Source organism: Streptopelia decaocto (assembly GCF_964273445.1).
Source record: "Streptopelia decaocto genome assembly, chromosome: 3".
In the NCBI taxonomy this organism is placed as follows: Eukaryota; Metazoa; Chordata; class Aves; order Columbiformes; family Columbidae; genus Streptopelia; species Streptopelia decaocto.
In genome coordinates, this window is record NC_138656.1 from 20,582,792 (window position 1) to 20,653,904 (window position 71,113).

Sequence of the window (71,113 nt, forward strand, 5' to 3'; positions counted from 1 at the left end):
AGCAATGAAGACAGCAATATCAAGGAAAAAAATCAAAACAAAGCCTCCCAGCTGCTTACCCATGCATGTTCCCAAATCCCACACTGAGCTAGGTTTGAATTTTGCAAAAACTTTTCTTTATAATGGGCTGAACAAGCAATCTGGTTAGAACAACCTCCTTTTCCCTTCCTCTCCTGTCTCCCTCCCCAACTGTGCACGGTGTGAGATCCTCACACCAGAGTTCACAGTTTAAACTAAAATTTCTGAGCTCTTCCTGATATACATATTTCTTTGGAATACCATAGTGGAATGTGCATGTCCCAGGCCCCTGAGCGCTGGCTCGAGGTCCCTGCTGTTCCCCGGCAGGCCAGGCTGCAGGACATCGATCCAGCCAGGAGGACAGAATGCTTGGAAGCCCCCATCATTCTCCTGAGCCCAAGCTGATGTTTTATTTATGCAAAGTTTGCCAGAAGAACTTTAGTCATGAATGAAATATCCGTAAGATCATACAACTGTCCTCCTAAGCTTTTATTTCTTCTCTTTTGAAAGGATGTATAATTCCATAATACAATGCAGTCCTTTAAGAAAGGCTGTGGATGAGAGATGACTTACATTTGCAGTGACGAATGGAACAGATGAAGAGTCCTGTTGTTTATCATCCGTCATGGCCGTTGCATACATCCTTTGCCTGGTGAAGCAATTCCTTATTTGTGTATTGAGCGTTAACTGTTTGTGTTTGCACTCTGTATAGGACATTGCTCACTCCTGTGGCATTTACAATTAGTACTGGTCACATGAAGCATAGTCAGACGTGGGTGGTATCTAAATCAAAAGCCAAAGGGGTGCTGATTTTGTTATAAACCTATAGGTGGGAACATCACTCTTTCCTTCACCAGGAAAAGAGTTTATCTCTGCCACAGGCGCCTTATCTCAGCCTCTCCTGGGAATGAAGGTGAGATCCAAGAGTCAGGAGGGGGCCAGTCAGTGGACAGGACAAAAAATAGGATTCCTGGGAACTGCAGGACCCCTCTTTCCTTCTCGTTTTGATGCTCTGGCCAGAGAGCAGTGGGAGGACGAGGGCAGAAAAGCAGCGGTGCTGAGGGTGTGCTTGGCATTAGAAATGTATTCCCTGGCAGGGAAAAAGCTTTGATGCTTCATTATCAGAGCCTCCATGGGTCTGAAACAGTTTTCCTGCACATTTCTCAGTCCCTGTTCTGCTCGTCCTGCAGATAACCAGGCGACAGGCAAAGACTCTTTTGAGAAAAAAAAAGTTAGAAGTGAGGAACGGCATCCCAGCAGCAGCTGGCAGAACTGCTGCAGATAAGGGCTTGTGGTGATTTCCATTACCCTCTTGTTTGAGCACTTATGGTTCACCCATTAAAATTAGTTTGGGGCTAAAAACTGACATTGAGTTGCCCATCTCTTAACATTGAACACACACAAGGTATGATTTTTATAGCGTAGGTTCACTGTTTTGGGCAAAATTTATAGTAAATGGATTTCCCCCCATCTGTTAGCAGTAGGCACAGACTTACACGTGCAGTTTGCAGGTACGGGGCACAGAGCTAAAAGGGATATTATCCAGGTGTGGACCCAGAGCGTGTTCTCTGTCCTCAAAATGGGCAGGCTGCTGTATGGCTAAGGGGTATAACACCCCCAGAACTTCTCCACGTGTGCCAGTGAGAACAGCACACAAGCTCACTGGAGTTCTCAGCTGTTCCCACTGCTGCTGGACATGCGGCCGGGCTGAGCTGTGACATGTGCTGGCCCCTGTTTGGCCATGATGCCTGAAATAATTTTTAGGGCTTTTTTGTTTGTTTGTTTGTTTGTTTTTGCTTTGTTTTAATAGTGCAAACCATAGGTTCCAATCCTTCACATTTTTATTTCCAGAACCGCTTCAGTTGATGATCTGTGCCCTTGAAAGGGTAATGAAACTCCAGTTCCCACCCCTCTCTGTCCTCCAGTAGCCCCTGGGCAGTGCTGCTCCTGCTAATAGTTGCTGAATTGTGGTGTAAGGCTGCCCATGTGGGCAGGGAAGTACATCTTCAGTAACAGAATGGGAAAAGTCCCTTTGGAGTGTTTATTTCTGAAGAGGTCGTTCTGCACTGTAGGAAGTAAAGAAACAGAGAAAATAAATCTTCCTGAAGATGTGTTGTGCCTGTAGAGACGCACAGGGATGTGGTAGCCACTGTTGTCAATGCGTATGTCTCCTGCAATGCCTCTGGAAATACCTACTGGAAAAAGCGTTCTTCCTTAGTGATTTTCTGTGGTGTTTCCTAAACACCATGCATGCCTGACCACAGCTTTTCCCCAGCCAAGCAGTGAAGTAGAACGGGGTTGGGATGCAGAGGGGAACCAGGATATCTTAGACCAGATGAAGGGTGTAATCCCCTCTTTGGGAAGGGGAAGAGCCAAAAGGGATCAGGGAGATGGTGAGAGAGGGTTTTCTCTCGCAGAATGAGTGCAGGGATAGTAACTGCCCCTTGCTGAACATTAATCCCATAATGGCCACAAGCCCAGCAGACCCATGTCTGTTGTCCCACCTGAAGACCATGATCTACTCACAGTTCCCACAGGGACTGTGTGACCCTGACTTAATTAACACTCATCAAGAAAGAATCTTGCACTTCATTATATCATCACTTTTTTATTTTTTACACTCCTTCGATTAAAACAGTGAGTAATTACTCGCACTGTTGACCTTGGCATCTCCTCTTAGATCTGCAGCGATAAGTGGTGAACAGTGGGGTGACTCAGCGCACAGGAGTGATGCGGGGGCAGTGTTTAATTTAGGCAGCGATGGTCAGGTGCCTCATCTGGGTGGTTTGGGTGCCTCATCTGGATGGCATGGCTGCCTAGAAAGGAAGAGGACTGAAATCCTGAATGAAAGTCCCTTGTCAGGACTCAGAGCAGACCCACGAGGTATCTGGAGTGACAGTGTTTGCAATAGTACTGCTTCATTTGACGGGCAAAAAAAGCTGTTATTTCTTGCTGGCCAGATGGGATTAATCATATTTGAAAAGTACTTTAATCAGACTAATAGTAAATGCACTCGTTCAGCTAGGAAAAATCCTTTTTGTTTTTGAGGAAATCTGCTTGATTTGCCTGATGCAGCACAAATGATTGGCACAGCTTGGAGATATTTGCACAGTGCTCTGTCCTGGTGTACAGGTGATTGTTTTACTCAATTTGCCATTGAGTCCTTTCTCTTCTGTTAGGTTACAGCTGCTTACAGTGGCTTCTGCATCTTCTTTAGGCTGAGTCACCACCTCATAAATAATAAAGTCTTGCAAGTTTACTGTATCTTTATTATTAGATTGGTGTAATTAATGGCCTTATTTTGAAGGAGAAGGAGGGGAAGCAGCATTCTTTGAGCATGTTTATAAAAGCAAAATTTAGCAGGGCTCTAGGAAAAAAAAAACAGAACTCTGAAACAATGGTGAAAAACACATAGGGATTGTTGATGCCCTCAGCTCGTCTCAGTGTGTTGCTGCTGATGCAGGGTTCATATAGAGCTGAAATTCTGCCGCATGTCCTGGCATGCTCTCGCTGGTTTGATCTTGGGGCTGAGAGACATCTGCCCTGGATTCTTCCTTCTGTGTCTGCTCCTCACCCTTTTATGTCCTAAACAATCTGTTTTTTAGTTACCTGGGATCTCTAAGCCACTATTCCTCCTCACCCCTTGGACAGGATCTTACCATTCAGATGGTCACTTTGGAGCTTGTAGGGTCACTTCTGGATGTGGCACCATCTGAGTGGCTTGCAAAGTGCCAAGTCTTCATGCAGGTGGCATGTCAATGTGCCAACAAGGTTCTGAGGACGCACAAGGTCCCATTACTATGAGGTCACTGTAAATGTTCTCCAGGGGTGAGGAAGGAGGCCCAGCTGCTGCGGTTGTTGCCATTTGGGTGGTGTGAGCAGCACTGACTTGGCTGTGCAGGACTGGCACTACGACCGTTCTCATCTGTAGTGATTCTATCCAGCCAGAGCTCAAAGGATGACCCATGAATTACAGAGACCAGCTGCAAAAGGTAGAGTAATGGAGCAATACGGTGTTGCATGCCAGTGACTTTTATAGTAGTGACAGCCAGTCTCACACCTCCCTGAACACCACCACATGTACCAGTTCATGTGCTGCTTTGAGAAAGCGAAGGGGGCTGCGATTAGCGCTTGCCCATCCAATTCCCGATATCTGCAGTTTGCTGCTGAATAGAGAAACAAGGGCTGAGCTGATCAAAACCACCAGCAGACCCTGAAGTGTAGCTACAGCTGTGCTCTTTGTGACACTACCACAGGCAGAACAAAACTGTGTAACCCAAAGCAATGACATGAACGTCTTACTAGGAGATGTCTTTCCCATGCATTGCACCTGCTGCAGGGTGAGGTGCCCCAGGGATCTGGAGCCAGGGCTGATTCCTGCTGGTAGGGATTGTATAGCCAGCTCAGGAGTAGCCACATGGCTGCCTAATGAGAATGGGATACTTAAAAAGACTGAAGGAGCTCAGTAGATGTCAGGACAACTGCAGGAATTGGGCTGGAGTAAGAAAAAGAACAGGTCAGCTGCTGGCTGCATGCTGAATTGCTTTCAGTGGGTAGCAGGGGGAAAAATGATGATTGGTGCAATCAAGAAATTAATCTCTTGAGGAGGTGCACAAGTAGATGGTAGGTGTGGTGATAATCCTCAGTGGGCTGGGGAAGCAAGCCTGTAGTGTGTAATCTCCACTGCTGACATCTGCTGTGTGAGGTTTCACAATCCATCAGCTGCAGGATCATCAGTGTGGGAAAGGAGAAGTTGTAAGACATGCCTGGGACAAACTTGGTTTTATTTTTTGCACTTTGCTATATAAGAGAAGGGTGCTTTGATTAAGGGCAGCCAGCCTAATCCAAGCATGGGTAACCTACCTTCTAAGAAATAATTAGCATTTCACACAAGATCTGTATTTACAGCCAAATACTGCTTGCTGTAGTCTCACAAGTGTGCAGGAGGGAGCCAGCTTCCCCTTCTCCCTCAATTATATCATGTTGTTTTCCTTCTACCAAGAGTGGTAGAAGTCCTTTAGGAAGTCCCTCAATCCCATGAGTCAACTGAGCAGGATTTGCTTTAAAGTTTTTCAGTTGCAAGCATCGATTATACTGATGAGCTGATTGTACTATCTTACTGCCCTGTTACCTGAATGACCTGCACTGATTTATGAGATGAGACCAAAGTCTGCCTGCTTAAAGTTTGGTCACAAGCGCGAAGCACAGAGGCAGGCTCCCTTGGTAAGAGCCAAATTGATCTGTAGTTTTCTTCTACCATCTTTAACCCTCGATGTCCTTCTCTCATCTCCTGGTGGCTTTAGTATAGTCACTGCACAAAGGAAGAGGGGGCACCTGAACCACGGCGAGAGAACATGCTGTTCCCATTGGAACAGTGTCCTTCTTGGAGGCTCGTCAAGGGCAGCACATTGCACTAAGGTAAAAGCATGGGTGACCTCCCAAGGAGAGAACATGGCACCAGCTGGTGTCCCACATCACCTCACCTGCAGGGATTAGAGGAGGCTTGGCCTTTTGTACCCCCTCTGGGAAGCCCCGGCAGCCCTGGCATCGTGGTCAAAATCAAGGGGGATTGCAGGTGTGTGTTGTGGGACTCATCTGGCAGCTGTGAGAGCAGAAGGAAGCAACTAGTGTTTCTCTGGTGGAAGGGTGGCTCTGTGGACTGAGGAGATGCTTTTGATTAAACTGTCATCCTTTTCAAAGGGAAAATCTCTTCAAAGAAAGCTGCATAAACCTGTGTGGAGCTCACTGGCCTTTGGTACATTAGACTGACAAGGGAAGAACTCTCTGTAGTTAAACTGGTTTGTTGTATCAGCATAAGGAAGAAGGTGAGTATAATTATTGCTCACCACCTCAGGGAAGTGGAGGAGCAGGGAGACAAGTTCGTCCTGTGACCCAGAGCACTTTGCTTGTTGACTAACGAGATGAAAATTCGGAGTCCATTCATACAAATTCCACTTTCCCTGTCTTTGGTTGCATGGGGGTGACCCCTGGTCACTCCACCGTGGTGGGAGGCAGGATTTGTGAAGCAGGTGGAGGATGCTGGGGAGCCCCTGCTGTACTTGCTCACCCCATGCTGGTGATAAAGCGAGCTGTGGTTTGCTCTGTGGTTGTCATAAGTAGAACACAGCCAACTGCCTATTTCAGTCAACATGACAGAAATAGAGTTGATCTCAATAAGATCCCAGCTCTTTCTTCCTGTTAACTTCTCAGTTCCAATTTTAGGATTGCTGTAATCAAGCTGAGGAAGAGGCCGTTTATCCCATGGAGGGGAAGCTGCTTGAAGGCCAGGCAGGAGGAGAGGAGTTGCTTGAAAATGTACTTCAAGGAACTAGGTTTTCCTGTCCAGTCATTGGTGTGGACAACTAGAAGGTACATGGGTCAGAAGAGGACCTGTTCTCCTTCCCTTCTGGCAGCGGCTGCACTGGAGGAGGGAGGTGGTTGAGATTAACCATCTAGTTTGGCCAAGTAAAAGTTTCCAGGTTTGCAAGTCTAAACGTCCATTAAACTGTTAAAACTGTAGCTTTGCGCAGAGCCTCCCCTGCCTGCTGCCAAGGAATATTGATGCTCTTTTTGTTGGAGGCGAGATGCTGACAGCTCCGTCTAATACAGACAGAAATGGGGTGGGGTGGAAACTGGCACTGAATGCTAATCTGAATGAGCAGCAACTTAAAATACAAAGCTTCCGCCATAAAGAAATTAGTTAGGATGTTCTCTTAGGACAAACATTCAGAGTGGTTTTATGATAGTTCAATTAGTTTTCCCCAAAACACCTGTGAATGCCAAAGTGCAGCGCTGCTGACGACTGACTGATGCACTGTACCTTGCAGCTTGCCTGTGCGCAACATTCCATCCCCCTTGTCCCCCCAGGCTGGAGGGAGGGCTGGGAGCCTGAGATCCTTGGCTGAGCAGGTGAGTGAGCCATGTCATTCACACACCTGAGAAAGGCTGGTGCAGGCTCAGGCAGTCTTTGAGCAAAGGAGCAGAGCAGTGGTTGCCCCGCATGGGCGGTGCTTTGTGGGTGATGCTTTTCTGCTCTGTGCCCCTGGGCAGGGGTGTCCATCCTAGCAGCTGCTCACTGCTGCCACTCTGCTGTTTTCATAGAATCAGAGAATGAAAGAACAGTTTGGGTTGGAAGGGACCTTCAAAGCCCATCCAGTCCAATCCCCTGCAATGAGCAGGGACATCTTCAACTAGATCAGGTCGCTCAGAGCCCCGTCCAGTTTGGCCTTGAATGTCTCCAGGGATGAGGCATCTGCCACCTCTCTGGGCAACTTGGGCCAATGTTTCACCACCCTCATCATAAAACATTTCTTCCTCATGTCTAGCCTGAATCTCCCCTCTTTTAGTTTAAAATCATTACACCTTGTCCTGTCACAACAGACCCTGCTAAAAAGTCTGTCCCATCTTTCTCATAGCCCCTTTTTAAGTACTGAAAGGCTGCAATAAGGTGTCCCCAGAGCCTTCTCCAGGCTGAGCTGCCCCAACTCAGCCTGTCCTCATAGGGGAGGACTTCCAGCTCTCTGATCATCTTGGTGACCTCCTCTGGCCCCTCTCCAACAGGTCCATGTCTTTCGTGTACTGGGATCTCCAGAGCTGGATGCAGGACTCCAGGTGGGGTCTCACCAGAGCAGAGCAGAGGGGCAGAGTCACCTCCATTGACCTGCTGGCCACACTCCTTTTGATGCAGCCCAAGGTATGATTTGCCTTCTGGGCTGCAAGTGCACATTGCTGGCTCATGTCCAATCTGTCATCCACCAGTACTCCCAAGTCCTTCTCGGCAGGGCTGCTCTCAATCCCTTCATTCCCAACCCAGGTTCAGGACCTTGCACCTGGCCTTGTTGAACCTCAGGTGGTTTGCATGGGCCCACTTTTGGCACAAGTGCTGGTGCAAATGCAAGAACTGAGCTGGTGCGAGAAGAGGTGGAAGAAGTGGGATCTGTGCTGGTTCCTGTCTTGGTGGGATGAGCTCCCCATGCCACATACCTGCACACATGGACGGGCCAGCACAGAGTGGGCAGTGAGGCAGGAGCAGCGACAAGAGGAAACATGCACAAAATGCTGGGTAAAAAAGTTGCTTGTAGACCAGGAGTGTTAGTGCCAGTTATCTGGGCTGTGATTTGCCCCTGCAGTACTTAGGTCATTCATGGCAGTGAGTGGGGCTGATCAGAGCTCAGCTCTGCTGTGGACACATATCTACTGTCTAGCAGGGCTTCATCTGGCCGTGCACCAGGTAAGGCAGCGCACCCCTGACCTTCAGAGTCTGGCTGGTGTTTGCAGCCAAGCAGGATCGAAACTGCAGTCTGGGTGGAAGGTCTGATATGAAAGCTTGTTCTGGAAGACAAGAACCTTCTCCTGTAAGACAGAAGCTGCCCTTCCTGAAGAGGTGTTGTATATGGGTTGCTGCTGAAGCAGCTACAGCAGCAGTTGAAACAAGCATCTCTGACGATCTGTTCTGGTATGCTTCCAAGTGCGGATAAGCCGTAAAGGTCATGTTACCATCCTGCTTCCCCTTTTGTTTATGGGGCTGGAGGGAAGAATATGCAAGACAAAGTATTCTTAGTCTTGCGGCTCAGGAGAGAGGAGCTGCACTGGCCCAAGAAAGGAAAAAACAGGAGGGGAAGCACACAAAAGGCAAGATCTGTCACTTCTGGCAGGCAGCTGTCCTCCCTGGCATGAGGAGGAAAGGGCTTGGTCTTACCTGGCTTTGCAAAGGGGGAACCAGGGCTCAGGTTTGCCAGGAGCACACCTACAGCATCTCCCATCCGGAAGGCCTGGAAGGACCCTCAAAAGCCCCCTGTCTCGCAGTGTCAGCTGCAGTGTGCCCCCACCTACCCCGCGCACGTCCCTCTGCAGTTCCCAGGCTGCCGGGACAGGACAATCGGATATTTGCCTCTGGGAAGGAGACCTTGTGCCAGTGCACTGAGAGGCAGAGTTTGCTCTCACCGAATCGATAAAGTGTTTTGGGTGTGATGGAGAGCAGGATTTGGCCCGGCTGGCTGTCAATAGCACTACAGCTTTCTCAGCTCACAGTTATTGTCAGGGCGGCAATTATTCACGCGCTTATTTTCCAATACAGCTGATCTGAATAATTCACCTTCCCTGATCTCTTTTTGAAGCCAGGAGGGACTAGCCTTTATGACCCCGAACTGCTGAACAGAGCTGTAGGAGTGACTCCAGCTGCACTTTCTCCAGCCCTCTTGCGTCCCAGCTCTGCTCCCCATCACCGGTGTCTTCCCCTTTGGCTCTCCTAAGGAGAGGCAGAATGAGGGACCTGACCCAGTCTCTAAGAATATGAAGATTGTGTCTGGCCTGAAAACAATTTATAAGCAAACACCTTCAGAAAGCTGTTCCCTTCTTCTTTTCACACTCTCTTACTCCATCCCGCCGTGGCCCTCATGTCCTCTCCTGCGTGGCACAGATGTGCTGCCTGTCCCTTCCTGTTGACGTGCTCCTGGTGTTGCTGTGTGCTGGTGTTGTTGCGGCACCAGGAGCACACCTGAAGACTTCTTGTGACCTGACTCTGTTCTGCTCCCTATGTGGGGAGGTCATTAACTGCGTGCTCACCCAAACAGCCACTGCTTAAACAGGGAAATATGATAATGATAAAAGGACTGTAAAAATATATATAGATATGTGTCTGTGTTGCTGAGGTTCCTGACCAGGATGGTTGGAGAAGCTTAAATACATCTTTATGCTTAACTACTGGATCTCATTTTCTTTATAAACTTAATTTGTGCACAATTTTAAGCCCACCCATTCATTAGAAGATGAACTCTTTGTCTAAAAAGGGGTCACGTTTCCTCTCATACTAGAGGATCAGTTAAGAGAGAAGTTTGTATTTTACATTTTGCTGTGGAAGGTGTCTTGAAAACAATCTTTTAAAAAATAAGAAAGAAAAAAGGAGTATCCTTTTCTTGCAAAAGGCTAACAGAAGCTAAATCAAGTGTTTTCTCACCTTTGTCTGTGTAGTGAACTCCTAATGAGTAGAAATGAAGGCACGATGTGGTACGTTAAAACCTATCAAGAATCAAAGAGTGCTTAAACAAAAATAGGCAAACTTAACTAGTGAACACATGGAAGTTCAGTCTGGCCCCGGGGAGATCTGTGTTTAGCCAGTTCATGTGATACCTGCTGAAGTACAAGATACTGGTTTGCAATTCAAACACTCTGTGCTGCTTCTCACCTTGGCTTTCCCCAGGTTTCCCTGTTTTCTGCTCCATGGTGTAAGTTTTTGTGTAGCTTTGGGAAGGTCGCTCAACCTCTTGGTTCCCATTTCTGCTGGTAAATTGGGAGCTGGACACGGCTGTGTTGGCAAAGGTAATTATTTTGTCTTTCAATCCCAAGCAAGAGAAAAGTTTCCTGATTGTAGAGCAGAAGATAAGAATGGTCATAGAAGAAACCTTTCAATAACAAGGGGCTCTTTAGTTTGAGAGCACTTAAGGGATGTCTGTGTTATCGGTGAGAATTTTGGTGGCTTCCTTTTCACATCTGTTCAATATTCAGCATGTGTTTTTAGCAATCTTTACCCTTTTTGTGAGGTTGAACGGGTTTGATTGGATTTTATGCAGTTAGTATACTGTGAGAGTTTGTGAGGATTTGCTTCAATTCTGAGATGGTTTCTCTTTGTCTGCTTGTGGTTTTCTACAAATATCTGAACGAGCGCACTATGATGGCAAAAGCATTTGAGGAAAATGAATGTCAGAATCCTGTGTGCCGCTACTGCGGGAAGTGGGAATTTAACTAAGACCTGCCAGCTTTCATAGTAAGAATTCTTGTGTGTTTTTCAGAAAACAGAACTTTAGTTGTTAGGGGATAGATAAGTCATGTCTCTTATGGGTGTTGAATTACAGAAAACAAAAGTATGTAGAAAGCTTTTAATTGAATATGCTTAGGAAAAAAAAATCACAGTGGGTTGTGGTTTCTGAGAGCAGGAGAAAGGCCAATCTTATGTTGTAGGCTAATAAAATATATTAAGGATGAAGTCAGTAAAAGTTCTGTAGGAAATCCTCTGAAACTGGAGATGAATAGCAACTTACAGTCAACATTCTTAGAAAAATAGAAATTTAAATCAAATATGAGACAAAATTACATTTGGTCTGCCTTTGTATTTTAAAGAAACTTGTCAAAGGCTGTGTATCCTTCAGAAGGGAGCATTGCTTACCACGGGTAAGCTCTGCTTGGCTCTTCTGCAAGGTGAGCTCCTCCATAAAGAAGTAATGAAAAATTTCCTCAACACACATTGTTAGCACTGAGAAATTTGGTCAGAGAGTAAAAGAAGCTAAATCAGTGGTTGGAAGTGTTTTCTAGGAAGTATTTGCTTTAGGACACATCTAGCCCTGGGAGGATGCACAAACACAGAAATACAGTTTCAAGCTCCCCTGGTTGGAAGGGACATTTTGGGCAGTGAATTGAGCACCAGCCCACAGAGAGCTCCTTCCCTGAGCCCAAGGCTGCAGAAGGGCTCTGCCAGCGGCAGCAATGGCTCTTGCAACATCCTTGTGCTTGAACAGTGAGCAGGCAAGTGATGCAGCAGATTTCAGTCTTGCCAGCAAGATTCAGTTGTTTCTTCTTCAGCGTTCGGGTCAGCAGGCTGAGGGCAAGTGGGGTGCAAGTACCTGAGTGTGCTTGAGAATTGCGGGGCTGTTTCTGAGCTGCGTGGCCACACCTGGCCTGGCTGAAGTGGTTCTGGGTGCCAGAGCCAATGTGGGAAGTGTTGGAGAAGAGTCTGGGCCAGGCTGGCAAGAATCCTGTGAGCACAAGCATGACGAGCAGTTGGGTGAAGGGGAATGGCCCGTAGGAGCTTGCCATGCGTCTGCTTTCCAGTGTTGTCTGCAGAGAAAAGAATGGCCCCAGGGGCGGTGCGAGTCAGCGTGATAGCAGCTTGGGAGAGCTGCGCTTGGTGAGATGACAGGGTCTGCATCCTCTAGATCTGCAGCTCAAAAAAGCCACAAATAAGCAAAAAAAAAAAGGAAAAATTAGGAAACACAGCCCCAGTGACACTGCTGTCATCAGCAAGTACCACAGATCCTGGTGAAAGCCCAAAGCAGGAGTACCCCCTGAGCTAGATTATAGGACCTCCCCCCAACTCAAAACTCACCCCCACTCCAGAGCTGTGTGCTGACCTGGAGCCTGATCTAAAACCATAAGGCAAGCTAGAATGCGATCTAGAACAGCAAATCAATCTAGAACCCAATCTAGACCACTAAATTGATCTAGAACTGAAAAAAATTTCAATTTGGAAACCGATCTAGAACTGACTGATGGTCTAGAACTGGACCCCCCCGCTCCACCCTTCCCCCAACCAAACAGCTCCAGAATTCGTAGTTGTGCTATAAACCACTGCACCAACACCACCCAACCTCTACAACCACCAAATCCCAAACCCCAACTTCTGGAACAGACCCAGACCATTTTGGGTGGTGAATCAAGCACAAGCCCATGGAGAGCTCCTGCCTTAAACCCAAGTGTGGCCTGAAAGGGCAGCTTTGAGGGAAGCCCAAGCTAACCGTCTTCTCGGCGGTGAGCCCCGTGCCAGCCACAGCAAAACACGGGCAAAGAGGAACAGCATAAAAAAATTACCGTGTTGTTTCATGTCTCCAAGGAGCCGAACCATGTTTGTGGAGAGACTCTGAGACCGGTGCATTTTTCCATTGATCTTTTTTCTGTCTTGTTGGGGTGGGCAACTGTTACTGCAGCGATTGCACACTGGTTATTAGAAGCCCGACTTATATTTTATAAGCCTTCAGAAGGTGATACCTCTAGGCTGCAGTTTTTGCCGGTGTGAGGATGAAGTCACTGCATGACTGACTTGCTCAAAGTCGTTGCCTACGTTTGCTCTCATTGGGAACAGATTTCTGGAGGTGAAGCATCCCCTCGGCTCCCCTTTCCTCTCCGGCGTGTGTGCCCTACTGTGGCATCACGAGATGGTTCGTGCTGGATGAGTCACTGTCCTGTGAGGAACATTTAAGGGATTTGTTTAAGGGATGGCGGTGAGGAGGACAATTCAACTTGCTGTTTAAGTTAGAACTATTCATAAAAAAACCCTCAAGTGTTTAGTGTTTCTGAAATCTTGTTATGTGTTTTCATGAGATATTTTTTTACTCTGAATTGCTGAATGCTGATGCTACTGCATCTTACACTGTTTTTGGTAATAGTCCCAGTTGGATTGGTAGTCACAGCTTGAAAATCCCAGTTGAAAAATGAATTCTGCATGTACACCCCAGAACCAAAGTCTTTGGGGGCTAATTAGGTTCAATGTTATCATATTGACAACATCTTATCTGCTCTGACTTCACCCTTCCTCCTCTAGCTCAAAGAGTTTGTGTTCCCATTTGTAGGTGAAACTCTCTGGTACTCCCCTCTGTTAGGGAGGACCTGGTGGGTTGCATCGTTCTGGCCACACCACTTTCCCTGTCTCCGGCTTGGTGGATTGATGCATGATGGATTGATGTATGTGTTGAGTTGTGGTTGCTGAAGGAGGAAAGGCTAAAATGAATGTCACAGCGGCGAAGAAAGGGGTGCAAAAAGTGAGTGCTGCTGCCAGGTACCCTTCTGGCATTCAGTGAGTAAATCCATAAATCCAAAAATCAATTTTCACCCTTTGCCTTGCAGTGCACCTATAGCAAGGGTGAGAGCTCGTTATTTCAACTGCGTCCATGTCTGACATAGAGAATGAATATACTTGTCCTTGTAACTGGCCCAAGAATCTTCTCCTCAAGCTAGTATTTTGCTTTCCTTTTTACACTGGGAGAGTCCAGTCTAATCCAAATACTCGTGATCTTTGCCGGACCAGGGTGAACTGGCAGCATGCCAAGAACTGGATTTGATCTGAATTTGCATTAACACAGAGCAACTGGATCCATCATTAACATGGAGGCCAGGCGGGCAGAGCCCTTCAGGCCTGGCCACCTCCAAGCTGCATCTCCTGTCCTCTCCGTGCTTTATAGCTGCTGTGCAGGGAATTGATGGGTTTTCTCTTCAAACTACCTCGTGCGGGCTTGTTTATGTTAGAGGAGGCTGACTGGAAAAGCACCTGAGCAGCAGCCTCCTTGATTTGATGCCACTTGTACATCATTGAGCTACTTGTTGTGGGGGCTGGGGAGGATGTGCAGGACCACCCTGCTGCCCCCAAACTGCAGGAGCAGTGGTCTCCCTGCTCTACTTCAAAGATGGGTTGGTCATCGCGCTGGCACTTTCCTATAGGTTATGTAAATAGCTCTGCTTGTGGAAATGATGCATCTGGGCCATAGGCACCTGCAATCGCTCCCGGTCTTCGGCAGGCAGTTTGGGGGGCAGTGGTGCTGGGGGGTGATGTGCCCCCACTCTGAGGTGCAGCTCTCTGATGCGGTGGCATGGCAGGTCAGGGGTTACCGAGGTGTTTGTGGCTTTTCCTGATGAAGGGACCGATTCGGGACGTTCAGCTGTTTCGTTGTTGTTTTCTTGCAGGCAGTTTCCCGCAGCGGCTGCGCGGGCGGGCAGCCCCACGAGCCGGATCGCCGCCCGGGCGCTCCGGGCCGCTCCAGCAGCGCCGGCACCGGGGCCGCCTGCGCGCAGCCCGTCCTGCGGGGGGCGCTGCCGCGGGGGGCGCGCGGCCCGGCCGCCTCCGCCTGTCACCGCGGCGCAGCTGCTGCCCCCGGGGCGCGCGCCGGCGCCGCGCCCTCCCGATTGGCTGCCGATGACATCACCGCCCCGGAGCCCCGCGGGCCGGCCACGCCTCCTTCCCCGCCCCGCCGCCCGCCGCCGCGCGGCCATTGGCCAGCGGGGCCGCCCGTCGCCTCCCGCCCCGCCCCCGCCGAGCCGTACATTTACGCTGTAGCAAAAGAGAAAGTAACGAGGATGGTGCGGGCGGCACGCGCGGTGCGGGGTGGGCGGCTGCGGGGCAGCGGGCGCGAGACGCAGCGGCGGCCGCGCGGGGCCGCGACGCACCGGGCCGGAGCGCGCCGGTGAGTGCGGGCGGAGCGGGGAGTGGAGCGGAGCGAAGCGGCGCGAAGCGGCGCCTTGCGGGGGCCGGGGGCTGCGGGAGCCCGGGCACGGTTGCCGCCGCAGGGGGCACCGGCTCGCCCCGGCCCGCCGCGAGGGTGGCGGCGGCCCCGGGTGCCTGCGCTCGGGGGTAAAACTTCAGTTTTCCCACTTCTCTGCTGCTTTTCTGTTCTTCCCGTCCCTGGCTGGGGGAGCTGCGTTATTTGTCTCGTTTACTTAATTTTTTAAAAATTGCATCAGGCGAAGCCGCTCAGGGCTTGTTTATCCTTTTTTTTTTTTTCTAAACAGCCGAAAAGAGCGAAGGGAGGTTCGGGAAGACAAGAGGAGGCTGGAAAACCTCCCGGGTGAGCCGCCGCCGGGGCCGCTCCGCCCGGCCCCCGGAGCTCCACCGCCACCGGGCGGGTGGGTGGCGGCACCTTCCCTCGCTCCGGAGGCGCCCACGGGTCTGCCCCGGTGGCTGTTGTATATGGGGAGAAAGCGTCTTGCGGGCCGCCCCGGGAGGAGGTCTGACTACTCGGGATGGGGCATCTCCGTGCCGGTTGTCGGCGGGCCCGGTGCAAGGCTGAATGGGAAGGAGAATGGGTGTTGCAAGCGCTCGTTCGGTTTTGGGGGTTTGATGGAGTTGGCGAAGTTGCTTTTAGGATGTGTTTTCCAGCGAAAGCCTCAGCGGCTCCGAAAGTTGTTGCAGAAGAGGAGGCACTGTCTGGGCTTCCTGAGGTTGTTCTGCTTTTGTTGTTTTCTTTTTCTCCCGAGTGGAAAGAGGGATTTTTCTAAGCCTGTGTGCTGTCTCCTAGCAAATGGCAAGTTGGACAGGCAGTGACCTTGGCCGGGGTGGAGAGGACCCCTCTTTCTAGAAGGTGTGAAATGTGCTGGACAGGAGACAACTACTGCTCTGGGACTGCTGGAGAGCAGCAGCCTTCCTGGGCCTGGAGCTGGGGGCTTAACAGGGGCTGGATTAACCTCTCCAGCGGGGGGATGGCAGCGCAAGAGCAAACTTACTTTTCGTAAAGATCTCCAGAACATAATTTTCCTGGTTTCTGTTTAGCGTGGTGGTGGTATGTTTTTGTTTGTTTGTTTATGTTTTTGGTTGTTTTTTTGTGTGTGTGTGTGGTTTTGGGTTTTGTTTGTTTGTTTTAGTTTGCTTTGTCTTTTTTGTTGTTGAATTGTGGCTTTGTTTTTTGTATTTGTTTGTTTGTTTTTTAGCTTTATGTGTTTAAGTGTGTAACTGTTTTGGAGAACTTATTCACAATCTAGTTTTATTCCAGCTTGCTGGAAAAGTTGCATGTCACCACTGACACATTCAGCTCCTGTGCGTTCCTCCCAGTAGCAGAGTCAACCCAATACTTGCTCCCCATGCAATGAGCAATGGGAACAAGAGAACGTGCCTCTCTGTCGTTATCAGTTGCGTGCCTGGGGTTTCGGAATAGCTCAGCACCATCTGCATGTAGACAAATGCCTCCTCCTGGGTAGCGCTGCACAGTCCAGGCTGGTCGCATGTATTCCGCCTGCCATGTGCACAGATGCAGATTGCTGAAGTCTTTGCTGCAGGACTCAAAATGGTTTTTTAGTAACTACCGTGAGCTGATAACTGTCAGGAGGAGTTGTTAGTTTGTTACCTGTGGGTAATGGGTGTTGGTGAAGAAAGTTGATGTGTCTGTAGGCTTGTGTGATTTCATGATCTGTTTTCATCACCTATTTCTTCTTTTTTCCCCTCCCTTTTCTCTTTTGCAGGGTGATCTTGAGTTCTTCCTAACTTGCTAGTGCTCAGCCTCCTCATGCCTCCATCTCCTTTAGACGACAGGGTAGTAGTGGCACTTTCGAGGCCGGTGAGACCTCAGGATCTTAACCTTTGTTTAGACTCTAGCTATCTTGAATCTGCCTCTTCTGCCGGTGAGAGCCACTCCAGTCTGCTCGGCGCAGCTGTCGTGTCCCTAAAGACTGCTAATCTCACGTATATGCCCTCATCCAACGGCTCTGCACGCTCCCTGAGTTGTGGATGCAGCAGTGCCAGTTGCTGCACTGTGGCAACGTACGACAAGGACACTCAGGCCCAAACTCAAGCGAGCACCAGCAGCACCAGAGCCTCCACCGCCTGCCCTGCCAGCCAAATGGTCAACAGCAATGAGAGCGCCGGCAGCTTGAGCCCGCTGGGCGGAGTGGGAAGCCCAGTCTCAGGCACCACCAAGCAACTCGCCAGCATCAAAATAATTTACCCCAATGATCTGGCGAAGAAGATGACCAAATGCAGCAAGAGCCACCAACAGAACCAAGGGCCTGTCATCATTGACTGCAGGCCGTTCATGGAGTATAATAAGAGCCACATTCAAGGGGCTGTCCACATTAACTGTTCTGACAAAATTAGCCGGAGAAGGCTCCAGCAGGGCAAGATCACTGTCTTGGACTTGATCTCCTGCCGGGAAGGCAAGGACTCCTTCAAGAGGATCTTTTCCAAAGAAATAATAGTTTATGATGAGAATACCAATGAGCCAAGCAGAGTAATGCCTTCCCAGCCACTTCACATAGTGCTGGAGTCACTCAAGAGAGAAGGCAAGGAACCCCTAGTCCTAAAAGGTAATCTCCCTCTTTGCCTGTGTGTAACCTCATGGTCTGCTTTGCAGTCTGTGGATTCTGCTGTCAGCTTTGCTGATGGTTGAATTTTCAAAGCATTTGTTTGTTTCTAGGCAGGCCTGTGTGCCTCGAGTTACTGATGGCAAAGCAAGTGTTTTCCACGAACGCAGTGGGGAGATGCTTGTTTTCCTCTGACTGTTGTCCTTGAGTAGCGGAGAGGGTGGGAACTGGAAGAAGGAGGAAATGTGCTTCCTGGTGTCTGTCTGTGCAGACAAAGAATTTCCCCCAGTGCCTTCTCTGAGTATTTATAGTCCAAGGGGCAGAGGTCCAGGAGGGTATACTTCACTTTTAGCTCATCAGACTGACCTTTACTTAGCAGCCTTATTTTAGTCTGTATAAAACTGAACTTGGAGGTGCTGGAGATGGGCAGTGGGAAAGCAGAAGAGAGGAGGAAGGATGAGGGAGGCCACTTGGTCTGAGGCATTGCATCATGGACCAGTCAGCAAAACCTGAGGAGCAGTCAAGCCTTGCTCAGGTGTTCTGAGATCAGAATAATGGAGAGAGAGAGATACTTTGTCTGAAAGGTGATCTGAAAGTGTTACGTTTACATGTATGCATACTTACATATGTATATGGTTTTCCTGTAAAGGCTTCTGTTTGAATGTGGTGGTTGATCTATCCCTCAATGCTCTGGGGGAAATGAGCTCCACCAATTAAGGCAGCATCCACGGACACTTCCCTTTCTTCACTTGATTCTGTAGCCCCTGTTTATAACAGTGTTGCCCTCTAGATTGAACCTCTTTTCCCTTGGGTGTTGATGCCGTTGGCAAACACTGGCTGTGGCATGGAGAAACTACAGTAAGATTTGTTGCTTGTTTCATACTGTATGTATTTCATTCACTTAATTTTTCTGTACAGCTTACTACTTCTAACCTGTGCAACATGGCAGATGGATGGATTGGGCCAATAGTTTATCCCCTTTCCTCTATGTAGTCTCGGAGCTTTACAGGAGCTAAGGGTCCTGTGAGATGCTCCTCTGGGTTTATCTTGTGGAAGCTTAAAATTGCACTGAACTTTCTTCTTGCTCACAGCAAGTGTATGGTCATGCTGGGTTTACTTTGGCACTTGCTTCAGGCTCCCAGTGGGCTCTTATTGATTCTCTCAGGTTGTGGTGGTACCCTTCGTGTGTTTAAAAACAAAAAACAAGCAAAGAAAAAGCCAAATGAGATTCTTTGGAAGGTGAGGTTACAACTGAAGTTCTGTGTTTCTTGCTGTAGTTGTTCTGTTGTACAGCCCTTATAACTGGATATGTGGTTGCAGTCTGCAAGACTTCCTGTCCTTAGAGAAGTGGGATACTGAAGGTGTCTTCCCTCTGTGTTTCTCTGAACACATTGAAGTGCCTGTGGACCTCAGACTGGCAGTTTTTCAGTGCCTGAAGCAAGAGGCCCTGGCTGGGGTGGAGCCACAGGGCTGTAGTTGGGCAGCAAAGAGATGCTGGGTCCCATGAGCAGCCCCTTCTCCCATCCTCCAGCGCCAGTTGCTGCCCCTGGCTGCTGTGCTGGGTTTAACTGATTGCTTGTGGGGTTCCTTGGGCCATTTTTGGCTTTCAGCCACTGAGGAGTTGTTAGCATCTCCCTCAAAGCTGCTTAGCAGAAATCACGTTCCTCAGATCGTTCTGCCAACAGATCCAGAAGGGTGCTAGAAAACAGAGGAGGCCCAAATCCTTTTACTTTTTGGATGTAGTGATCAGCTGGGCCAGAGCAGACTTCATTCACCTGGGGCATGTGTAACCAGGAGCTTCCCCATCACCCTAACACCCCTCCATTGAAGTGGAGCTTGAACTGGGGTCGAATGGCATTGAGCATGGAATAAAGCAGTGTATAGGAAGGCTGTGGTTAAGTTTCCGAGCCAGAGGAACAGTGCTGGTGCTCGTTATTTAGTTTCACTTGTCAGATAGCGTTTTTTCCATCATGCTTCAGCAGCCCGGGAGCTGGTGCATGCACACCCCTGGGTTCAGGCACTGAAATGAAACTGGGGGGTAGCTGGAGAGCTCTCTTAGCCTCCACTTGTTATTTCGGGCCATTTCTCTGGCTCACTGCAATCTGGCCCTAAGTTATTGCCAGCCCATCTGATCCCCTGTGTTGTGTTTGCAAACACTGGTTGCTAGCCTGGCCGTCCAAGTTTATGTCCCCCTGATCCGGTGCCACCTTCTCCATGTTTGGTGCTGCCTGTCAGCCCGTGGCCCCGTTGCTGTTTTCGTGGCAGGGTGTCGTGTTGTGGGGTGAATCCGATCGGCAAAGCCAAGGGTTGAGTTACGGCTTTGGCTTACAGCGCACTGGGGCAGTGACGTGGCCCCGTGTGCATTTAGGTTTTAGGTACTTGAGTCTTTTCAAGCAGCGGAGAAACTTTGTGTGGTTTCCAAAGGCCAGACTGTGATCTATAGATAAATGTATGTATGGGACACCTTATTAGGCTCAAGTTAAAACGAGATGGCCTGATTTATTTTTAATGTAGCAGACTAATATATAAACTAGCACTGTGACAAGGCAGTGTTGGGGCTTTTGTATGCTGTGGTACAGGGAGATTTTAAGACCTCTGTTCTTCCCTTCCTATGACTATTTGCTGCTTCTTTTAATATAGAGCATTTTTTTTTTTGTCATAAATACAACGTTTGCATAATTTTGATTTAAGCCCTTTAGAGGCAACTATTTGGTTATTTCTTTGTTCACAAGGCACAACAGTATTTGAGACAGGCATGACTCCCCTATTTTTACAAAATGAAAAGGGGAAAAAGAAAAATAATCATGTACTTCACAGCACTACCACACAGCCTCTAGCAGCCTAATCTGTCAGGGCTGAAGCTGCTGCTCAGCCTGTTTGTATACAAAATAGGAAGAAGTCATGTTTCCCCCCCATGCACCCACAAACCTTTGTGTTAGACCATGGTGTTGCATGCTTACTGAAACCTAAAGGCCTCCCTTTTTGTGGATGCTTCTTTGTTGTTGGCTTTGCTTAGTTTTGGGAGGAGAGGAGGAAAAACCAGTGATGGGAGCTAAGCGTCCCTTCTGCTTGAGGCGAGTGGCAAAGCTGTTGCTGAATTTGGGGAGGGCGAGCGTGGCGGTGCAGCCCTGGGTGGCTCAGCAGCTCTGCTCCTCCTCGGCTGGCTTGTGCCCCCTTTTTTTTTTCCTGCAAACCCATCTCTGCCTTCCCTGAGCACCTCAGCTCACAGCAAGAGTGGCCCGGAGCCTTGGGGGTTTGTGTGCTTGCGTTTGCTGCTGGGACCTAAAAATAGGAAGTGGGAAATTGATTTGCATTCAGATTAAAAGTATTATTTTTACCCAGAATGAAACGTTTAGGTGTGGATTTGAGCATTTCTTTTCCAAGTTAAATTGAATCTACAAATGTAACAAAAAATGAGAAATGGAATCTTCTGTGTCAAGAAATGTTGACAGCTTTTAAGGCACGAAGAGTTGCCTTTGTCTCCCTGGCTGGTGTGTAGCGGTGTTGTCTTCATCCTGCCCGTCCTCCTCTGCCTTTGAGCCCCAGCAACAGGAGCCTTGTGAACCCCCCCAAATCTTGTGTTTAGTTTTTAAAGGCTCCTGTATTTGACTGCAGGGAAAGACCAAATACAAACTCAGAGGTGCAAAACGTAATTTGGTGAATAATCTTTTTTTTCCTATCTGTAAAGTGATAGCCGGACTGCTACAAGGGGGATGGGGAGGAACAGGCTGGTGGCGATAACAACTGGTTGCTTCTCTGTTCTTGTTCCTGGTCTGAGAAGCTTATTTATGCTCTGGCTTTCAGTCTTCTCATTGCTCATATAACAGGGAAATAAATGAAGTGGCTTGCTCTTGTTATAGCAGGGAGTATAAGACCTGCCAGCAAACCACTTCATGCTTTCTGCCATGGTCTAAGAATAGCTTCAGATCTCTTACCACACCGAAGTCACATATCAGCAAAGTTGAAACAACTACAGAGGGACCGAGATGCCTATAAAAGGAGTAAGTGCCTGATTTATGTTGTCCCATGTTTGTGCAAAATGCTATGATCAGCTGCCTTTGGAATACTTGACCTGGTCATAATCTGTTGCAAAGAAATTATTTTTTACTATTAATTATATAACTTAACTGTGTAGGTGTTATTTTAAGTACCAATGGGATTACGCTGCACAAGTGTGTTTGAGAGTGAAACTTGACGCAATGGTCAACAAAACACGTGCCTGGCACTTATTTCCACCAGAGATCTCTACTGAATAATGATTAGGTCATGGCTGTAATAGGGAAATGTGTATTTTTAAGTGTTAAGTAATGCATGTGAAACCTCCAGTGTGTTTAAAACTGTGTTCCTTCTGTGCTGCAGAGGAAATCTGGCCCCATCAGTCACTAGGGAAGAAACTTCTGGCTCTGTTAGGGCTGAGATTTCACCTTCAGTTTCCAGGTGCTTATTGCTGGAGTTTAAAAAGCATGTGTTTCTCCACTGTAATAGATAATCTCATTGGCTGTAACACATAAAAACTGATTGTATGTGTCTATTCCCTTTGCATATAGATAAATTAGAGTAATAGTGTGGTTGGAGACTACGGCCTTTTCTATAGTCCAGGGAGGATATTTCTGCAGAAGAGTGCACCTGTAAACTTTGCCTGTTCAACAGGAGTGGGATGTGTAGCATCTCCTCCCAGACAGTGGCACCTGGGAGTCCAAAGTGCTGCCTTGCCACAGTGCCTGTCATATTTTAACTGTCATTTCCAAGCAATGACACTCCCTTGGAAAGAAAAGAACAGGAAAGATTATATATTTTTATTTATATATATATATATGTGTGTATATATACATATATGGGTTTTTTTGCTGTGTTCTTTTTTTTTTTTTTTAGCTCTGCAGCTTCTTAGACCTTTGGAAACCAAACTACGGGTCAAGAAGCAAAGTGTTACATATCTCTGCTTGTAAAGAAAAATCTGGCCCATGCTCTGTGTAAACTGGGGGGACATCCCCTGCAATGTTCCTGGTAGGCAGGCTTTGGGTTATAATTAGCCCAATGCCTCGTGTGCTGCCTTTGCCCTGTCAAAGGTGAGACACTCCACTAGTAAAATCTTTATGGGGTTGCTTGTTGCTATGTCTTCTGGTTTTTTATTCTTAAGGTGAGCACAGCCTTTTTGAGAGACTCAGCATGGAGAAATAGGTGTATTTGAGGTCTGAGTGGTATTGGGATGTTAACTAATATAGGTAGACTTTTTTTTTTTTTTTTTTTTAGGACCTGTACATGGGTTGTTTTCTTCCAAAGCAGCAGCCAATGTTTTTATTACGCTTGAGAGCACAAAAGTTTTTAGTGAGATTGCCTTGGCTTTACAATGCCTTTTGAAGTGTGGGATCAGCCGTTGTCTTTAGATTATGACTCTTTCTTTACTCTGTAAAAAGCCACATTATAATTTTTTAAAGAAATTTATGCAGGCAACTCTGAAGTGAAGAATGCAATAAATAGGAGCAGCATGCACACAGCCTTAGCATTTTTCTGTTTTGCATGTTTACCAGCCAACCAGGAGAGAACTGTTTCTCAAAAATTCAGTGTGGTCTTGCAGGACTAGAGAAGTCAGGGGCTGTTTAAAGAAATAGATTGTGGTAATCTATGAAGATGACGTAATGCATTGTCCCTTTACGAGTAAGATTGTGCGTGGTGCCTTGGCCTTGTTGGGAAGTCTCTGGTGGGTCTGTGAGAGCGCTGGCTACAGAAATCAGAAGGCTGACCTGAATTATCATGAGCAGTTGTTTGCCTGGAGCTTAGTTTCTAGGTACTCACCTGAATCTGTCCTCAGTGTTATTTAAAACACCTCTGTACTGTAAAAATTAAAATTCTTTTTGAGGTTCTTGTTACCACAAAGGTGTTTGGTGACCTGGGGCTTGAAGAAGAGTGATGGGTATCGTGGATATCACCTTTCCCCTTCTCCCCTGAAAGTCAGAGCTGGCAAAGAGCCCTGTTGAGACGAGGCTGGATAAAGGTCTTGAGCATAGCGCTTGCTTCTGCTTCAGCTGGCAGGTCTTCCAGGCGGCTGCCTCCCACCTGCTCTTGATGCAATGAATGGTGGTGATGATGTTGGTAAAGCTCACATGTGCACTAGCACTTTTGGCTTTGGCCACCAGTCATGACTGTGCCTCTCAACGCACCCCATGTGGAGGCAGAACAGGGGGGCTGCTGTGAGCAGGAGGGGTTTAGCGGAGTTATTTCTGCAGCTAGTAAGTCCTGGGGTACTCGTGATTTCTGTGTGGGGTGGCTGATCAGTGCTTCAGGAGTGAAGCTGCAGGGTTGGTTTTGGTTGTGTTTGTTTGTTTTTTTTTTTTTTTTTTTTGTGTGTGTTTTTTTTTGGTTTTTTTTTTTTTTTAAATGCCTTGTGACTTTTTAGTACAGGAAACTCTTTGCTTCAATTAATATCTATGATTAAGAAAACTTCACATCTGGCAGCGTCTCAGCCCACTGGAGGTTGGTTTTGGTGTGTCCCCCCTGCTCTGAAAGATGTTGCTTCCCCAGGGGCGTGTGTCTCTTCAGAAGGTGGTCTCTGACTTGGTTCTGGACCTGTGCAGCAGCTTTTTAGGGCTCGAAGGAGAGATGGCAGAAGTGTATCTTGCATGTGGTACAGAGAAGGGGTAATCTGACTAGAAGGATAATTCTGTGCCTAGATAGCAGGGCAGTCTCAGGGCCAGGGGAGCTTTGGCCAAGGCCCTTCAATGGTTATTCTCCCTTTGTGACTGAGCACACACAACAGACTTTTTGTGAGGCCTTGGACAAGTAATTTTAATCTGTCTGTGTTTTCTTTTCCCGTCCTCGGTGCTGTTTGTAACGCTGATCTCGTCTCTCTTGTTGTGACCAGTGTTAAGTGTGGCTCATCCAGGTTCATCCACTGTCACAGCAGTGCCTGGAATGCCACAGCTGCCTGTTGCAGAAGGTTGGAGAGACGCTTGCAAGCACCCTCTTCCCCTCCTCCCCCAACATCACATCTTTGCTAAAGTGTTGAACTGCAGGCTCTGATTTTCCCCCAGGGTGTTTTTGTTCTCTTAAAAATTTAAAATTCATTTTCATGTTTTTCTCTGCTTGGGTGAGCAGGTTACCTTTTTTCTAAAGGAAAGCTCCACTTCCAGTGAAGAAACCAAGATCCAAAAGGGGCAAAAGCTTATCTCCTGGCACTTGTTTTTAGTGGTGTCCCTAAGAGCATGTCCCAGGGGAGTGCATGCAGAGAGACCTGAGCCAGCGAGGCTGTGGGGAGCAACTGGGATCTTGTAGGTTGTGATAGGACATGGGATAATGGCTTTAAACTGAAAGATGGTAGATCTAGATTAGATATAAGGTATAAATTGTTCACCAGGAGGGTGGTGAGGTGCTGGCACAGGCTGCCCAGAGAAGCTGTGGGTGCCCCATCCCTGGAAGTGTTCAAGGCCAGGTTGGATGGGGCTTCGAGCAACCTGGTCTGGTGGAACGTGTCCCTCCCATGGCAGAGGGGTTGGAACTAGATGATCTTTAAGGTCTCTTCCAATGCAAACCATTCCTTGATTCTATGATTCTAAGTCTGGTTGCTGCCTAGCCCCTCTTGGCCTGAAGGAAGGAGCCTCTGATTGCTGCTGCTTGGGGCAACATGAGCCTTGTTGAGCTCAGCTACACCCACAGCTCCCTTGGCTGGGGTCCAGCCAGCTCATGTGTCCCTGAGCTGGGCTGTCCTCACTGGAGGGGCCTGGGGTGACTATAAATCTGTCATCACCTTCTGCTGGGGGGGACATGAATGTGCTCAGTGGGTGGGCAGGCTTGGGAGCCACTGTTTCAGCTAGGGTTAGGTGCTTCTTTGGATGTGTGCATCACTCTGTTTCTAAGGTGATGGCTTTGAACGAGGACATTGGAAAAAAGAAATAATTTTTTTAAAAGTGATGTGAACATGTTGATTCCACCTCTTTTACTATGCTTTAGCTTTAGAAAGCCTGCAATGAGCCTTAGTTAATTCCCACTTAATTTGCTGCCACAGAGAACCACTACTTTAATTAAAGGTAATAAAAAGTAGATGAAATGTTACTCCTTGTCCACACATGAATTATCATATATATATATATATATATATATTTTTTTTTACAATGGCTTAGAGATTTGGAAAAAAGAAGATAACTTCTAAACTTCTGCCATATTGGGTGAACTGATTGTCTCTAGTTTATTGTACCAAAGTGTGACATTAGGCTTTATGAAAACAGTTGACCAATAATGTTTTAAAGCAAAAGCTATTATTGGAACAGTTGACCTGTACTGTGTTGGTGATGGGCTCTAATTCTTCTTGGTCTCTGCCAAAATAATGAGACTGTGTTCAGTTGATGGAAACTAAGAATAAGCCTTTTGCCACTGCTTAGAATTTGCAGGCGTATTTTAGGTACTAAACCCACTTAAGGATTGATTAACGTGAGGTTAATCTTGGGTTTGTAGGTGTTTGTGCTGGTTCTGTAAGGCAGCATGACAGCTCTGAGGGGTAACGCAGTGTTTATGCTTCCTGGGAAACATTAGGGTTAACTCACCTGTGGAGACAAAGAGACCCAGGTTGGTTTTGAGCTGGCTGAAGAGATTCCTTGTTTGATTGCTATTTAGGTCTGGATTCTGCAAATCTGCCTCCCTCTCTGTCTTTTTTGGTGGTCTTCTCTTGAATATATGGCTACAAACTGCATCAACTTTCTGTTGCTTTTTGGGGGTTTTAGGGTCTAGTCTTGTTTCTTTGACCATTATGATTGAGATTTGAGAAGTTTCTGACAGTGTGGGGGCTGGCTTGCACCATGCTACTTCCAATAGTTTGCTGCTTTTATTTTTGGACAGTGTGGCACTGGGATGTGTCAAGAGAGCAACCTTTACTTTCTCTGGGTTTTCTTCTTGTGCTTTGAAATTGCCTTTCTGGCAAGTGTCAAATCAGAGCTAGATATTATTTCTAGCCAAAAGCACAGAAGCTCTTCACTTTAGAAAGAGTTTAGATCCAGCAGGGATGGATGGCACTCCCAATTGCTGGTGTGGTATATCAGCACCCTGTTTTCCTTTCCTATTGATGCAAATGTTGCTCGTGTTTCTGATGTGGAGGAGCAGTGGTTTGGACTGTAAAAAAGCCTGTGTTTATCCTTGGGAGAAACAAAGCAACCTGCTCTGTTGTTAGAAAGAACCTATCCTGAAGAGATTGCCCTTAAAAGGGTAGAGTGAATAAATGGATGGCTGAAACATGAAAATGTCAGTGTTCTCTAAAACACGTGAATTAAAACAGAAATGTTCACTCCTACATATCCAGGATGACAGATGTCTGACACGGTGCCAGGGCTCTTCTGCCTCTTCAGATGAGCTGAGCCAAAGCCCCCTGCGCTGTGCTGGTGTCCTGGCTGTCCCCAGGCCAAGTGGGCCAGGTACTTGAGGGATGGACCTGGCGATGGGCAGTGAGAGAACTGGTAACAGGTTAAGAAACAAACCAAACCTGGTGTTTTGGGCAAATCTGGTCTGCTCTACCTCTGTCTGTGAAAACAGACTTGTAGCTCTTTGTCAAAATAAAACCTTTTGTGGTATCTTTATTGCATTAAAATAGTTTGTTCCCTCCCGCCCCCCCTCACTTCCCCTGCCTCCTTTGTACATAGCTTTAGCATTTCTTGATGACCTTTTTGTTAATATGATTTCCAGTGGGAGCATTTCACAGTAGAAGTATGTATTCCTTCAGGGTTTACGCTGACATTTCCAGTGATTATTTAATTGGACTTCATGTTAGCCTGCATCCCCATGGGAATGCATACTTTTGCTATGAGAAGTTGTAATGTGTCTAATTTTGAGTTTCTGCTATAAATGTTTGCCCTCCAGGGAGGGTAAGTCCAGTCCTCATCTGTCGCTGCAGAATCATCACTGTAGTGTGTTTGGGATGTGTGGTTTCTTGTCTTGTTCCTATTGTATAGCTTAATCTTTATGCCAATCCAGAGCAGGCCTTGCTTCTTTCACCTTCCTGACCATTCCCCAAGGATAACTCAGCTCTTTGAATGATACTGTCATGTGTTTTATTTTCGTGTGAATACTTTTTTTTTCCTCCTTTCAAATGTGTAGATTCTTCATTTACTCAACATAGGGGGATTTCTAGTTGCAAGCTGGAACCACTGTCTTGATATCAGAGATACGGTCTGAAAGTATTCACAGTGGCTTCTTGACAGGCTGCTAAGTAGTCCAGAAGTTAGTGACATCTCTTGGAAAAGGTGGTGAGTAAGGTACGGAATGGATATGTGGGACTTGCATGTGTGGCCCGGGCCCAAAAGTTAGGGTCTGAGTTAGAACTAAGTGTAAGACAAAAATCCCAAACTGAAATCCCAAGATAAGTTACGTAGCAGCAGGTTGAAATATTGTGCTGGTTTGACTGAAAATGAGTTAATGTTCTTCATGCAGTTAGAAACCTTTCTTTTTCATAGGTAGCGCAGTCATTATTTGGTCTCAGTTTGAGAACAAGAGAACACCCTGGGACAGAATTGATGTTTTTAATTGCTCTGGTTTGAGAACCAAGGACATTCTGAGCACTCTGCCCACAGGTGTGAGGCATTGCGGAAGGGGGGCATGGATGGGCAGAGCTTGACTGACATCCAGACTGATCCATGAGAGTATTCCGTGCCATCAGCATCATGCTTCAGATTTAAGGAGGGTCTGGGTCTTCCAGTGCCCTCTTGCTTCTTCACCTTCTTTGCTCTTTTTGTCCGAGCTGGGGGAGTTCTGTTTGGGACTTTCATTAGTTCAGCCTTTTGACATCCTGCCATTTGCAGAGGCCTCTGGACCTTTCTGTCTTTTTCCTTTATAATTTTTCCTCTCTTTGGAATCAGCTGTTGGGACCAGGTGCTGCTTTCCTGGAAGTGGCTGCTTGATGTGGACAGAGTTTGTGAGGAATTACATTGATTATCTTTTATTTTATGTTCTATTTCTATTTTATATATATATATTTACTAGCAGTGTATTATTATTTTGTTATTTTGTTAAACTGTGTTTATCTCAATCCAAGCTTCTCTCTTCCCTTTAGATTCTCTCCCATATTTTGGGGCGCGGAGAGGGCACTGAGTGAGTGGCTGTTATGGTTATATTGCTAGCTTGGGTTAAACCATGACAAATATATTTGTGTGTATATGTATATATATATGTATATATAGTTTCTTTTTAATTGGAACTAATTTGGGATGATCTGGGGTTCTTCAGACTGGAGAAGAGCAGGCTCCAGGGAGACCTTATTGTACTTAAAAGGGGCCTATGAGAAAGATGGGGACAGACTTTTTAGCAGGGCCTCCTGTAATAGGACAAGGAGTAATGGTTTTAAACTAAAGGAGGGGCGATTCAGGCTAGACATGAGGAAGAAATTTTTTACGATGAAGGTGGTGAAACACTGGCCCAGGTTGCCCAGAGAGGTGGTAGATGCCCCATCCCTGGAGACATTCCAGGCCAGGCTGGATGGGGCTCTGAGCAACCTTATCTGGTTGAAGATGTCCCTGCTCATTGCAGGGGGTTGGACTGGATGAGCTTTGAAGGTCCCTTCCAACCCAAACTATTCTGTGATTTGGTTGTGCTCAGAAGAGGAAAAGTGAAGGGGCAAGAGCTGATGGCAGAAAGAAGCAAGCTGAGTGTTGAGGTGTAGAAGGCATTGGTGGTGAGAATGTGGCTGAGAGCAAGTGGTGGGTGAGGCAGGAGGAGCTGAGTGGAGCTGGGCAGAACCAGCATCTCTGGCAGGGAAAGGGGTTTTCTGTGACCTCTCTCCTGGGACGTGTCCGTAGGGCAGCTGGCTACTCTATACCTGGTGTCAAAGTGCATAAGCTGATGAGCCAGGCACTGCAAAGTGCAGTGGGAGTGACTGTACTGTGACAAGTGGCATGAGCTGTAACAACATGAAATTGGAAATAACACGCAAACACGCATGCACGTGCCGCAGTGTGGACAGGAAGCCTTTCCTCTTTATCTGGCGTCATGCTCTTGACTTCTAAAGGGACCTCAAAGAGGTTGTGTCAAGGATGTGGTTGTAACTCCTCAAGGCCAGAATTTGTGTACAAACTGACCTCTTAGGATAGTTCCCACATGGAAAAAACCTGACCTTGCAAGTTCTCCAGAATGCGGGGTTTTGCCTTTTTTTGAAGTGCCGTTGGCAGCTTGATTAGAGGGAGACACGAGATTAGATTGAGTGTATCGAGGTGGAAGCTGTGCATTGTGAACTATGTTTACTTTTACTATTTTTTGTTTGTTTTAAGCTTAATCTTTTGCAGCAAGGCTGCTGCTGAATGCTGTGTGAGTGACAGGGAAAGAAACCCTGCAATGGGTCTTCTGAACCTCCTGCAGACAGGTGAGAAATATGCTTGCAGGACCAGAAAGTCAGATCTATTCTACTTGCTAGTAGCAATAGAAGTAGAAAAACGTTCAGTTGTGCCTTTGATATTTGGAAAACAGGGGGCCAATGTAGGTTCTTCATGTAAATGTGGATACTTTTGTTGTGAAAGCATGGGATTTTTCTTTTATTTGCCCCCCCCCTTTTCTTTAACGGCAGGAATAGTAATGTGTAAAGCAGTCCTGGTGTCACTGTGGTCTCCTTGTACTGCAGAATGATGGGCTCCCCTCTGTTGTGGGCTTAACCTCACATAAATCTCCCTCCAGTGTTTGAAAAACAAACAAAGAAGAAAAAAAACAAGTCACAACTTCCTTGAAATCAAAGGAACAGCTACTAATGTCACCTGGGTGAGTGTGGTCTGATAGGTCCCCACCCCTTCTGACAGAAGGGAGTTGCCTTTCTCATCTCAGCTTCCCGCTGTGTGCGCCAAATACAATATTTTCAACCATGCTGAGCTTTCTACAGCAGTGAGGGCAAGCCCTGAGTGCTGCTCAGCAGCAGCTGTGGTGAGGAGGACATCTGTCTCAGAGTGGGAACACTTCTACAATGTCCTACTTGGATTAGCCCTGTTGTTCTAGAAGAGATGAGGGAAGCACAGTTCTTTGCCACAGTGAGTGGAGCCCTGTGTGGACAAGGAAAGTGGCTGTCTTGTGGTGTTTAGGAAATCTGGGCATCCCTTCTTCAGTACCTCAGGATGAACAGAGAATGATCCCCAGTGTGGACCATGAGCCCTCTTTGCTATGGCTAAAATGGTGCCAGCAACAGCTGTGGGAGAGTGTGGTGGCCAGATCTTCCACTGCAAGGTGATTTTAGCTCTTGTGCTCTATGGGTGCACCCCCGGTGTCTTCCATGCCCTCCCTGCTAGTGCCTTTGGTACCCAGTAGACCTGCCCCTGCTTGAGGCTGAGTACTGCATCAGAAGTATGGAGAGTTGAGGACTTTCCTCTTTCTTTTGCTTACTCTATAGCATCTGGTGGTGTTGGAGATAAGGTAGTGGGCTTTAAATTTGGTTATGTCCTATATACAAGATCATTTGTGCACAGCCATAAACTTCTGTAGATATGGCTGTGTTGGTCAGTGGTATGGAAAGATGGTCTGGGTGGTTGTCCACATCTTGAGCATAGATCTGGCCTATATGGGCTGAATTCTGCTTCAGCCCGTACAGCTCATTTTTTCCTTGGTGGAAGCAAGCAAGCTGTGATGAATTTGTTGCGAAAAGTGAACCTGTGTCAGATGGGGAGTGGTACATCTGTGCTCACTGGTTCTTCTTCCATGGGAAAGCAGCCCTCCCATAGACCTGTGACCTGGGGACAAGACCCTGTCTCCAAATAAGCTTGCCTAGCTTCAGCCCTCTGTAAAGCTGTCATGTGAAGGTCAGCACAAGGAAAGTGATGCTGCCTGCCCATAGGGATGGTAACCTGAGCCAAAGGGGAAGAAGATGTGATGTTAATGAAAGAAGATAAGCATGGTGCTCAAAGGTAAGTGCATCTCGCTCGAGCATGGTGCTACAGTCCCCAGCATGACCTGTTGTGGAGCAGGAACTGCCTGAACGCTGGCAATAAAGCAGGGGTGGCTCAGCACCAACATGCCACCCTGCAGCAGGACCTCTGGGCACCGCTGGTGGCACGGCACAGGGGTGGCCCCGGTGCCCCAGACTTTCCTGCATGGGTGGGAAAAGGGTGCAACACCAGGTGGGTGAAGCAGCTGGCAGTACCTGGCCTCTATTTTTACGTGCCAGTCACATTTGCTTGACCTTGAGGCATCCTGCACTTTGAATCAACTTGACACAAAGTCATCTGTTCATTAATAACACAGGAGCAGTTTAATTGTTGTCTTAGTGGAAAAATACATGAGACTGTCATCAGCTGTTGCTTCTGGCAGTGCTTTTTTGCAGTAATGTAAATAAATGAGGTCACAGGTTTAAAGGAACAGGCTGTACTTGCACAAATTTGAAGCGTCATCTTAAACAGATATACACCAATTTTCTGAATGTCTCCATCCTGTGCCCCAAATTATAGCTGTAACATTTTGACCTTAAACACACTCAAACACTGTCACAGGAGCTTGGTTTGCTGTGTTGGTACTGACAGGGTACATACCAAGTGAGTGTTTTAAAACTTGGCTTTCTTCCTGAGCGAGTGAAGTTTTTGGTGGCCAGAACCCCAGTATTGCTGAATTTTCTGCTGTTCCCCCCACGAGAGCCCAGCAATTCAAGAGTAGGGGAAGTTACAGACTGAACATCCCTTCTGCTGATACTTCACAGTATCTTGGGATTTCTGTTCTTTTTGCGCATGTGTGCATGTGGGGTGGTGTGGTGTTTTTTTTTTTTTGAGATGGCTTTGTGGTATTGTAATTGAGGATGAGCAGATCCAGAAATCCGCCTGGACAGCTTTGAAAGCTGCATAAAAGGTCTGTTTGTCTCCCAGGACCACGTGTTCTGTCTAAATGTGGATCCCACATCTGCAGTCTGTCATGTATAAAAATACGTTCCTGTTTGTAATTGTAGCGGGAACACCCAGTACCTGCCCCGCTCAGAACAAAGTATGGCCTTGCCGATGAGGTAATGCAAAGGTATTGCTTTATGGTGAGGATATTTTATGGTGACTGCCTCTCTGTATACTCTCTTGCTATAGGGGGAACAAGGTCACTTAATCCCTTTACTGTGGGGCAAGAGCCTGTTTCCAGATAGGAAACTTATTGCAAATTACCAAAACATATTGTAAACCCACATCCTGGTTTGTTTATAGTCACACATCCATAGAACAGCAGCGACAGTTGAAAGAGGTGCCGAAGGAGACACAGAGAAAGAGGGCAGGTGTTACTGTGCTACTGGTACTTTAATTCTCAATCTTCTCTTAGGAAAAAAAAAAAAAAAATCACAAAAATAAAATATGTGTAGGTAAGGTTTGTTTTTCCTTGCTTTCTTTGAAGATTAGTGTTTCTACTGCAAGGTCGCGGTCCCTCGTAAAAGCTGGTTGCCTAGTTTCTGCCATACCTTTTGTGCCTGTTTGCACTGTGTTTGCCCTCTTCCGATGGTAAATGACAGACGCCCTGTTTGGCATGGTTTTTATGCAAGCACCATACTACTTGTCTTTTTTTATTTGTTCGGAGCTGCTCTGGCTCTTATCCAGCTGCTCACCTGGCCTCTTGGTGCTGGTGCAAGCCCTGGGCTCCTGGGTGGCTTTGGAGCTGAGAAATCTGTGTGCAGCTGCTGCCCGGGTGCTGCTCAGCAGGAGATTTTGAGGAGCATTAAGTGAGATGTTGATGGGCAGATGGCTGCGAAGAACTTGAACAAACAAGCGTAAATAGCTGGAGCACATACAATGCTGACTTGAGACTTCCTCAAAGTTTTGAGGTCTTGTACAATCTGAAGTCTGTTGTCACTCACTAACTGTTCTGGCAGGGCAGGATGTTGGAAGATGTCACACAGTGATAACTGCAAACGTATCTGGCTCTTGCATCAGTGGTGAGCAAAAGCCCTCGATCTTCTGTTGTGTTCCACTAGATTGTAGGCAAGACCATCTGCTGTGAAGGGTCGTGCTTCATTGATTCATCTCCCTATGGAAGAAATACCTTGGGTTCCCCACTGTGCTGGGCATTTTTGCATGTCCATCTTCATTGGGACTTGGGTATGTTCAGCTGCCTGAAAGCCTGCCCGGCAGCTGTTTTGGAGCAGAGCATGCACAAAAGCACTTGGTATGTTCTTAGCATCCATGCGTGGGCTGCATCAAACTGGCTGGGGCGGTTCAGGCTTTTTGCTGTGCTTTGGTTATTAAAGCTCTGTGGTATGGTTAAAGCTAGAAGAGACAGGTTACAAGCATGACATTCTGTAGAAGTGAATGTTGATGGCTTATCTTGCTGCTGGCATTTTGGTTTGTCACCGAAGGTGGCAACACAGCTGAGTTAAGGCTTTGTGGCCATTGTTCAGACCACACTGGTGTGCATGCTACTGGTCTTTCCTGGTAGATACATTATGTTATTGCCTCTCTGTTTAGGCTGCCTTTATATAGTGAAGCTTTTTGTGTATTACAAATAGCAGCTGAAAAGCTGCTTTTAAAATACAGCTTACTTTTATGCTTTTAGGCTTCTACCAGGTTGTGCTTCTCCACACCCCTGTTACTGCCTTCTGTATTGCTTCCTTCATGCCCTAGCTTTGGGAAGGCCTGAGCAGCTTCAACCACCAAGCAGCTTCTGTTACAACCATGAGTAGAGTCTCTGCATCCATGCCTTGAGCTTCCTTGTCATCTGGAGTTGCTGTCAGTAGCAGTGATATGTCTTGGCCATTGCTGAGTTTAATGAATCAACTCTTTGGACTAGGCTTGCAGTAGCTATGTGTTGGTTTCCTCTCTGCTTACACCATGTTCTCTCCCACTGCACAAAGGCTTTATATGCTGGTATAGCAGCTGCTTGACAAAGGAGTACAGATGCACTTGAATACCTTGTATGTTGTATTTACCTTCATGTGGAAAGCCCATTCCTCTTAGACTCTGACTGGTAATAATGAACTTTACTTGGACCTTTTTTGGGAAGTAGTCTCAAACTTTGGAAAAACCTGAGCATTATGCATGCATGAGCTCCACTTAAATTACACTAGTGCCTCATAAATCAGCTAGGAGGAAGGATTGTCTGTGGTGAGCATGGTGGGAGTAGATTAAGGAAACAACCCTCATGAAGTGTCTGGATCATGTTTTGGGACCTGTGTGACTTGTATGGCTGTGCAGATCTAAGCTAAGCTCCTGCTGCTGGCTTCAGAGCTCAGCTTCCCTGTGTAACTGCATCTTGCTGCTTCCTTTCTGGGTACCAGTGTTCTCATCCAGTCCTCCCTTGCTCACGTCTCTGAGCCTGTCAGGTTAGTAATCCTCTTCACAGTAACGTGTCGTTTAAGGGGCTTTTGCTCTGAGAGCTGCTTGGGTACAGTACTTTCAATATTGCTTGAACTGACTTTTTAACTCCCTACCCACATGAAGGAAGAGAACAAGAAAAAAGGGGTATGTGAACTGACATTACGAAAGATGACCTCTTCACTGGCAGATGTCAGGAAAGAGATTGTGGGTGAGGCTATTGTATGTTTGGGTACTGCACTTGTTTTGGCATCTTCCACATGGCATATTTGGGGTTGCCTTCCCATCCTTTGACCTGATACTCCTGCTGGAGTGGTAGGGATTGCCCTATACCCTTTGATCTCTTCTGGATGCAGTGATAACAGAGGAGCTCTGCACAATGTAATGATATATTGTCCTTCCTGTTCTCATCTGCTGGACCAAAGCTCACACTGAGGAAGAGTTGGTAACAGGAGTAATGGTGTCTTCTGGCCAACAGGGCAGGCAGAGGCCCCAGAAGGAGGACATAGGTGGTGAGAAAAGAGCTTGCTGTAGACTCTCCAGCTCTGCTGTCTCTTACAAGGCAGCTGGTGAAGCAGGATGGTGTCTCCACACCATCAGCGTGTCTGCACCTGAGGGATGAAGCTACCTCTGCCTATGGCCACTTACTCCCAGAGGGCTGCAGGAAATGTGGAAAGTGAGTGTTGGCTCTAGAGTCACTAGAGCAACTGATTTTTTTCAGGGGTTTTCTTTGGAATCCAAGTGTGCTCTGGTTATTGCTTAATGTTCAAGGTGAATGGATTGCTTGCCTATACAGAAGGATGGGGATGTGGGCTAGGGCTTAGTCTTTAGCTCAGACTCTAAGCAGGGCTGTTGGTTTGGATGAGACTTCAGACATTTTAGCTTGGGGACCATAGTCTTGTTTGTTTCCTTGAGCAGACTGAGATGACTTCTCAGACCCTGTCAAGGCCAGGTGCTGCAGTTGGCAGTCAAGCTCAGGGGTTTTTTTTGTAATTTTTCTTCTTTCTATCTGCTCCCCTGTTGTAACAACTTAGTGAGAGGCAGATCTGTTTGCTCTGTGTCCTGTAGGCAGCGAGGCAGTGGGAATACTCTGTGTTTTGTGGGCAATTCAAGGGTTTCTGGGAAAATTAGTCACTAGCAGCATGCGAAGGACAGAAGTCTGGACATTCAAAAGGGCACTTTTATTAGAGGCGCTCAGATGGTTGTAACCTACTCAGTATTTGTCGTGCTCATTGAGTGCTGCGTAGGGCACAGAGATGGCCCTGGGTGAGTCCCACCCTATGGACAGGCACATGGACATTTGGAGCTGCAGTACTCAACACGTAGGCATCAAAGCCCATTGCTGTGTCTGATCCAGAGCCCGTGTGACAGCTTGTTTTGCTCTCTTCTAAAATCTTCCTGTGCTAGATCATGGTGAAAGAACGTGTAAAAGACAAATAACCTCCTTTTTTTTTTTTCTATTTTTAAAAATAACATTACTGGGATGGTGACATTCAGCATTAATTTTGGCTAGTGTAGCTCTTTCTAGTAACTTCAGCGTAGCTCTCCCCCTTCCTGGGATATGTTTTTCTTTTTGGCTTGCATTTAACAAAGTGCAATTGAGTCTGAACACTTGGCCCGTCTCAATGCGTTGCATGACTCCAAGCATCCCAGTACAACACAAACGTGCGCTTTTTTGCGGGCGAGGCAGGGGGGAATATGTGGCTGCGTTTCTCCTCTTTCCGCCTTTTTCTTTTGGAGGAGCCACCTGTTAGCATTACATCAGCGGCTCCCAGGAACGCAGCCTCTGACCAAAGGCCTTACACAAAGTAGTTCTTCTTGTATTGTTTGCGCTCAAAGAGCTGATGTCATGCCAGCTGATGTCATTGTGTGCTTTGTGTAATCGCTATGGAAACTGGGCAGGTGGGGAGCCTGGGGCTGATGTAATTGCCGAATGAGGTGTAGAAAGAAGGTCTGCTTTTCTTGCTCCAGTTCTGTGTAGCCGCCCTCCTGAGGGAAGGGAAAAAAAAAGGGGGGGTGGAAATGCTGCTTGAAAAAGTCAGCAAAATGTGCAATAGAGCCAGGGGAGGCACAAGCCAAAATAAATTGCTTCTCTCTCCCCCTTGGAACCATTTCCCAATCCATATTAATGTCCTAAAAATAACTCTTGCTAGATATTTTCAGGCAACCTGGGGCAGAAAAAGAACTGTTTGCCACATGTTATGTGAGCACCTTGCTTGCTGTTAGGTTACAAGGAGCGGTTTTCTTTTGGCCGCACAAATGCGTATGTACCGATGCCCAGAGCAATGCCCCTGCGTTGGGGGAGTTGGGTGGGGGATGCCCTTGGGGGCTGCCCCCGGTGTGCAGATCTGCTGTGAACAGGTAAAGCTGAAAGACTGTCCCATCTGGCTCACCGCTCTGTTCTGGTGTGCTGCGAGCCTGTTTGCTTGTAGTTTTGGCAATGTTTTCCTTCTTGGAAAAATGCCTTTTGTCTATTTTTTTTTTTTCCTCCTCTCTGCCTTCTCCCATGGGCTCGTAGGTGAGGCAGCCCCTGCACGCTGACGTTGCTCAGAGACATGTTTGTGAGCCTGTTTCTTGGCACCATCAGCCTTGTGGAGGGGAAGGCAAAGTGTGCCATCGATTCATGCCACCCTTGCTGTTGGTGGCTGTGCCCAGCATCAGTCACTGTGATAGCTGTGGTGGTGGGGACAATAGAACCAGCTCCAGCCCTGGTGGCATCAGCATGTGCTGTGAAGAAAGGTAGGTCCAAAGCATCACTGACCTTGGGGCGTGTAACCAAAATATCTGCTTGGTCTCTCTTCCCAGGAGGACTCAGCGGTTTCAAGCAGAACCACGAAAACCTCTGTGATAACTCCCTCCAGCTGCAAGAGTGCCCAGAGGGGGGAGGAGGGGGCGGCGCGTCTGCTGTGCCCCCCACGCTACCTCAGTCCATCCCCACCACGCCGGACATTGAGAACGCTGAGCTCACCCCCATCCTGCCCTTCCTCTTCCTCGGAAACGAGCATGATGCTCAGGACTTGGAGAAAATGCAGAGGTTGAACATCGGCTACGTGATCAATGTGACCACCCACCTGCCCCTGTACCACTACGAGAAAGGCCTGTTCAACTACAAGCGGCTCCCGGCCACTGACAGCAACAAGCAGAATCTCAGGCAGTATTTTGAAGAGGCTTTTGAGTTCATTGGTAATTACCCTTGACTGGAAATACTGCTGTGTTTTTTTACCTGTTGTAAGAATCTGGAGTGAATTTTATGCTTTGCTAACTACCCTGAAGGCCATGTAAGGCCTTATTTACTTCTGTTCAGGTTGTCAGAAATGCTGAGCATCTCATGTTTCTACTTATTCTCATCTCTAGTGCATCCAGTTAAGTAGCCTGGCGGTACATTTTTCTCCATTGATAGTGGTGCTAGCCTCTAGGCCTTGAAATTCAGGAAACCCCACAAAACTGAGAGTGGTGTCACCCCTTCTTCCTGATTCTTTTGCATTCCTAGTCTCCACAGTGGCTTCCAGCCAACTTTTCATAGTAACTTTTTAATCATGGCTGAGTCTTTCCTAACTTAATTTCATGAGAAAACTGACAAACTTTCGCACTTCACTTGTTCTACTCTTAGACTTATAACTTCAGACTGCATGTGTGGATAAGTAGATAGTGATGAAAACTTGTATTAATAAGCCTCAAAACCCTGTAGGCTGTGTGAGAGTTGACCACAGACATGCAGCTCCATCTGGTGTTGGGGAGGCTGCAGAAGAAACAGCCCAGCAAGATTGCCCACGTTGCTCTGAAACTCTACAATCCACACAGCACAACCCTCAACTGTGTTTTAGGGTATATTCAGCTCTGTTTGGTCATTTAGTCTAGAGCCAGATGGCCTCTTTTGACAGGATACTGAAAGCTTTTTGAGGGCCTTCGTTTGCCTCTTTCTGGGCACAGCTCCCTGCTGTGCCTTTTGTAACCTGAGTATGTGTCCTGAGAGGTTTTCTGGAATATGCTGGAGGGGGGCACAAATGATGTATAATTCTTTTTCTCGTGCTGAGGCTGGGCTTGTCTCATTTCCAATACTCCAAGCTCAATAGTGGTGGATGAGACAATGGAGAGTTCTGTGCTGTGACACAGCCTAGGTGGACTTGTTGAAGTGGGCACAGAGCTGTCTTTCTCCCTACCCTCGAATGGTGTTTGTGGCCTTTGAGTTATGGTATGGGTATGTGGCTCCTCTGAACCCTAAGCCTGCTTGGGCTGGCTCTGTGGGGTTGCTCCTGGGCTTGAGAAGGACTGGGCAGCAGTTGTGGCCCTGGGGCCCAGGGCAGGAGGTCCAAACTCAGTGTATTCTTCCAAACATGTGTCTGTGCTGTCTGCCTGGGCAGGTTCTTGCTGTTTGGAAGGAGACAGCTCTTCAGCCTTGTCCATCTGTGTGTGGGTTGGCAAGAGCCATGCGACTTCCATGAAGGTGCATAGGCAAATCACTGCTTATGCTGCAGTTTGGATGGAGTGCAGCATGAAAGCTTGAGTGAGTCTTGCTGCTTCAAGCTCCTGCCAGAAGCCCTTGGGCTTGTCCTCTACGGTGTTGAGGACCAAAGGACCTCTACTTAAAACCAGTTTTTCCTTAGTGTTCCTAACCCAACCCCAACTGTACCAGTAGTGCTGTCAGCTCTGCAGACTGCTGATGAATGGCAAGGTGAATGCCCCTCTTTGAGGGCAAGGGAGAGGGAACCTCACTTTGATTCTTTGGGAGGAAAAGATGCATCAAGAAATCCAGTAAAACTTTAAACTTTGAGTTCATCAAGATGGAGAGATGCAGTAGGCTAAGATTACCTGAAGGAGCATCAGAGCTCTGAGGTCCCGTGGGACTGGGAGGGAGGTTTGTGCACCCAGCATCCCTGTGATCTGCAGGATTAGAACTCTCCAAACCACTAAAAGAGAGCATTTGGCTGATGACCTTACCAAGGGCAGAGAAAGCAGCCTTGCTCTGAAAAAGGTTTAGAAAGTGTTTCAAAGCCCATTTTACTTTCCTTTTTAGTAATTACAGCTTGAGGGTCTGTCTTTGTTTTTAATAAACAAATATTTCTCCATTGAGAGTTTCTTTTCCACAGCAAATTTAGCCAGCTGGGGAAGTAACTATTCAAAGCTTTCCCTTCCTCAGGGTAAACTTCAAATTGCATTTGAGATTTGGAAATGTTTGAACAGCAGATCGTTGGCCTATGTTTCTTTAAATATGTCTGGAAAAAAAAAAAACCACATGACCAAACCCAGGTTTAGGTAAGACTAGAGCCATAGGAAGTGGAATCATCAACATTTCTTCAGGAACGTGTGTCAAAATGAGTTAAGAGAGTTTCAGCTTTTCGAAATACTAACTGGCAAAAACGTCTAGAGGGAAGTTGGCTTCATTTCTGCTTTCACAATACAGGTTGAACATGTGGGGCAGGATGAACCATACTCTTGGTGGGGTTGGATTCATGCCAAAATCCACAAACTAAATTCGTGCTCCTCTTATGGATTAAAACAAAATAAATAGATTCAAGTGTCACCCCTTGAAAGCTTTATCTCCTGTTTTGAAAGCAAGTTGTGGGAGATGAGTATGGGTATGGTAGTGATTCTCTTCACTCTTGAGTCCTATTAGCACATAATTCCAAGGGCTCTGTCCTCCCTAAATCCTGACCAGGTTGCATCCCTCTAAGCGATGTAACTTGGTAGAGAACCTGTGTGTGCGTGTGACTGTGTATGTGTGTTGTCGTTTCCCTCCCTCCTCACATAGTCCTTTCCCCACCACTCCCAGCACGAAGCCCTGGAGGGGCAGCGCTCAGCAGAATGCGATGCTGTGCTCGATTCACCAAGAGGTGGGGATGGCAAATCCCTTTTTCACACCACTGAAGGTGACCAAGTCAAAGCACACAGAGCTTGATATGCAGCAAGTGAGGAGTCAGAATTTGAGGCCTCTTTGCTGGCACTGAAGTCTTGCTAAGGTATAAACTGGATCCAGCTCCTGCTTTTGTAGATGCACCACAGCAAAGTGCCCTGTTGAAGCTCATTTCAAGAGTAGCTTTGTAATCAAATAAAAGGACTTCTCACATTAAGTTATACTTCAGTGCACTGAGCTTTTTCTGTTTTACAAACTGGCAAAAATCTTACTTTCTTCTGTCTTTCTCATTTCCAGAGGAAGCTCATCAGTGTGGAAAAGGTCTCCTCATCCACTGCCAGGCCGGTGTCTCCCGATCTGCCACCATAGTTATCGCGTACTTAATGAAGCACACGCGCATGACCATGACGGATGCCTATAAATTTGTAAAAGGCAAACGACCAATTATTTCCCCTAACCTTAACTTTATGGGGCAGTTACTGGAGTTCGAAGAAGATCTAAACAACGGTGTCACGCCACGAATCCTCACACCAAAGCTGATCGGCGTAGAGACTGTCGTGTGACAGCGAAGCTGCGACAAGGTCGTCAATGAAGGGGTTAACCTATTCTTCACCTGATTAGGGGCAGTGACGGGTGGGTTGTGGGTTTTTCTTTTTAGCTTTCAAGGGGGGGTTTTGTGGCAAACTTTTTGTGAATAAGAACCTTTTTTTGTAAGGAAAGGTTTTTAAAAGAGATCCAAGAACTTTGCTGCGTTTGGGATGCTGTTGTGATTTCCTTCCCAGATGCCGGCAGAGCACGGAGGCGTCAGAGCAAAAGAAGTACTTTTTAAAATCAGAAGAAGAAGAGGAAGAAATATTGGGCTTTTTTTTTTTTTTCTTTTTCCCTCCTTTCCAGCTACTTGTAGAGTTTATGGCTAAGTAGTCTGTGCAGGTTCATAGACTGAAGAAACCCAATTTGAAGATGAAACACAAACAGCCAAAACAAAGCAGGAAGAAACCTCTGTGAAACATAAGGGCCTTCATTCTGCAAAGGCTTTGCGAAAGATAACCTAGCTAAACACTCACCAATGCAAAGGAAATTGGAGCAGCTTAAAAAGGCTGCGAGGCACTTTTCACACTCCTGACTCAAACTAGACAAGGGAAAAAAACAAAGTTTATTTGGCGTGTTTCATGTTCCAGTTCTATTTTTCTATTTTGGGGTGTAAGGTTTTAACAGTAAAGGACTTTGATCATTCTATGCCATATGCCTTCACTGGCTTCTTGTGCAATAATAATTTGGGGTTTGTTTTGAGTGTTCAAAGGAATTAGAGTTGGCTGCCCATTAATAATAAGATAATAGATTTTCAAGTCTAATAGTGCAATGGCAGCTGGCTTGGTTCAGAAAGGAGAAATGAGAGCAATTATTTCGTTCCTTTATATGATTTTTGATCCTGGTTACAGTGCCATAAACCTTGTTACATATGTATATCAGAATGTACAAAAATCGAGAACGAGCAAAGTTTTATTTAAAAATATTTTTCGCACAAAATATTGGTGTGTTTCAGTTGTCTATGTAAAAAAAAAATTAATTTGATTATAAAACAAAATCTTTTGGAAAACGTGTGTCCTTTTATTTCTTTAGCAATTTTCCATTTTCTTTCTGTGGGATGGGTTTTCATTCTGTTCTTTTGTTTTGTTTTGGGTTTTTTGTTGCAGTGTACATCTCCCTTTGACAAAACTGATCTCTCTTGTTTGGCATCTCCTCTTCAGTGTTTTGGTCCTGTCCTCTGCTGGTGGAACATGTTTTCTTTATTTTCTACTGTACTTTCGCATCCTTCAGTTTCTGTAAACGGATTTTTCTCCCCTGGAAGTACATCGGGTTTGAAGCTGTTCAGCTGAATTAGGACGGTTGGTGAGGGCTCTTTGGAACAGACATTTTATTTCTACAGCTCAATAGCCATTTGGAAAAATAAGAAATAAACATTCTCCACTGATTCCTTTTCATCTTCCTGCATTTATCTTATATTCTTTGTTACAAAATTGTCCGGTTTCTAGAAGTATGTTTGTCTTTCCTGTGCTTTTCCCTGGTTGCTCTATAGCCCACTCCTTTAGCAGCTCCGTGATCCCTGGGAATCCTCCTCCTGGGATTTTCCCCTATCTTGCCCATCTTTCCTTCATCTCTCTCCTTTTCCCAGCTGTGTCGGTGTTAAGTGTGGTGTGTATTGTAGGGCTGATGATTCTGCCTGACAGTGTCCCTTAGGTGGCTGACTTTTGCTTTATTTGTATTTATTATTATTTTTTTAATAATACGGTACAACCTGATCTCTTCTGAACTGTTACCAACTCTAAAGTTTATTTGTATGAGCCTAAAATGAGATTGAAAACAAATGTCATTTGCCGTGATTCTGTTGTGCAAACTGATACACGCCAGGAAGTCTGGTAGCAGCGAAGGTCTTTCCTAGATGGACTGAACCAAGTTTAAAACAGGACCTGTCGGAAAACTTACTGTATAATCACATTAGACATGTATATTTTTGTGGACATTTTACTTAAAATGTTGTTACTATACAGATATTTTCTTGAAACTTATCCCTTTATTAAATTATTTTTCTACTGGAATTGATTTTTTTTTTTTTCCTTCGATCAATATTGGTCCTTTTGCTGAGATGCCCCTGGCAGCGAGCGTTGCCCAGGCAGCACAACCTCCTGGACTGTGACCGCTCCTGGGGCCAAGGAGAGAGCGGCTGGAGAGAGAAGTCACTGTTTGCTGGCCGGGAGCCTTCGTGTTCCAGGAGGAAGGAGGTTTGTCAGCAGAGATGGTCTCCTTCCCTCTCCCCTTCCCTTGCCTTTGGACTCAGTCTCTTCCAGCTGTTCTCCATGGACTGCAGGTGCAGGTCATTTGATAGCTGGGAGGAGGTTAGAAAACCTCTTTGTTTCTTGCTAGAGAAGCAGTAGCAGGACTGGTTGGTCCTTGTGGGCTGTGTTTGTGGCTGTAAGCGCTGCATAATAGTGCTGATTCTCCACAGTGAAAATGGGTTATTTAGCAAGGGGACACAGCTCCCCTAAGAGTGAGGGGAAGGAGGACCAACAACAGGTCCTCCCTGTTTCTACTATTTTCTTGGTTCCTGTGCTGAATGGCCTGATGCGAATGTCTCCAATGGGAGGAAGAATCCACCACGCTGAAGTGACAGCATCCTCTCTGCTTCAGCCTCTGACTGCCTTGAATCAGGATCAAGTTTGTAGCCACGTAAGTTCTTGCGCTTGATTCTTATTTAAGCTTAATTAAGCTTGGGTCTTATTTAAGACCAGCCCCTGCAGTCCTGAGATGCTGTCAGCAGAGGATCCAATGCGTTTGCCTTGGTGAGGCTGAGCAGCGCTGTTGTGTGTGCAAATGTGGAGTTTGGAGGGTTCACTCGCCACTGCAGAAACCCATCAGCCTTTCTGTGCTCATCGTGGTGAGAAGCAGTGCCTGAATTTGGTCTTCAGTGTCAAGAACTTGGAGATGATGGGGCAGAGCAATGTGAGGTGCTGTGGGTAGCGGAGATGGGCTGGATCAAACTCCTGCTTTGTGCCAACCAGTTCCCTTGGAGGGGATGGGACTAGGCTGCGGGAGAGGAGCTCGGGAGGGTGATGTCCTGCTGAAGGCAGCGCTGGGGAATGGCAGCCTGGGAATCGCTTCACTGGAGGACAGGCTATGGAGAAACACTGATTATTGTTGTGGGGTTTTTTTTCAGGCAGAATTTATTGAAGGATAGACATAAAGATGTCAAGTGATCATCCACTGAGTTCAGGAAAGGTTCAGTTGGGGTTTGTATGAGTGTTACACCACCTGGGAGCTCTGCCTGTGAGCACATGTGTTGTACATTTCTCCCTTTCTGGTATCCAGTACGATGCGCTGCAAATATGTGTCTGCGTATCACTAGAAACCCTCTGTCTGAGCATCACATGCTCCTAGCCAGGAAAAAAAAACACCAACAAACCTCTCATTTTAGGAGGAAGTGAAGCTAAAGGGGTGGGGGCCACAGTTGCAAAGGAGTCGAAGCAGACACAAGTGTTGCTTTTCCACAGAAACCTCCAGAAGGGTTATTTCTGATTTTTGAGGTCAGAATTGAGGCTTGATAACCAATCCTCTGCTCTTACCGCTGGCTGCACCACACATCTAGTCTCTCCAAGGTGGGGCATAGTTAAATCAAAACAGAAATTGGGAAAATCATTCGATAGCCCTTGCACATACGGGCGTCAGCAAGGACAGGACCTGCTTTTCCCTGCTCTGCATCAGCATTGCACGCTTGTGTGTTAAAATAGGTATGCTGCTGGGAAATTGGTTACCTCATAACTTAATTTCTATTTCTCCCCTTCAGGAGCTTGGGGTAGACCCCTGAGTGCTTGTTTGTGAGACCATTGCCCTCGAGACCAGGATCTCGTGAGATCCAACTTTGAAAGCAAGGCAGGGTGCTCAGAGCAAGTGCTGCTCCTGGTTGTGAATTTACTTTCTCTCTACAAACTGGGAACTCTACCGAGTGGTGAACTGTCAGCATGTGAGGATGTCAAGACCTGCTATACTTCTGTGAAAGCTAAAACTGTTCATTTATGTTGCAAGCTATCTCACTTTTAAGGTTGGACTTCCAGAGCCAAGAGTTTAACTTCCTGTGCAAAGTATAATATCTCATATGCTTTGTTCTTCTGGGTCACACTGGGAACCAAACTGAATCCCCCTTTTTGTCTTGGCAGTCAATTTTCTGAGGCTTCCCATGATTTTACCTCTTCACAAATGTTCTAACATCCTTTGAGGAAAGATGAATCAAAGGTCCCTCTCCTGCCTCCTTGACAGATCCAGGCTAAGAGTGTTTCAAGATAAAGCAATCGTGTAGGAAGTGCATTGTTGCCTTATGGTCACAAGATCTGCCAAGGGCTGGTTGTAGAGAGGTGTGTTCCAAAGCACAAGCAGGAGCTGATGAGACTGAGACAGGAGCCACAAAGGGTGTGGGAAAGTGCTGAGTAGACTGGGAGTGTTTTGGCCTCAGGTCCTGCTTGACTGTGGTGAAGGCGGCTCCTGGTGTGTGCACTACCAGCAGCAGGTTCCCTCTGGGAGCTGAAGGTGCTGATTCAGTAGGGAGGACAAAAATAAAGCCTGCTATCTCTTGACTGAGTTAAGGAGGTGATCAAAGAGAGATAACAAGTGGTTGATGGCTAATTCATTAGCAGGTATCTGCTTTCCTGTGGCATGTTTGCCTGCTGCTCCTGGTGGTACCACAGAGGAGGTTACAGATGAGCAAGTTTGGAATGTTTTGAGCACAGCCTGACATCAGTAGCCAATAATTAGAGCCATGTTTTTTTTCCCCTAAACGTGCTGCTTCTGGCAGCAAAGGGAGGTGGCTGATGCCATGCCCTGTTCCCAGGAGCAATTCTGGTGCTGCCATCCCTGACATCCTCCCGCCGCAGGGTGCAATATCAATCTCTTTGCTCAACTGGGTGCTCCTTTTGCTGAGGGGTTTATTTCTTCTGCTATCTCCACTCCTTCTTTGGGCTCTTGTCCCAGTGGAGCATGAGAAAGAGGAGCAGACTCCTTTCTTAGAATCATAGAATCATTTTGTTTGGAAGAGGCCCTTAAGATCATCGAGTTCAACTATAGGCTAACTCTGGAACCAAAACGTGTCCCTAAGAAGGACAATGCTCCTTTCTTGTCTTGCTTTAGCTGTGTTCTCCATCTTTTCCATCCCTGTTATTCCTCAGACCAGAGGAAAGCAACTTAAAGCCAGTCATTTTCAAGGTGTTCTGCAGCAGAATGAATGTTTTCTGGAACCCTGGTGGGCTCCTGGTTTGATTTGAATATCATCCAGGCAGCATCTCTCCTAGAGAGACAAGAGCATGAGACCATCTCCTGCAGCAATTCCTGCTTGCAACTGCCTCGTTACTAGAGACAAGGGATGCTGTTGGGGAGAGAAAATTATGTATTAAAACCACCTGCTGAATATCATGTGGGTCTCTAGCTGGCCCTGCCCATGGTGGGGATGACTGTCAGGTGTGCAATGAGCTGTAACAGGACTCAGCGTGCAGCCAGAAATCTCATCAGTAACAGTCTGACTTAAATTCTCCACTGTGAGATGTGCATCTGTTTGGCATGCTCATGGGCTGTGATGTTTGTCAGATCGAGCACCGAGCCTGTGAGCTCCTGCCTCAAGGCTGGGTTCATCTAGAGCTTTATTAATATATAACCTAGAGCTTTATTCCTGGGAATAAGAACTGCTCTATCTGGGAAAGGGAGAGTTCAGTGCGGTATAGAAACACTTAAAAAATACCGAACATAAATCGAGGAGTAAAGTTAAAACATGTAACAAACTATTTCTGCTAGATAAAAGCACTAAACCAGAGGTTAAATGTCATTTCACTCATGCCTTGTCTTCACACTTCTGTACCTTAGCTTCTTTGGTTGTCTATATATAAGAGGTGACATTGGAGAGCATTGATTTATCACAAAGATTTATTTGTCATGGAGAGATGAAGGAGCTGTCTGTCACTTCGGGGTTTTGTATCAAGTTGCGCTTCTGGCAGGTGCCAGTGGAGCATTTAAAGAAGATCACATTGTAGAGCAGAGTAGTAAGTTGCTATAAGGATGGACAGAGGTTTGTCTGTGGTGCAGGGACTCTGAACAGAGAGCCACTGAATTAGTAAGATCTCTCTCTGATCCAGGACACATGCAGATAGAAAATGTCTATCCAGAGGTGCAGGCAGCAGCTTCCACGAGGGCAAGTTCTGGTCCTTTGTTAAAGTCCATGGGGGCAATGGAAGAGGATGCTGGTGTGAAAAGCTGTGAGATATTGGTAGCTGTGCTGAGGAGCTTGCCTGGAGCCATTTGTGTTTTATGAGGTCTGACAGTCCTGAATGAAGCTTTGCCCTGCTAGCATCCATCTGAAAGCTCTTTTCAAGGCATCCAGTTTGGATGCAGCACTGTGCATCTGCCTCACATTGCTTTGCTCTGCCTTGGAATACTCCAACACCCGAGACAAAACTTCTGCAGTTACTGATAGTATTAATAGTCTGTAGGGATTCGTTTCCAGTGGGAGCGAACAGGTGCCGAGGAGCACACTGACAGTTTGTGCTCCTTCCCCAAACCCTCCTGGGTTTTCAGCTGTGCTCCTTGAGTGGCTCCTTGAGCTGTGGTGGCCACCAGGTCATGGTGTGGAGTCCAGCTGTGCTTCAGCTGTTGATCCTGCTGGAGTGTGACTTATGGAGAAACCCTCTGGGCTTGGATCTTCTGGGTTTGGGTCTGTGACACTCAAGTGTGCTGGGTGGGATGTTGCTGCCAGGTGACTCGGCTGAGCTCCTGCCCATGCTGCACCAGTGAAAAATCTCAGAAAGCTTGAAATGAGAGCCCAATTTTTACTTTGAATTTTTGGTGCATACTGAGGATTTGGCGCACAGTCATGGATACGTAACCTTTGCCAGGGAATCTATGCAGATTGAATATTTGTAACTCTATAGAATCTGTTTGAGACAGTATATTTGCTATAAGACAGGATTGGGTTTCTTGGGGACTCCTCTGCCCTGAAGTATCACCTATGCTTGTAAAATAGAACTGTGGAAGCAGGAGGCAAGACCTCATCCTGTAGATGGCTGTTGTCCCTCCCATTTTGTAGCTGGGGCAGATGTCCATGGTCAGAGCTGAGTGAGGAATGGAGCCCAGGGGCTAGAACGCCTCATGTTTTACTAGTGTCACAAAACCATTTCTTAGAACTTCAGGTTGCTGATAAATGTGGAGATAAGCTATAGCTTCAGATGCTGAGACCCTTCTCCTTGGAGCTGGAGCAGATTAGGTCCTCATTGTGCCCAGCTGTCCTATATGCACTGAAAACGCCAGAACGATTTTAGCTTCAACAAAGTGACACTGAAGTCTTACTGGTGCCATTCACTAAACCCCGTTCTACTGCTGTATGGGCGTTAGCAAATGGTCCTTTGCAGCTTAACTGGAAGCGAAGAGCAATGCATATGTATGGCAGTTTATTGTCTTGTATTAAACAAAGCCATGATTACATGGTGACACAGAAGGGGCTGATAAGCCTTTTGAGTACTCAGCAGAGAAACGGCACCAAAATAGTTGTAGTGTTGTTTCTAATTGCAACGGATGAGCAGCCTGGCTCATTAATCCTCCCCATCAGCAGCACGTAGCCTGTCTGCACCAGAATAGCCCTGATCTCAGCAAACCTGCATCCAGCCCTGGCCTTCTCTTTTCGACGTATTTGGAAGAGAAAAGCTTCCAGCACAGCCCTGAGTGGACTCCTACTTGGCCAGGCTGCCGGATAGAGATGACCCAGGGCATAAGGGGCTTTGTGGCATTTTGGGAGACTACAGGGGTGTGCACGGATGTTTGTACAACCCCAGTTTTAGGCTGAGCGAGAGTGCTGCTTTGGCAGGTCCCACGGTGTAGGTGGCCATGCCGGTGAGCATTGAACCATTGCACCAGTGTCTCACCACTCGGGGGGTGGTAGGGCTGCTGCCTGTGCTGGTGACCATCATCTGCACAGCATAAGCACATGTGTGGTGGGAACCATGCTAACTGGCCCCACCCGCCCTGAACACAGCTGTCATGGCTTTACACCGCTGCAGCCTCAGCTTTGAAGCCAGAGGGTGCAATTCAGAGGGAGCTGTTGGCCCAAGGGCCTATGATAGCGTGCTTCTCTGTGGTCTTTGTCCCCTTTCTTCTTGGACACCTGCACAAAGATTTCTCAGAGGCTATAACGAGCACTGTTAACAAGCCAAGTCCATGTTTTCTTTTTCTTGCTGTCCTCAGTGACTTCAGCCTAAGATGTGTTTGCAGAAATTTTCTCTCTAGAGACTGTGTGAGCTACTCTTAAAAACTGAACCTGAGTCTTTAATAGCACTCAGTACTGTTGCAATCATCCTGAAATCCTCATAGCAGGAGCCTGGGGCCAGGTACTGCATGGATGAGAAAGCCAATGCTGGGGTCAGACAGTAATTTGGGAAACGTTCCTGCTTAGGGCAGAGGCTGCGCAGTGCATCATGAGATGCAGAGAGCTGCCTGCCTGGTGCTACAGGATGGAGGAAAGTCATGCAAAGACAGGACCTGTAGTGGCAGGGCAAGCACAGGTGTCATGATACCACTGTTTTGGCACCCATATGGTATGCAGGTCACTAAGTATTGTGCAGGCAGGAGATTTGTTTTTGGGACAGGCTAATGCCTATTGAAAGCTAGGAGTGTTTTCCCTATCTATTTTCTTCATTTTAATTGTGCATATCCCGTTGGCTTTGAAAACTGAACAGTTAGCAGCATTTAGCAGAGCCTGTTGTAATAGGACAAGGGTTAATGGTTTCAAGCTAAAAGAGGGGAGACTCAGACTATACATGAGGAAGAAATTTTTTACAGTGAGGGTGGTAAAATATTGGATCAGGTTGCCCAGAGAGGTGGTAGATGCCCCATCCCTGGGGACATTCCAAGCCATGCTGGACGGGGCTCTGAGCAACCTGATCTGGTTGAAGATGTCCCTGCTCATTGCAGGGGGATTCACAGAATCATAGAATGTCCTGAGCTGGAAGGGACCCACAAGGATTGAGTCCAACTCCTGTTGCTGCATACAACAACCCACAGCTCACACCATATGTTTGAGGGCGTTGTCCAGTCTCTTCTTGAACACTGTCAGGCTTGGGGCCGTGACACCTCCCTGGGGAGCCTGTTCCAGTGCTCCAGCACCCTCTGGGTGAAGAACCTTTTCCTAATGTCCAACCTGAACCTCCCCTGGCACATCTTCCTGCCATTTCCTCAGGTTCTGTCACTGGTTGCTAAAGAGAAGAGTTTGATGCCTGCCCCTCCTTCTGCCCTTGTGAGGAAGCTGTAGACAGTGATGAGGTCTCCTCTGAGTCTTCTTCAGGCTGAACAAACCAAACTCCTCATACGGCTTCCCCTCCAAACCCTTCACCAACTTCATAACCCTCTTCTGGGTACTCTCCAGTAGCTTTATATGCTTTTTATCCTGTGGTGCCCAGAACTGCACACAGGGCTCCAGGTGAGGCCGCATCAGTGCAGCGCAGAGCGGGACAATCACCTCCCTCACCCAGGTGGCAATGCTTGGGTTTAACTAGATGGCCATTGAAGGTTCCTTCCAACCAAACTATTCTATTATTCTGTGATGTTACAGCACACCCCCATGTGCTAGGAAAGTCTCAGCTGAATGCCGGCAGTCAGCTGCACCAGCTTGATTGGTACCAGCCTGGTTCAAGATGGGCTTCTGCAGAGCTGAGCGCTTTCCCACTCGCCATCTTGCAAAGAGCTGCTTCTTACAAGCTGTTCAATCCAGGGTCTGCTGGACCTAATGTCCATCCCAGCTGAATTCCTAGGATGACTGGGCTGGATATGGGTAGATAAACCACTGGGGAATTCAGTAAATAAACTCCCGCTACCTTTGCCTTGCTTTTGCTAGGATGACCACACATTGTACATGAGGAAGCAGAGGAACCATGACTTAGTGCAATCTGTCAGAGTAAGGGTCATGTGTGGAGAAACTGGGCAAAAGGATTTCTGGATCATCCTAAGATCCCAAGGAAATATACTAGAGAATTTTTCCTTCTTTAATCTCTCCTATGTTTCTATCTGCCAGACACCTTCAGTAGCACTCCAGCCACATGGTCTACATGTATATCATAATGACATTTTGCCTATTAAAATTCTAATTTCTACTTTCTTTTTATCCTTAAGATGAAAAAATGTCAGGCTTTTAATCACTGGAGGTTGGAAAAGGCATGGCCCCATTGCTGAAAAGTGCCATGTGTGGGAGGCATTAAGAAGCAGAGATTAGCACACACAAGGAAAACTGGGCACAGAAGTGAGAATCCCTCCTCACCTGAGTCTAAGGACAATGCTGGATCTCTGCTGAGTGCTGGGGAATTACGAACACTTAATGCTGGCACTCAGAAGCTAGACCTCTTGAGATGACCTGCTGACCAGGGAAAGAAATGGGTCTTGGGAGCTGGGATGGAGCAAAACAATTTTGCTTCATGTATTTCTTTCTAATATCATTGGCCTGGTTCAGAGAGATAGAAACAGTGACCCAGGTAGAAAGGGAGTTTCTACATGGCCAAAAGTCCACCTTAGTGCCCACTCTGGGCAGTAGGGAGAGCTGGGTTGAGATAGGATGCCTGCAGAAGGCAATGGAGACATTGTGTGCCAATACAAGGGTCTGAGATCCTCCTGAAGCCTTCAGCTTCCCAGGAGGACCTGGGGCTAGCTCCGTCCTGGTGGGTGAGAGCCAGTTGGGTCCAATGGGTGTCCTAAAGCTGGAAAAGAAGTCTGGACACCCAGCCTGTTGGGAGCTTTGCCCACCTGCGAACCATATTGGCTTCTCTGCAAGCCTTTCACTGTGAAGGTTAAATTCCGTTGCCTCACAGAGGAGACTTGGGCACTTTGTCATCACCCTGCTGGCTCTTGTCATGGTTTCCTTGCACTTATCATGAGAAGGCTCAGGTTTCAGTTCCTCATAACTTTGCTGAACTTGAGCTATTTGGGGCTAAAATTTTCCATGCTGGGTGGGTGTCAAGGCTAAGCATCCCGTTGTGCTCTTCTGAAGCTGATTTACTCTATTTCCATTGCGTTTTTAGGTAATTCTCTTTTAACTTGAACTGGTGAGAATTTTTGGAATAAGACATTTTGATTTTATTCATTAGGAAGATGAAAATAATTTAATTTTAGTTAGGAAAATTATTGATTTCGTTAACATCAAAGTATTGCATGGAGTGCATAATTCTAATAAGGTTTTTTTTAGAAAATAATTAAATAATTAAACCCTTTTGATAAGGTTTGAGTGTGTCACTTTGACCTTTTTGGTGACGAAACCATTCAATTGCTCACCTATAAAGGACTTCATCTTCTGAATACATATCTAAAATGAAATAGAGTTGCTGTTGTAAAGAAGTGCTTTGATTTCTGTCAAAACTTTTTGGTCATCTTTAAATGTCTCTCTGCAGACAGTTTTTGAAATGATGAAGTTTTTTCCAGTAAGGAATATCAATATTTCCCAGTGGATAATAATCCAGAATAGTCAATGTGAGCAGAGAGAGGAGCTTTGCCTGACTGCTGTGTTTGTTTTACAGACTTTGAAGCAGCCCCTCGGGGGCTGGTGTGGGGTCTGCATCATGAGTGTGACCCAGATCTGTCAATGCCAGAGTGGTGTGCTGACATCCTGAAATATGGCTGCTGCTCTTCCAGATGAGTCCAGGAGTTCACTTGTGGTTGGAGCCAGGTAGGAGAAGGGTCCAACTTGGCCTTGGTGGGAGAGAGAAAACAGAAAGAGTCTCCTGTGTCTTGTTTGTATTTTCTTTGGGCAGTTTGTTCTGTGGCATTGACTCCTAGTCACGCTACTGCTAATCCAGACTTTATGGGACTATGGTTGAGAAAGGAAAATGTCCGTGTCAATGGCTGACAGCACTTGCAAACTGCTGAGTCTTGCCTAGAGGGTAGATGTAGACAATGTATTTGTTTTACCAAGATTACGTGGTTGCAAAGTGGGGGGCAAGTAGACATCTATCCCTGAACTGGGTCTTGATGCAAAGGTGAAATTTTCTTTGAAGAAAATAACATATTCTTACATTCATGAGAGATCTTAATATTGACTTACAGAGGCTCCCCAGAGTTTCAAGTTCCCTGAACTACTACTTCAGTCTCTTCAGCCTGCCAGACTTAGAGAAGTGAAACATTCCTCCTAGTTGACAGTTTCTAATATACTCTGTGTTGGTATTTCTTCTTCTCCTTCCTAACGTTTGTTTGCCTGATTCCCTCTGGAGCACTCAGACTAGAAGTGTTCAGCTATGTTTACTGGGAAAAACCTTTACTTTTTACCCTGAAAGCAGCAGGAGAAGGCCTTACAAGAGGTTCTAAGTTTGTAGTCTTGGGAAGCGCGGCTCCTCCTTTCCTGTCATCTGTGGGCATGTGTTTGAGCTGGGTGTTCAGTGTTGGATCTCCACATGATGGTCCAGCCCAGGTGAGACACCTGGAAACAGTCAGTTTCTTTTTCCTCGCAGAAAGTGTGGATGGCAGAAGTTAGGTTGGAGGTCCTCAAAGAGGAGCTGTGGCCTAAGGAGCAGATGCTGCTGCACTTCTCTGGGTTCACCCTGAAAACACTTGAAGAGCACTTGACGCTGCATGTGGTAACGAGATAGGAATGCTTATTAATGAGAGCAAGAACATTAATATGTTTGTGAAACAATATTATGCAACTGAAGTCAATACAGTACTTTGAATTGCCAAAGAGCAACTCAAGAAGTAGGGAGTACCAAAGTTCGTACGCTTGGAAGCCAAGGGCTTCGTGTTGCCCCTGACTGAGTTGTTCAGCTCTGCTTTCCTGGTGCTCGGCTGTACCTACAACCTTGTGCATGAAGTCTTGTGTGTCTTCTGAGCTGGAGGGAGAGCATATTTTTCCCGTTGCAAGAATGCTAGTGAAAAATCAAGGTGTGCCTGAATATCAGGCCAGAGACAAAGGCAACACATGGCTTTTATAATTCAGAGCATGTAAATCATCTTTGTGGAAAACGCTCCTGTCTTCTTTTGAGCTATATGACCCCAATACCTTCGTGCATAATTATCCTGGGTCATTTGGAGACGCAGCAAAAGGGTTTGGGTCTTCACTGTGGATGATTATTGTTAAAGTAATGGAGGCTTGATGTTTAGTATAGCAAATAAAATAATGAAAAGAAGAATGCAACATGTTGAAGTTGGTTTCTCTTTGATAACAGTGAACAAGCAGTAAAAGCTGGTACAAAGACCTGCAATACAGTATGAAAAGAATATCTGAAAATATGCTGAAAAGAACAAAATGTTTCATAATTATGATGAAACCAGTCCTTTGGACAAGGTGCTATCTAAGGTGAAGTTAGAAGCGAGCCAAGTATGCCAAAAAGGTGTTTTAATATCTTGATAACTCAGGTAATGTATTCTTTGGCTGGCAACTTACCTCTTTTTTTAATTTAAAAAACATCTGCATGTTGTTTCCAGGACAGCTACTAGAGGTGTTTATTTGATTTCATACAGATAATTCCACTGATGAGGTCAAAGGTATCACTTAAAATAATTTTTTTTCCAGCAACATTAAAATGTAAATTTCAGAACTGCGTGTCTTGTTTGCTAGATGTGTACTCGCACAGTTTTGGTTCTGTGCGGATGAAACCGGGGTCAAACCCTCTCAAATGGCTGATATTGAAAGCCCTGGGAATGCTGCCTGGAGCTGAAGCTCTCAGGGAGTTGGAGTCGATGGCCATCGAGTTAGAGCCGTGGGCTTCAATGCTCCTTCCACATACCAGGTTTTGATGGTGCTGTGTAAATGGAGACTTAGAAATAATTTGTAAAGAAAAATGTGTTTTTTTTTTTTTTCCTACAACCCTCTGCTGCTTATTCTGTTTTAAACACTAGGTTACCCAGTTCCAGAAAGAATGCAGTATTTCTCAGAAAAGATGGTCCTTTTTTTCTTCCTTATCAGCCCCACTCTAACCCAGAAAATAAATCAGGGAAAGTTCAAATTCCAATCTAGTTATCAAAACCACAATGTTGGAGGGATTACAAAACAAGTCTGCCTCTCTGTACCCATGCTTTTAAAATTACTCACTAATTTAGGCAGTTTTAGCCAAAACACTGTGTACCTATCTTAAAGTAGCTACTTATAAATCCAGATCTTTAAGCTTTGTCATGTTTCGCACCAGCTTTTTATCACTTGCTTGCTCAGTCCTTGACTCTGTGGATGGTGGTGTCCATTGGTCATGCTTACAATTTGACCCACCTCAACCTATCAACAGAATGTTTTTTCCACTAATGGTAGTTCACGCTGTTTATTTTGCTCTTGCTCAGCTTTGCTTCTTCATCCTCTTCTCCTTAACTGACCCTGAGGTTGAATGCCGCAGAAATAACCCTCCACAAACAATGAGCTAGCCTGCTTTCTGTCATCCTAACTACATACAGGCTGGCTGATTGACTAATTTTATTTCAAGCTTACTCAGTAATCCTTTAAAGGATTTCTTTTCAAATGCAAATATGAGGATAATTATTTAACGTAATTATTTTCTTAATGTACTTTACTTTTTTTACCTTAATTATGTTGATGTTTTTATATCCTCACTGCATTGCAATCCTGATAGCAACACTGGGTTTTGAAATTTTAATGGATAATTTAACTTCTAAGCTGGAAAGAAGTAAACCTTATTCCTCATTTCTAAACTATTCTGACCTGTCAAATTCAGTTTCTGAAGTACAGTTCTCCTATGATCTCCTTCTTTCCTAATGGACAGCATGGTCTTTAAGTTTCTACTTGAGAAATTAATTTGGATTTGAGTTTGCTAACTCTGTGGCTTCTAGTGATCAGATGGCTTGGCAGAAGGGTGATGGGGTAAGTCCATCTGCATTGTCAGGTCACTCATCAAATCTGGTCCAGCGAGATTGTTTCCAAAAGCTGAGAGATATATGTGGAATATGTGAAATGCATCAGTTAGTTGTGATTTCAGCATCAGTAAAACCTAATTGTAGGTTGCAACCTGGACTCCTCCATTAAAAACTGGGTTTTTTTACTATGTAGGCAATTTAATGAGTGGTGGATCAGATCAGTCTGCATGGTTTTCATTCAAAGACATTGTTGTTCTTGGTCTACGTGAATGGGCAGGGAAACTGGGCTACTTTTCCTTTTATTTGTTCTAAAGCAATGTAATGCTACTGCCAGCCTGGATGAAGTTCTTTGGCAATAGCACTCTCATCCTCAGTGATCACTTGCAGTCTATGAATGTTACTTAAAAATAACAAACAAATCTGCTGCCAGAATCTATAGAAGCCTTTTAATAAATCCTGAAACAAACTCAGACTGTAATAATTGCCTCCAGGCAGGGCTGAATAGTGTTTCAGGGTGGTATAAAATTTGGCCTAAAAAAGGGTTGAATTAAATATCTTGAGTGGATCAAATTTAAGACATTAAAAAAAAGAAGTAATAAGCAGAATTGCCATCCTTTGTCTACATCCGTCCCTGGTTGACCATGAAGGAGGAGACTTGGTTAAGAGGACATAGGTTAGGACTGGGCTTGCACAAGAAATATCATTTTCTAACTGATTGGAAAGGGTGGAAAAAGGCAGCTGGTAATGAGAATTTCCATCAGAGGAAATGATGGGTTGATGCAATCGTTACACAGTGCTTACAAAGGGACTTGGAAATGATCTTGAGTCCAGGACGTCTGCACCTTGCCTGAAAATGTCTGTGTCAAAAACTGTGATAACTGTTCTATTCATCCTAAGTTAACGCTGAACTTTCCCAAGAGTTCCTGACATTCCCAGTGCTTTTCCTCAGAAAGGGAGGTGCTCAGGGAGAGTGAGACACCATTTCATGCACCTGTGAAGTGCCAGCACTGAGTTACTAAAGTCTGTGTTGCCACGTCCTCAGCTTCCTGTCCCTGTGGCAAGTTTGCAGACCCTCCTGACTTGAACCTTGGTGACACAAGGATGGTGAGATGCATCTCCTGGGCTGTGTCTGCTCTCACGGGGCTGTGTTACCCAAACCTACAGGCTGGGAGCCCAAGGGTATACGGGAATCCAGCCTTTTCTTATAAATGCGGAATGAACTTGGAGTAAAGCTGGAATTAAAAGGGAATGAAAATTCATAAAATGCTGGATATCACATAAAACTAAATAACCAGCAACTGATGTGCTGTTTTAAAGTGCAGTCTCATCATAAAATCATTTATCTAATTAGATGTAATATGATCAAAATATCACAGTTAAAAATCATAAAATTACAATAATTGCAGGAGAGTGTGAATTATGGCATGGCTAAAACTCATGAAACTTGGTGTCAGTTTTCATGCATGTGTTGCTAGAAGTGGCTAAAGTGGCAGCTGTGGTGAAACACAGCTGTCTTAGAGCTACCTGACAGAAAGGTGTGGGCTACTGGTAAGTGTCTGTTCTTTCGATACTTTGATTTTACTCCAGTGGAAAGTGCTGTTTACAGAAAACACTGAGCTGGCTCCCTCAGGAAGGTCTCCAAAATCACCCAATCTCTTCCAAAACACGAGCTTTTGGCTGTGGCTAGGCAGGCAGAGCTGTGAGCATCCATCTTGTTCCTGCAAGTTCTCATCATCCTGAATCCACATTTTTTTTTTCCCCAGCTTTGTGGGGACCAGAAAGGTAAACATGCAGGCTGAAGTTCCCTTAAGCTTATACTGTGTTTTCCTGGAGGGTTACAACAGAGTGCCACCACTGCATGAGGAGTCTTCATCTTCCTCTTTCCTTTTCCTTGGAGGGAGGAGATCTGGCTGTCCACAGCAGCAGAGCAGTGCTGCCCCCAGCTGAAATGCTGTGGTTGCCTCTGGTTTGATGGCATGAGTACGCTGATGTCTGGATCACATGAAAGCACAGCTCTGAACAGGACCTGTCAGGACTGATGCTACAGGCTGTTTCCCACCACAGAGCAGGGTGAGACAGATGCTGCTGAGAGGGAGCTCCATGTGCTGGAGATCACTAAAGCAAAATTTGGGTGCTTGGCTGCTCTTTGCTGAAGAGGCAGGGAGACTTTCCTACCAAACACAAAGTGATGGGGCAGTAAGGTCAGGACATTATCTTTTTCTTTCCACAAGTCACTTGGTGGCAAAATTTCCAAGGGCAAGAACACTTAGAAACTTCTTTGTAAATATTTCTGTTTTGGCTTCTTTAGTGGACGTGTGTTTTCAGTTCTTTCTTGCTATCTGTAGTCCTAAAGTCTTGTAGGGCCCAGCTAAGGAAAAAGAAACAGATTTGTAGGTACTGGGACTTTTTCATAACATGATGGTGTATTTGTGGAGCAATAACTTTGAATGGAGTGGATATTACCATTTGGCCTTGACAATGACGTGCCTGTGTATGAGAAAAGCAGTGTTCCCATGGAAAGAAGACCACAAGGATCAGGAGTTGTTAAGAAGAACCCCAAAGCCAGCAACCAACAGATGAGGTCATTAAGACTGAAGTCAATGTGGTTCCTGGGAGAGGTTTGGAAACAAATTAGTTTTCCTTTTCTGCTTATGTAGACACTCTTTTGGGTACTGCCAATGGGGGATTAAAGCACATCCGTTGCTTCATGAAGTGGCAGCTTGCCAAGTCCCTGAGTATGACTCAGTTGATCTGACCTGTTGGGGTATGTGGGACTCAATGTACATGGATTCCTACTCATCAAGGGCCTCTACACTTTGTGCATTCAGGCTCCTTTACCTCCTCTAAGACACTCATTATTTGCTCTTATTTAAAAATACACTCTGGCGGTGGGTAAGGAGGCACCTGTGAGAAAGCAGTAACTGAATTACTTGATGCCTCTGAAGTGTTTGTGGGTAGAGGGAGGGATGGAAAAGCTGAGGAAATAATGACTGTGCTGTCTTTCCAGGAGCAGAGGATGCCCAGGGATACAAGGAAAGACTGACTTGACATTAAGACACTATGTGCTGATCTGTAACATATTTAAGCTTCAACCATACAGGAGAAGAGGGATGATGTCCCCCCAAAAAACAGCCACTGATGTAATTTCATTTCATTGTGGCCATTAAAATGTAGCATGCGGAAAAAGACTGTGCCTCTACATCTGTCTGTGCATTAGGCATCTAGTTATACATAGTAAATATCAAAGAACAAAGGCAATAAATATCTCCGAGAGTCTATATGTGGCTTCATGTGTATTAATAAATTTTCTGCTGTTGTCTTGTAGGAAATTAATGAAATCTGAGTAGTGAGAAGTCAGTGTTATGTTTTAGCTGGCAAGCAGCAGTGTGCTGATTTTCCTCTCCTTCCCCCACCTTGTGCAAATTATGAGGTGTGTGGATTAATGACATAAGAATGAGTAAGGTTCTTCTGTGTTTACTTCCATAAAATTTAGGTTGAGTACCTTTAGTGAGGGGATATAGTTTTTCCTGGCGTAAAATCACAGCCTATTATGGCAGTGATTCTCAAGCCTTTCCAGTAGGCACTTCCACTTCACCATCGAATGTGGTCTCAGCCCCGTCTGCCCCTAGCCCTGTTAACGAGTCTCAGGAGAAGAATGTGTGTATTTTATGTATGATTAGTAAATTCCGTGGAGATGCAGTCCTAATATTGCTTCAGGCAGCTCTTATGAATGTGCTACCACAAATAAATACAGATGCCTCATTTATATATATATATATTTAAATGGAAAAACTGTTCATCTGTGAGGTGTGAACAGGACCTATCGCCACCATCACCACCACCCAGTGAGAAAAGGACACAGCCCTGCTCCCTAGGGTTTGTTAGTTCACTAGCTGCATCTCGACAGCCTCTAAAATACTCCAAGATTTTGACCTCCTTAGAAAAGACTTAGTCAACCTCACTGGATTATCCTAGGTTCCGTCTGCATAAAGGATCCTCATGTGCTTCATGCTGGTGGGGCTGCCAGCCAGCTCTCCAAGCTATCTGAGACCTCCTCTAGGGCAAGGCATGCCTCAAAAACCTGACACAGAGGAAAGCTGTTGCCTGTGGTCCTCTAGAAATGGGAAATACTTAAGGAGAGAAATTGGATTTAAAGATTAAATATAACAGCACCCTGTAGAAACCCAGGCTGCTGGAGGTGGGGGGCTGTAACTGTAGCTGAGCCATGTGGTACATGTCCTGTGATGCAGAAAAATGCACTGTTGTTCCTGGATCTGTGTGCAAAATACTAAAAAGGCATGTGATGTGTAGTGGACAGCCTGTCAGTGCATCAGGTCCTGCGACAGAACCTGTGCTCTCACAGGGAAATGGGGAAAAAATAACAGGAGGGCTCAGGGTGCTGCCTCCATCCCACAGCAAGGGAGGTGATAAAAGGGATGCAACACTGGCCACCAAGTGAGAAAAGACAGCAAAGTATTAATTAACCCAGGAACTGATTAAAACAAAGCCCTGGAGCATGGCAGGCTGTGATGGAGCAGCTGCTTGCATCCACCATTGTCCCAGGGTTGGGTTTGGAGCAGGAAGGACACAAGTTGTAGGGCTGTGTCGGGGAAGCACAGGTGAGAGCAAGCGCTTGAGACTAACTGAACCTGCCACAGGACGTCACAGCGATGTGCATGGGTGCATTCGAGGGAACATTTCTCTGGCAGCTTCAGATTTGACTCATGGAGTCGTCTCTGAATGCCAAGCTCAGGTAGTTCAGCACGTGGCATTTCCCACTTGGCTTGGAGAGGAGATGAAGCGTGTGTGTGTGTGTGTCCCTTTGGCTTTCCGGCATTGTCTGCTTGTTTGCAAACAGACTGCGCTGCGGTTTTGTATGTGTATTAATACTTGGCAGCTTACAGAACTAGGCTTGTTGCTGATGCACAAGCAGCCGTGGGCTCCAGCTTTCCTAACTGTGTCTGCTCTGCTAACGGAAATAGAAAACAATTCTTAAGTCCTTCTGACTTTGAATACTGCACTGCAAGCCAATCTTTTATAGTAAAAATAGCTTTTCCTTACAGAGTCTCTTTTGGAGTGTCTCTGTATCTCCGCTTTCCCTTCCTCTTCTGTGGTTAAATCAAGTCTGATTAATTAATCAGGCTTTTCTCTGCATAAATGATGAGCCTTTCTGGCAAGCAATCTGATACTGCTATCTTCGTGTTGCCCATTGGAACTTAGGGAAAGCAAACTACTTGCAAATGACTAATGGTGGTGCAAGGTAGTGCTGCAGGTTTTGAGCAGGAGAAATGATGTGTGAAATATTAGATAGGTGCTTTATTTGAACTAACTCGATTTTTTTAAAAACTGAATAGTTATGTGATTGCTTGACCTAACACAAATTGATCAGACTTTCCTTCTTTTTCCACCTGTGCACTGGTAAGGGTCAGCACATGGTGTTATACCTGACCGCAGCAATATGAACAATTTCAGCTATGAAGCTGGAGTTTTACTTTTATCTGTTTGTTAATTTTCCTCACCTTGCAGCCCCTGGGCGATCCCCGAGGTGGGGTGCCTTGGCTGACCAGCACAATAGCAGGCTTTTGATGCCCAAGGGGTAGAGCATCTTGCAGACAAGACCACAGAGGAGCCACTAATTGCTCGGGGAATTGGAAGTGGGAATGGGTGACCCCACTGTTTGGCTACTGACCGCTCTGACTTTGAATTAAACTCTGGGTGGAAATTGGAGCTGTGGCTGCCCCTCAGTACCACCAGCTGGGATGGGGGGGGGTGGGGGCACCTCCTCTCGGAAGAATGTGCCATGAGACGTGGACATGATTCATTCAGCAAGAAGGGACACGGTGTTATGTCATGGAAGGTGCTGTTTGGTCGTGGAGCCTGCCCCTGGGAAGGGAAAAGAGCCAGGACATACCCAAATTATAGCTCCTGTGAGCCTTTGCCCAGGTAAAGGTAAGGCCCATATGTAAAACTTCACTGAGGACCTGAGCCTGGTTTTGAATTGTGCAGAGGTCACATGAGGTTGGTAGCAGGACTTTGCACCATTTCATTGTTGTTTATTTCTTTTGGGGGAACTTGGTTGGTTTGCGTTTTAACCTCCATATCGGTTGGGATTTGTGTCAGAAGCTTTTGGAGCTCATTCCTTCTGAAAACTCTGCCTGGGAAGATAAAGAGGAAGGATCGCTTGGATATCTCAGTAATAAACTAGATCCTTTATCAGTGTGACTTATTAGATAAACCCCAGGCTGGTGCTGAGAAGCGTGTGCTATATTCTCATCTCTGTGCTGACGTATTAGGCGGCCTTGCTAATCATTCCGTCTCCTCCTGCCTCTTCTTTCTTGCTTGTAAATTGAGGCTGATGATGCTTGCTTCCCTTTGTAGCACACTTTAAAACCCACAGAAGGAGGTTGCTGTGGATGATCAAAGAAAAGTCTGATTGCACTGTTTGATACATCAAAAATGTGTTTTACTACATGAGTTCTACTACTGGAAAGCTTGAATTTACATTTACAGTAGTATGAGTCTGACTGAAAGCTCACTGACGTCAATGCAAGGCTTTATGTCCATTTCAAAGGACATTAAATTAAGCTTTATATAAAGACACAAGCTGCTTTTTTTTTTTTTTTTTTTTTCCTGACTGCTGTATTTAGCATTTTCCCAAAATGGCACTTAATTCACTTGAACTATCAGAGGACATACAACGGATATAAAATATGGCAGTGGCTGTTTTGGTTTTGCAGAAAGAAGAGGGAAGAGTTCTGCTTGTGATTGTCTTTTGTGATACTGGGCCTCAAAGTATATTAGAAAGTAATATAGCACTTTCTCATCTCTGAAACACAGCAGAAGCACCACTATAAAATGGGGACTGGAATCCCAAGCTTCTCACAAGATTATCCCTCTTCAGACCACAGAAATGTCTGCAGAGTCTTCTGTGGCAAATCACTCCCAGTGATTGAAGAGTGGGCATTCAATATGCTGAGAAGAGACAGCACACTTGGGTATGTAAAACACATACGTATATGCACTTTATTAAGAAAAAAACACACAAACAAAACAAAAAAACCCCAACATTATGTATGATCTTGAATTAATAGGGCAAGAAGAGATCAGTGGTCACTTACACACTCTGTCCCTTCCCATTTGTTTGCACCATCCAAGGAGTCTTGTCTGCAGCAGGCTGGGTGTGTACGTGCAGCCTCTGCCTGTGATGTTCAGGCTGTACATACATGACCTATAGTAGCACTGAGTCATTTACATATCAGTGAACCTATACCTCTTAAAAAGGCTGCCTTTAAAGGCACTGCTCTTCCTTTAACACATGGACATAAAGCAATTAGTATCTTGTTTTCTGGATTGTTTTTCCTGCCAGTCAAACTGTGATTTTTTTTTTTTTAAGATCTCCAATCAGCCCTTTACAGGCAAGTAATAATCCTGACAATTTTTTTTTCTCTGATTACAATTATACAATAGCTTTAGTCTCTTATTTGCTGCAGCAACTTAAAGACAAATGCTCAGCTGAGTTATTTCAGCAGAAGATCAGACCCAAAGATCTGCAAACTGTAGCTGGGACGTGGGGCTGCCATAGACAAAGAGGAATTTCTAAGTGTACCCTCATTTCAATTCACTTTTCTCAGGGTCAGTCCACCTGCAATGGATTCGTGATGAGCCCTTTTCCTCCTGCAAAGTAGATTATTCACCCATTCCTTAGAATAACGACAGTTATGGGCAGTAGCAATTATGGATAAGGTTTGATAACTGTCTACAGCATTTTCTTAAGCTCCAAAATCAAAATGCTCTTTTCATCATTATACTGAAGCAAATGATAGATTAGAGACAATAGTCGAAGACATTTGCCAGCCTAAGTTCCTTCAGAAGTCAAACTGTAGTCTTATGGGCTGTCCCAGAGCTGTTTTTGTTTATCTTATGCTTGTCCTTCAGAAAATGGCATGATCTTTCTTTCCATCTCTCTGCCAGACCTCTTACCTAGACCTTTGCTAGTCTGGTGTTTAAACAGGACAACCCTTTCTATGAAAATTTATCTTACTGTGGTCTTTATCATGACCTGCTTTGTTGCTGGTGTTTGAAAGAGACTGCTGTTTCCAAGATATTTCTCTTTGAATATTTCATGCTTGACTTTAAATGACCTCTTGAATCTGCAGTCACTGAGGCATTCAATGATAAAAGGGTTCTGCGATACCTTCTCTCTGAGAGTCCTTGAGTTGTACACAATATTGTATAAACGTTTAGGAACAGACTAGGGGTGTTTTGTACTTGGATAACTCCTGTGCATCAGAAAACCTAAGGCATTTTGATACACGCTTTTCATTTTGCCTCACCACAGGAAACTCAAAGTGTTAATGGTTTATTTGGAAAAATGCTAGGAGTGAATGATACAGGTGACAGGAGGCTTCTGAAGTTCCCCCCCAGCTCATTTACCCCAGCTCAAGTTTAGGCTGCCCTAGTTCCCCCAAGAAGCAGCAGTTCTTCCTCTGCTGTTCACCTGCGGGGGGGAGCGAGTTCAGCTGGCTGGAGAGTGAAGTGTTTGGCTCATCAGAGCTGAGGAGGTGGCAGAGCAGCAATCCTGGCAACCCTGGGCTTGCCCTTAGCTCTCAGAAATGCCCTGAGTGTGTTTAAGGTCTCAGGAGAGCTTTGGGGAGTCTCCTTCAGGTACCCAAGACAAGAAAGCATCAAAACTTAGAGGTTTATTGAGGGAGCAGGACCCGAGTTGGGCAGACTGGCAGAATAAAGTCAGTTTGGGTTTTGGCACGCTGGATTCCCTCTAGGGGAAAGGAGATGTCCTAGCACAAACTGCAGCTTGGCTAGGGACAGGAAAAAAGAAGTTTCATTGCCAGCATTTCCCTCATGTTACCATTTCTGCTGGATTGTAGGTTAAGTGTGACGAGGCTACAACAAAGAAGTTAACATATAGCCTGGCTGTCAGGTGTGTAGCTTGTTGTTCCTGTGCTCCCCAGTCACCAAAAGATTTTTGTCCTTAAAAATCACTTTGCTGGGAAAATCTACAATCAGAGTAGGATGTCTCCCCGTTTGTGCTTCATCCACCAACACAGACCAAAGAGGGAGAGTTTTGGGGCTCAAAATGGATCTAGCAGCTTAGATCCTCTATTACATCCTTCTAAGGAGCAATGGGGATGTGGGCAGTGGCTGTTTCAGCAACAAAACCTGTGAGAGCGAGGGAAATGGATGGTGATACTGCCACAAGCACCCGGCTTTGATGCGAAGAACCAGGACCAGACAGCTCAAGATGCTGGGACCAATTCTGCTGAAACTCATGGCACGGTCCAACTCCTGGTTATTGACCCCAGTCTCGCTCACAAGGAGTCTTAGGCACACAGCTGCCTCTTGTCTTCAGAGGGAGCAGCCCATTGTGCTTTCAAAAATCTGCCCCATTTGCTCTCGAAAAATATCAAAGACTAGTAGAAAGGCTATTTGTATGATGTGTGTCAGTTCACCTTTTTCCTTTTCCCTGGGCTTTTCAGGTATTGTTGCTGAGGTGGAGTTGAGCCAAGTCCTGAATTCTAATGCTGATTTTTGTTGCTTCCGACTACTCTTTCAGCAATCAACATAAGAGACACACAAAGATATATCCATATGGAACTACTGTAAGATCAGGGAATAACACGGAAGCCTCAAAGTGGATTAGAATTATATTTTTGGGGGAATTATATTTTCCATTTTTAAATTTCAGGGCTACAAACAGAATTGTTCAGAGAATACATAGGGATGTAAGTGATCAGCTCTTGTATTGCAAAGGTCACAACAATTCCACAGAATTAACTATAACACAAAAGCTTTCAGATGATGATCTTTCTTTTTCTTGATTTAAAATTCCTGGTGAGGGAAGATCCATCACAAGCTATGGGAAACATAGTCCAAATGATCTATTATTCCACTCTCGCTTTGTATTTTATTTCTAGGATGAATTTGCCTAGCTTCTTTCTTTAATTGATTCCTGATACATGTTTCATTGCTGAATGCAAGAGCCATTAGTTACGGTAATTGTGGAAGTTGGTGATTAAACTGTGATTAAAACTTTTGTGATGTTCTTTTCCATAAATTAAATAGACTGAACTCTGTACATCTCTCATCCTTTAACAGTTTTCATTATTCACTGATCCCTTTACAGTGTTTCAGCCGCTTTCTAGACATGTGGATACCAGAATGGAGCACAGCAGTAGTTGCGGCAGAGCCAAGTGAGAGATTGTTTGGCTTCTTGATATTCCCGTTTGCATGCTATAAATACACTGATCACAGTATGTCACAGTAGATTGATAATTGCCATAAACATAAGCCTTTTTTTAAAAAAAGTTGCTAGTTCCCAGGTAAATGTGTCCTGGGTTCCTCCCTGTGGGGTCAGAGCCGCTCAGTCAGCTCTTCTGGAGCAGGAGCTGTTTCCTTGTTCTTGGCTTGCCAGCAATTCAGGCCACCCAGCATCAGTGCCCGTCCTCCTTACTTACTGGTCTTTGGATCTCTCTGTCATTTGTGACCCTGGATCAAGCGTGGTTTTGTTTGTGCTGTGAGGTCACTGACAAAAAAAAAAAAGTAGTAGTACAATATATGTGTTCTTGCACCCTCCTTGAGTTTCCCCAACACTGAAAGATTTAAATAATCAGCCTCCATGATCTAAATAACCCTTCAGACAAGTCTTTAAAATGTGCATCCACATCAGCTTTTGTTAAGCCACCTCCTCTTATTTTTATAAAGAGGGTATTTCTTCACCATATGATATGAGCCGCCACTTTTTAACCTATTTCTGTAGCACAGAAATATCTATCAACAACTATTGTATTTTCTTTGTTACTGCTGATAACTCAGCTGTTTCTGTATCATTTGCTTTTCTTAGCATCCTCTTAGCTAACCCCTTAGCATCCCCTTAGCAACCTAGTCCTCTTTATTTAGTGTTAAATTCGGTTTCTTTTCTCAATCATCTACTGTTTTCAATTTGAATCTGTATTATCAGTTAGCAACTTCGCCATGTGGCTATATGCTATAGCTTGGGTTTTTGATGTTGTTTCAAGTGTGCTGTTGCTCAGTTCTCCTCTTTAAGCCAAAAGCTTTTAAAAAGATTGAATGCTCTCTATTTTATTTTTTTAAATGTGGAATCTTAATTTCTAAGTTATTTAGTAAAATGCTCTTAAATAATGATAACTCATGTTTTTATGTGTATTTTTTCCATCTCACTGTCAAATATTTTTAGCTGTGTGAAATGGCAGGAAGTAGAGTTAGATTAGTGGTTTGGGCTGTGCGTTTGTGCTGTTCAAAGTGAATAGCCAAAGCTATTCACAAGTACCAAAGTGTAACCGCTTGGTTTCTGTTTTGGTTTTGTGTTTCCTTGTTATCTGCCAGACTGAGTCAATATACAGCCTTTTTGAGTCAGGAGATGGTTGAAATTGTTGTCAATAATTAGAAAAATATGGGCGCATTTTAGTTCTGTCGGTTTGACATCTCCAAAACCAGATCCTTGCACTGAAATCCTGGTCATATGGCTGGATGAGAAAGCTGTATTAGAGTATGATGCTTCAGGAGCTCGTCGCCTTGTTCGCTCACATGACTAGGAGGTCTATAGGAGATAATGACTCATTAATCTGTCCTGTATTTTTTTTCAGAGCGTTGACTCATATATTTGTAGTTGTTGCTGGGATGTCAATGACAACATAGCGCTGTATTTGACAGAAAAATCTATTTCTTCCAATTAAAACTTCTCTGTATAACAGTTGTAGCCAACAACAGATCTCAGTGGTTTCCCCCAGGCTGTCTCAAATGTTTTTCCATCTTTCTTTATCCCTTACTTTCTCTCTAATAACCTGTTTCTGTCTTGTGATATTTACATGCCACTCCCAATAACATCTATAATTTATAAGCCTTACTTCCAGTGCACTGAAAGATCAAAATAACGTCCGAAGAGCATGATGCAATCATCTCGGCTTTGATATTACTTTATTTTTAGTTGTCCTCCCTACACAGAGCAGCATGACATTTTCTGTCAGCTCTTACTACCAAATTTCTAGTCCACATTGCCTGAGGTTCAAATTATTATAAATTTATATTTTTCAGGTGGACTATTCACTGGGGCCCATCTGCTTAAGATTTCACAGAGATGTTAGCAACAATCACTCCTGGAAGAGATTTTTCCCACTAAATATTTTAGCTGCAGATTGAGACAATAATTTCACTTCAGCCTTTTTGCATCTTTTTCAAGATGTGTGAGATGAGTTTACCTTAAAAGCATCAGGGCAAAGAGTAATGAAAGAAATATTTACTTTTTCTTTCTGGTGTTAGCTCTGGTTAGCAGCTCGCTAGCTCTCATTACACACTTTTATCAGTACTTCAGGGCTTTCAAGAGAGGAGAAATGTCACCAGCAGGGAAGCCAAGTCACCAACTTCAGACAGCAAATGAGTGGCAGAACTGGAAATAGGGTCAAGTTTTCTAATCACAGTGTCTAAAATCCTGCTTGATATCTTACACTGATTTAGCAGGCTAAAAGGTATTTTTCTAACCTAACTTGTGCCGCTGCAGGGTGATGCTGCCGGGAAAGTCAGGATGCAAACCTCTGTCTGCCCTGTCCTAACCTTTCAAAAAATTGCTTTGTGTGATATTTCCACAACTCCCAGTCCCCGATCACCGGCGGTTTTATTGTATGTGCAGGAATTGAATGAGGAGCTGAGGCTGCTGAAGGACATTTGTCACGGGACACTGCAGGTGTTATTTCTGTGGAAAGGGCTGGGGTTTGTTTGTGTATGTCTATTCTTACCTTCCATATGAAACTTAATCTAAAGCACTTCAGTAACAGCTAGAACTGCCAGAAGATTTCTTTGAAAACTTTCATGAGATCAGGTGTCTTTTATAGATAAAACACCTTCCGACTTTGTTGGAAATCAGAAGTCCTAATGATTATGCCATGCACTCTGAATTCCCAAGGGTGTATTTTTAGGCCTGCCATTAACACTGCAAGCTTTAGCCTGTCAGCTCTCCAGTGGACATTTAAGCTTTTCTGAAAACTGGTTGTGTGTTGGCTTCACAAGCCCAGTGATGTACTTGGCTTGGTGTGCCCATCCCCTGGGACAGCTGGCCAAGCGTGTCCGCAGCACAGCTCCTCCAGGCACCCTCGCTGCCTGCAATGCCAAGCTCTGCTCCGTCTCCTCTAACACAACCTGCTGGACACAGCCAAAGTTGGTAGGCGACTCAAAATACTCAATAAAAATGTCCTGGCCTTTACTAGGCATCTTGCACACACCCAAGGGCAGGTGGATTGGAGAGGGCAGGAGATGCGTGGTGGGGGCTGTGGGAAGTGATTGGGAAGCTGAAAGAAGTGGGTCCCTCAAGAGAAAGAACATTTCTAGGGGAGCCAGGAAGAAGATGGAAAGGAGAGAGAAAGAGAGAGGATCGGGTATTTGAGCCTGAATTTAAAGTAGGAAAAGAAACAGGGTGAGGTGGTGCTGGGAGGATCTAGAGAATGGTAAAAGGATTAACTTTGGTCAAGGAGGGTATAGAGAGGAAGGGATTTTACATTAAAAGAGGACTAAAAGCAGGAAGAAGAGAAAAGGCTATGAAAAGGAAAGGAAGCACAATTTTTCTGCTAAACCAGAGATGCTAGACTGTGTTGGTTTCTAGCTTCCTTAGTATTTGACCACTTGGGAAAACAAGAATTTGTTGTATTTGGTTTTAAGGCACTGTCCATTGCAGGGCACTTCCTTCTGAAGGACTGACAGCCAAGAATTTGGGGTAATCCAAAAAAAGGGATCAGGCTGCATGTGTATGGTGCAATATCCATGATCACATAAAATGCAATACAAATATGTAGGGAGCATAAAGGCTCCTGCAATAGGTCATTACCAGGTCAGTAAGGCCCATAATCTTAGAGACTTAATTACCCTTACCTGCCTTTTGTAATGCCTGTAGCCACAGCATACGGGAAATCTCTGTGCATGATTCAGCTATCTACAGTCCCTGTGTAACATATGTGAAAATTAAATGCCTAAGAAAGACTTTCTTAGAAACCAGAGTATATTTGGCATGCTATTTAGACAATAAATATTTCAGAGCAAGAATATAAAGATATGGACTACAGCCAGGAAGATAAAGAAGTATGGGCACAGCATAATGCAACCAAATCCTATTTGAGACTTTCCAGTACTATGTCAGTATAAATGTCAGCTTCCCCCACACAAGAGAATCAACTTCAAGGAATATGTCCCATGAAGAGAAAAGGCTATTGCAAACTCTTGGAGTTAGGAAGGTGTTAAAACCTCAGCCAAACTATAAAGTTGTATTACATAAGGTTTGGGAAAGTGCAGATTGCCTCTCCTCAGCTAATCTGTCATAGCCATCTGCTGGCTTGCTGCTGTCTCACAGCAAATACAAGCTGGTTTAAGATAGTTTAGCGGGGCTTGGGGGAGTTTTTGTTTTGTTTTTGGTTGGTTATTTTTTTTTTAAGGGAACGTTAAACTAGTTCAGTCACTGTGTGCTGTTTGAGGTGGGAGCGTGCCCAAGGAAAGTTACTGCCAAGCAGTTAGCATGCTCTACTGTGTGTGTTGGAGCCTGCAGGCTGCTGGGAGCAGCTCATCAGGCATAAAATAATCCCTATTTTAGAAGATTATAAACTCTGAAATGTGACAATACTGATATTTAAAACAACATTCTGTTTTTGTTATTCTGGAAAAAAAAAAATCGCTGCTCAGATTCTAATGACTCTTTATGAGAAACAAACCAGTCCATTAGAGTAGGTGTCTTCCCAGCTGGGTTCAGGAGACAGATCTGCTCTCCCAGCCTTGCTGCCATGCAGGAGATGACAAATGGGCTTCTCCTGGGAGTGCCTGAAAAGGGGTTCTGAGCTGTGGCTCAGAGCAGTGATTCAGAGAATGTGTGCCCTGAACATGGGTTGTGGGTATTTCTGCTATAAACAATGGTACAAACATGGTTCTCCATGGAGAAGTAACTTTTTTTAAAAATTTAATTAAATCACTTCTGAGGAGGAGTCAGAACCATGTGAGTAGGCAGAAGATGATAATTGGATTGAGTAAACATCAAATAGATATAGATGAAACTCATTCATTTTCTGTTCACATTGCTTTTTGGGCTATCTCATTGCACAGCTTTTTGTGGATAAATACTACAAGCTTTGGC

General features: G+C 45.6%; 1 protein-coding gene across 1 annotated transcript; it reads left to right on the forward strand.

Annotated features, from left to right (window-relative positions):
- Nucleotides 1–14,833: 14,833 nt before the first annotated feature.
- Nucleotides 14,834–43,217, forward strand: DUSP10 (dual specificity phosphatase 10). The gene is made up of 4 exons (XM_082049058.1): nt 14,834–14,960; nt 16,729–17,568; nt 37,581–37,958; nt 40,924–43,217. Exons 2-4 carry the CDS (start codon nt 16,773–16,775, stop codon nt 41,187–41,189), a joined length of 1,440 nt encoding a protein of 479 aa, XP_081905184.1. The 5' UTR covers nt 14,834–14,960; nt 16,729–16,772; the 3' UTR covers nt 41,190–43,217.
- Nucleotides 43,218–71,113: the final 27,896 nt, after the last annotated feature.

Excerpts from the sequence above, each read along its gene's own strand:
- DUSP10 (XM_082049058.1), top strand. The coding sequence starts at position 16,773 with ATGCCTCCATCTCCTTTAGACGACAGGGTAGTAGTGGCACTTTCGAGG. Across the intron at positions 17,569-37,580 it reads GGAACCCCTAGTCCTAAAAG|GAGGACTCAGCGGTTTCAAG; the intron begins GTAATCTCCCTC and ends CTCTCTTCCCAG. Across the intron at positions 37,959-40,923 it reads AGAGGCTTTTGAGTTCATTG|AGGAAGCTCATCAGTGTGGA; the intron begins GTAATTACCCTT and ends TCTCATTTCCAG.